Genomic DNA, 72,089 nt, shown 5'->3' on the forward strand with positions numbered 1-72,089 from the left:
TGCCTGGACTTCATTCCTTTTTAAACATTTGACAATCTCTAAGATTTGTCTTAAGTTCCATCTTTTCTTTGAAGCCATGAGTGTCTCAGAATTACTTTCATTACAAATGACAGATCCAATTATAACTACCTTCTTTTTCAAAAGAAATGTATTGTTTTTTGTAGCTTTTGTAGCTGAACAATCCTGGGGGATATGTGGCTTTAAGAATAGCTTGTTTCAAAACACACCAATGTCACCAAGAATAAGGTCTCTTTTTTCATATTTTGGTTCTTCTATACATAAACTCTAGACCCTATAAACAGACCCTATAAACTGTTGACTTCATACCTTTTGGGAAAATCAAGAGTACATTTCTATAAATCTCAGGGAAAGGTTTCATTCTCATTGGCCTGCATTGCATCTCACAACCATCCTTAAACTTATCACTATTTTCAGGGGAGTGCAGGGAGTTAATCGTACTATAGGCAGGACTAGTCACATGATACTCTTGTTGACCTACTGGTATTCCGTGAGTACCTCCTTCACTCCTACCATGAATGTATTCCTTTCTTTAGTGCCAAATATACTTATAAAACTGTATTTTAATATGCTTGGAAATTCACTGTAGCAGGTAAGATGGAAAAAGGGGTTAAGCATGGTGATGGCAATGGCAGAATCTGTAAGTGACTTACTTGTAAAAATATTGGTAAATAAGCATTCCTTTCTGGTGGTTTTCTCTGCTCAAAGTATCACAGGGACCATACAAAATTGCATTTGAAAAGGAGAAATATGGCCTACATCTATAAAATAAAATGTCAGGTTTTTCAAACATGATTTAATTAAAATCGTATCACTAATGTATATTATGTGCTAGATATTATGCTGAGGACTTTATTAACATTTTGCATTTAAACCATAAACAACATATTAATTTATAAATAGGAAGAGAGATCTGAAACTAGTAATTTTCTCAAGTCCGTCAGCCAGTATATGATTCTATCAAATTTGAATCCACTGTGTTAAGAGATGAGAATGCAAGAGTATATAAAACCCAGAAAGGCATTGCCTTCATAAAGTAATATAGCCACAGTACAAGAGATCAAAAATTTTCAAATAATTATGCATGTAAATGTCAAATTACACAGTGAATGGTTTACAGCAAAAAAGCACAGGATGCTATGAAAATATACAGCAGGACATCTCTGGAACCTCAAAAAAATACTTCTGGAGAATTTATGCTTGAATTGAGACTCTGGGGATGGGCATATGGTTAACAAGATGGAGAAAAGAGAGATATTCCAGATAAAGGATACTGTGTGGTCAAATTCTCTGAAGGTCAAGGAAAAATGGTATGTTTCAAGAAATGAAAGAAGGATAGAGTGGCCAGGGTATCAAGAAATAGCATGACCTTTGGATAGGCTGGTACAGAATACAAAACTGTGGATATAATGTCTAACCTTGCAGGGCTTTGGTAGGCTACAGTATATATTTTGATTTTAGAGTAGACAGAAATAACTGCAGGGTCTTGAGCATACAAGTGACTTGTTTAGATTGCATTGCAGAAAAAGAAAGCTACTGGGAGAGGGACACCACCTAAGAATGTATTATATAGTTCAGGAGACAGATTGCTATGGCATTAACAAAAGAGGTGAAGCAATTGACCAATTCAAGACATGATCAGAAGGTAAAATCAGAGGTACTTCGTCATGACAGGTGTGGGAGGATAGGGTGAGAAAGAGGGAAGTATCAGAATGAAGCTCAAGTGTACACAGTTATCTTAGTATGAACCAAAGATGAAATAGGATGGCAGCAAAGTAAGGTGAATATATCAACAGGGGAAGTGGAGAATATAAAAAGGATTGGAGAGGCAGTAGTACAATCAAAAGGAAAGGGGGTGGTTTTGATGGGCAGAAAATTGGTAGGAACCATTTGGTGAGGATAAATAGAAGAAAATAAGGTGGGAAAATAGGATGGGAACACATCAAACGGAGTGTCAGGAACCAAGCTAAGATGTTCATTCATGATGCAGTAGGCAAGGAAGAATCATCACAATTTTCAAAGAAAAGGAATGACATGACCATGAAAGCATATCAGGAAGATTTGTAGCCACTTGTTGAAGAAGACTGTGAGGGCATAGTTAACAGAACAGAGGAGACTAAAAGAGTTGGGGGAGGGCGCAGTAAGTTCAGAGAAGTATAGACAGGGTTTGAAAGAGGATAGTGGAGACAGGGCCAAAAATCAGATCCAAATTCTAAAGTAATGTGAGTGGGCCAACATGCTAGATACTAAGAGCTTTGTAAAGGATTAATAGCTTATCCTCTGCCTCAAGGATTTACAATGTAGGGAGGAGTAATATTTGGTTTCATTTCTCTAAGTGCAAATAAATAATATGAGAAAAATCTACAGAATTTCAGAGGACGGAATGGTTCTCTTTGAAGTCATCAAGGAAGACCTCATAGAGAAACTGGAAGAATTCAGAATGTGGTTTAAATACTGTAGACAGAAGGAAAAGGTGTTGTTGGTGGTCGAAATCTCAAATGCCCAGGTCCCCAGAAGAATCTGAAGTCTGCCTACAATTGCATTGTAACATGTCTGATTCCTCATTGTGATTTAGCATGTCTTTGTTTTCAACCCCTCCCAACTAAGCACACTGTGCAAATTACTCTAAGGAGACCTACAGCCCCTTTCTGGAGTAGTTAATGAAGATGGTAATAAGATTGAGCTGAACTATGATCTTAGAAAGCCCTCCTGTAGACACTTTGAACTCTGTGAGGCCTCTGATGCCACTCACTGCCACACTTTTTCAGTTTTGCCATTATATTCTCTGACAGTTTTCAATCCTGACGACAGTGTTCATATCTAAGCCAATTTACAATTAATCTTGCAGACAGGCTCTCATCAAACTCTATCACACAATTTCCTGAGATGCCAACATATAATGCACAATGCAGTTCTTTCATGTATTGTAATTATAATTTTATCAGAAAACCAGTCAAGGATTTCTAACATTTTTATCTTCATAACTCTAAATAGCATATCCATTTATATTCACAGCTATGGGGCTGATGGCTTTGTTAGGAAATGGAAGTTATAATTACCAATGGTTTTTCTAGAATCATAGAAACAAAATATTTCACAGTAGGAAGTGAACTAAGAGGTCATCTGATAATAACTCTAATATTTGTGCAGTAGTTTTACAGTTTTTAACCATTCTTCTCATTTGCTCAATGGGATGCACTGGGCAGAAATTACCATCACCATTCTGTAGTTGAAGCATCTGTGTTGTAGAGAAACAATGGGACACAGCCTGGCAATCCAAGCTTAGAACCCAGGTCTTCGGATTCTTAGATTACTACTCTTTGTACTTTAGTATGTTGACCTAGGAAGTGTAAATACTCCCAGAGGACTGTCAAAATCAAGTTACATCAGGGGACTGGAAAGCAAAAACATTTGAACTATTATCAAATTTAAGAATGATGAAGTTATAGCCAACAAGAAGAGTGCATGCCTAGTATAAAGGCAATTACATAAAATAATTCAAAACACTGTTCTGGGCACACATACCACATGTGTAGACTGAATTTGGCTTATGGACTGCAGATTATGGCCCTTACTTCAACATCTGAGAAAAAGAAATAGTCACGACATTCCCCATTTTCTCAACCCCTAGATTATTGATGAGTATTATCTTTGTGAGAATGATTGATGTTTTATTTCCCTTATTTCTTTGTCAAGTACTCAAATCCTCAGGTTTTTACAGGTACTTTTTAATATGTGCTTTTGAGGAATACGTTTATATCAGGAACCATATTAGACATGGAGTTATCACTATCATTTGGATGGTATATGTATAAAATTAAGAGGCACAGTCAGAATTACTATAGGCATTCATAGAAGAGAGCTTTCCCTGGGGACTGATGTGATCAGCAAGAGCTTATGGTACTTCAGCTGAGCTTTAAGAAACAGGTAGCCCTTAGTCAGTGATGATGTTCCATCAGTGGTTTCCAAACTGAAGGGCCCAAGACAAACCATTGAAAAAGAATGAACAAATCATATCACCTATTAATTGTATCTATTTTTATGTGTTTAAATTTTTGCTCATTCTTAGCATGTACAGGGCATACTTGTAGAAAAATATCTGTATATAGTTTATAAACAATAAATATTCATATTTTTTAGTAACTTCTCAGAAGTATTTTCGAAATGAAGGTGGGACCAAAGACTATAGCCTTGGATAGACAATGATGATATAATTACTATTTTTTAGTGGTTATTATGAAGTAGGTACTTTGTTTTCAATTTCATTCATTTTTGCTCTTCATCGTTTCCATCTTTCTCCTTGTTTTGGCTTTCTTTTGTGATTCTTTTTTAGGATCCTGAGGTGAGAGCTTAGATTACCGATATGTGAGTTTTCCTTTCTTCTCATTTGTATATTTAATGCTTTAATTCTGCCCTACATTAGCTATGTCTACCACATTTCGATATATTTTTTCATTTATCTCAATGTATTTTTAAATTTCTCGAGACTTCCTCTTTGACCCATGACTTATTTTGATATGAAATATTTAGATAAATTCTATTTAGTTTCCAGGTGTTTGAAGATGATGCTCTTATCTTTTGGTTAATAATTTCTGGTTTGATTTCACTGCCATTATTTCAATTCATTAAAACTTACTGAGGTTTTATGGCCCAGTATATGTTCTTAGTATATGATCTTAGACACTTGAAAATAGTTTGTATTCTGGTTTTTTTTTTTGGGGGGGGGGTGAAGTGTTCAATAAATATCGATTAGATCATGCTAACTGATGGTATTGGATCCTTCTAAATCCTTACTGATTTTCTGTCTAGTTGTTTTATCAATTGCTGAAAAAGGGATGTTAAAGTCTTCAGCTATAATTGTAGATTTTTCTATTTTTCTTTTAGTTCTGTTTTTGCTTTATGTATTTGCAGTTTTGTTGTTCAGTGCATATACATTTGGATTGCAGTATCTTCTTGATATATTAACAGTTTTATGGTATATAACATCCCTTTCGATCTCTGATAATTTTCTCTGTGATAAAATCTACTTTATTGGATATTAACATAATATAGTAACTCCTTCCTTGTTTTGATTATTTGAATAATATCTTTTTCACTCTTTCTATGAACCTACCTATATCACACTTAAAGTGATTTTCTTGTAGTTAACATACTGATGGGTCATGTTTTCTAATCCACTCTGTCAGTCTCTATCTTTTAATTGGTGTGTTTAGATCATTTTTATTTAATGTAATTACTGATGTAAGAGGACTTAATTTTCCATTTTATTTTTTGGTGTGTAATTGGTCTTTTTTTTCTACCTTTTTGTGGGTGAATTGAATATTTTTGGAATTACAGTTTCATTTATCCCTACTGTTTTTTAGTTTATTTCTTTGTATAGAGTTTTTAATGGTTACAATGGGTATTATACATAAATAACTTAATAGTCTACTTACATTATCATTCTACTAGCTTAAATGGGGTATATAAATCTTGCCTCTTTTTATGTCCTTTTTTCTCCTCCATTTGTGTCTTAGTCAGCTAGGGCTGCCATAACAAAATAACTTAGACAGGGTGGCTTAAACTATAGAAATGTATTTCTCAAAGTTATTGAGACTGGCTGTCTGAGATTAGGGTCCCAGCATGGTCTGGTTCTGGTAAGGGCTGCCTTCCTGATTTGTAGAAAGCCACCTTTACATTATGTCTTCACATGGCAGGGAGAGAAAAAAAAAGAGGGTGAGGAGAAGTGGGAGAGTGGGGAGATGAGAGAGGACTCCGAAGAGATAAGAGACTGAGAGCAGGGACAGAGAGAGCTCACACACTCTGGTGTCTCTTTTCATAAGGGCACTGATTTCATCATGAGGGCCCCATCCTTATGACTTCATCTAAACTAATAATCTCTCAAAGGCTTATCTCTAAATATATTCACGTTGGGAGAGGGCTTAAACATATTAATTGGGGGGAGGGGAGCAGCACAATTCAATCCATAGTAATTCTTTTTACATATAATTGTCTTAAATATTTTCTTTAATACATTTAGAACCACATCAAACAGTGTTATAATTTTTGCTTCAACTTTCAAACAACATAGAAAGTTCAAGAAGAAGAAAAAAATCATTGTATTTATCCACATTTCTGGCTTAACTTGTTCTTTCTTCCTTTATGATATTCCACAAGTCCTTCTTTTATCATTTCCTTTCTATTTAAAGAAATTTCCTTTCTTTTAGGGTAAGTTTTCTTGGAACAAGTTCTGTTAATTCTATTTCATCTGAAAATATCTTGATTTTCCCTTTTTTTTTCTTGGGGAAAAATGATATTTTTACTGGATGTAGAATTTTTGGTTGGCTTTTCTTTCAGGACTTGAAAATATGATGATAATTCCTTTGGCCTTCATAAATTATGATGAGAAATCTGCTTTCATTTAGCCTCTGCAATCACACAACACAAAGAAATAAAAGGCATCCAAATTGGCCAGGAGGAGGTCAAACTTTCACTCTTCACAGATGACATGATACTCTGTATGGAAAACCCAAAAGATCCCACCAAAAAACTGCTATAATTGATTCATGAATTCAGCAAAGTTGCAGGATATAAAGTCAATGCACAGAAATCGGTTGCATTCCTATACACCAACAATGAAGTGACAGAAAGAGAAATCAAGGAATTGATCCCATTTACAGTTGCACAAAAAAATAAATAAATAAAATGCCTAAGAATAAATCTAACCAAAGAGGTGAAAAATCTATACTCTGAAAACTATAGAAAGCTTATGAAAGAAATTGAAGAAGACACAAAAAAAATGGAAAAAGATTCCATGCTCCTCGATTGGAAGAACAAATATTGTTAAAATGTCTATACTACTCAAAGCAATCTACACATTCAATGCAATCCCTATCAAAATAACACCAGCATTCTTCAGAGCTAGAACAAATAATTCTAAAATTTGTATGGAACCAGAAAAGACCCCGAATAGCCAAAGCGATCTTGAAAAAGAAAACCAAAGCAGGAGGCATCACAATCCCAGACTTCAAGCTATACTACAAAGCTGTAATCATCAAGACAGTATGGTACTGGCACAAAAACAGACATTCAGATCAATGGAACAGAATAGAGAACCCAGAAATGGACCCACAAACATATGGCCAACTATACTTTGACAAAGCAGGAAAGAATATCCAATGGAATAAAGACAGTCTCTTTAGCAAGTGGTGCTGGGAAAACTGGACAGCGACATGCAGAAGAATGAACTGGACCACTTTCTTACACCGTAAACAAAAATAAACTCACAATGGATGAAAGACCTCAATGTAAGACAGGAAGCCATCAAAATCCTCGAAGAGAAAGCAGGCAAAAACCTCTTTGACATTGGCTGCAGCAACGTCTTACTCAACATGTTTCCAGAGGCAAGGGAAACAAAAGCAAAAATGAACTACTGGGACCTCATCAAAATAAAAAGCTTCTGCACAGAAAAGGAAACAATCAGCAAAACTAAAAGGCAACCAACAGAATGGGAGGAGATATTTGCAAATGACATACCAGATAAAGGGTTAGTATCTAAAATCTATAAAGAACTTATCAAACTCAACACCCAAAAAACAAATAATCCAGTGAAGAAATGGGCAAAAGACATGAATAGACACTTCTCCAAAGAAGACATCCAGATGGCCAACTGACCTATGAAAAAATGCTCAACATCACTCATCATCAGGGAAATACAAATCAAAACCACAATGAGATACCACCTTACACCTGTCAGAATGGCTAACATTAACAATTCAGGCAACAACAGATGTTGGCGAGGATGCAGAGAAAGAGGATCTCTTTTGCATTGTTGGTGGGAATGCAAGCTGGTGCAGCCACTCTGGAAAACAGTATGAAGGTTCCTCAAAAAAACTAAAAATAGAACTACCCTATGACCCAGCAATTGTACTACTAGGCATTTATCCAAGGGATACAGGTGTGCTGTTTCGAAGGTACATATGCACCACCATGTCTATAGCAGCACTATCAACAATAGCCAAAGTATGGAAAGAACCTAAACGTCCACCGATGGATGAATGGATAAAGAAGATGTGGTATATATATACAATGGAGTATTACTCGGCAATCAAAAAAGAATGAAATCTTGCCATTTGCAACTATGTGGATGGAATTGGAGGGTATGATGCTAAGTGAAATTAGTCAGAGAAAGACAAAAATCATATGACTTCACTCATATGAGGACTTTAAGAGACAAAACAGATGAACATAAGGGAAGGGAAACAAAAATAATATAAAAACAGGGAGCGGACAAGACAGAAGAGACTCATAAATATGGAGAACAAACTGGGGGTTACTGGAAGGATTGTGGGAGGGGGGATGGGCTAAATTGGTAAGAGGTATTAAGGAATCTACTCCTGAAATCATTATTGCACTATATGCTAATTTGGATGTAAATTTTTTTAAATAAAAAATTAAATTAAAAAAAAAGAAACTTGCTGTCATTTAGAGGGCTTTCCCTCTACAGTTAAGTAAGTTTTCTCTTTCTTTGGTTCCTTTCCCCATATTTTTAAATTTGTCTCTAGTTTGTAGAAATTTAACTATAGTGGGTCTTGGTGTGCATTTCTCTAGTTTTATGCTGTTTGCAGTTAAGTTCCTTGAATCTGTATACTTAACATCTTTTGCCAAATTTGGGAAGTTTCAAATTATTTTATCAGTTTTTCTGTTTTTCTCCCCTCTTCCAGGAATTCAGTAAGAGGAATATTAGATCTTTTCTTATATTCTCATGTGTTCTTTAGTCTTTCTTTTTTCTTTTCAAGCTTACCTTTTGCGGTTCTGATTCTGTCATTACTATTGCTTCAGCATCAAGTGCACAGATTCTTTGCTGTCTCTTCTATTTGCTAGTGACCATATCCATTGAAGTTTTTATTGTTGCTGTTGTTACTATATTTTTAAGTATTAAGATTTCTGTTTGGTTCTACTCACATTTTTTGTTTTCTTGCTAAGAAATTTTATATTTTTATTTGTTTCAAAGATGTTCATGATTATTGAAGCATTTCTCAGATGGCTGCTCTTAAATTTTGTCATATGACTCTAGCATTTTTGTCATCTTGGTGGTATCATCCAAAAAATCTATAATTCAGTTTTATATACTCCTGATTCTTGGTATGATGAGTGATTTTCATTCAAAATGAGTGTTTTGAGTATAATTTATGGAAACATCAGATCTGGGGTGACTGCTGTGCCAAATAAACCATGTACATACATAATATTAGGACAGGTGCTGAACTGTGATTTTTTTTACATATGTCAACAGTCCATTGTTTGATGTGAAACTCACTGACTCTAGGAATGTACCTCTTACTCTACTTCATGACACTGATTTTTTAAAATATTGAACCCCTTTTACTTTCATATTTTCTGCCTTTTTTAATATTATAGTTTCATTGCATTTTGGCATTAAAGGGAATCTGTAACAGAGAATAAAAGAAGTACTGTATGTTTGGGGCACATAAAAATACAGAATTGTTAGGAAACAAAATATTTTAGGAAAATGCATGGCAGAATCCAGGACTGGCAACTGGCAACCATGGATGACCCAAATGTTAGATTTTTCTGTTATGGTTGTTTTTTTGTTTTGTTTTGTTTTGTTTTGTTTTGGGGGTTTGGGGGGGTTGTTTGTTTGTTTTTGTTGTTTGGGGGTTTTGTTTTGTTTTGTTTTTGGTCTTTGCAAGCCTATCAGATATGGCTGCCATGAAACCCTCAATGACAGTAGGCAGTTGCCACCTCAAGAGAGTTGGCACGATAGCATACTTTTTTTTTTTTAATTTAAATTCAAGTTAGTTAACATTCAGTTTAGTCTTGGCTTCAGGATTAGAACCCAGTGATTCATCTCTTACATAGGACACCCAGTGCTCCTCCCAATGAGTACCCGCCTTAATGCCCATCACCCATTTAACCCATCCCTCTACCCATCCCCCTCAGAAACTCTCAGTTTGTTCTATGTATTTAAGAGTCTCTTATGGTCTGCCTCCCTCTCTATATTTATATTATTCTTCCTTACCTTCCCTGATGTTCACCTCTTGAGTTTCTCAAATTCCACATATGAGCGAAATCATAGGAACTTTTAAGAACTCCTAGCAGTCTCTGCTTGCTTGGCTGACAACTGTCCTGGCCTCACACAAACTCTAATCTCACTGTGAATCCAGGGGTCCTAACCCACACAGGGAAAATAGCAAAAATCAACCACATAGAACCAGAACTTATCTTCAGAGTTGTGTACTCCCTAGAGTCACTACTGTGAACCGCCCCCTACACCATCAGAATCTGTCCCACTGACCTTGAATTACACTATTTTCATTTTAATCCACTGTTGTTTAAAAGGCTGTGAAACCCTTAAAAAATAATTGATCACATGGCTGAGCCTCTGCCCCTAAGTAACTAACATGGAAATAGTTGAGTCAAAATTAACCTTTAAATATTGTAAATCTTATATGTCTCTCAAGAGACATTAAAGAAAACTCCATTCCTATAACTCATCTCATGTAGCTTTTTCTCCTTTACAAGCCTCTTCTATGTAATGTTGCATCAATGCTCTAAGAGTATGGGTGGTGTTTTTTCTTTTCTTTTTTTTTCTTGTATATTATATCAGTGAACCTAGAAATTTATTAAACCTTTCCTCTCCTCTTTTTCCTTTTTGGTTTTATCTTTATTAGCCTATTCGCTTACTTCTATATTACAAAACTTTAAAAATCAGTCTGGAAAGGCAGGATATTCTTCCAGAGAGGGTTGGAATGAATTAGAGAGAGACTGTGAACACACTTTTGGATTCCATCATAACTGCCAATGCTTTCAGAGAATTTCCTATTTATATAGAGTTAGCTCTTGAAAGTATGATATCTAATATAATAAAAATCAATATTATGTTACCTGCTAGCAGCTCAGAGTTAATTAGACCCTAATTAAAAGAATTTCTCAATGCCTCGTTTCACTATGTAGGCATGGGCAATGCAAGTGTTATTTTATATGCAAGATCCAGAAAGTAGAAACCACTCTTTAAAATTGTGTAATATGAATCCACTTCCAAATATTGCTGAATAGGTGTTTGAACTGAAAATCATCTCTGAGATTATCAAGCCCTGTGTTTCTCAACCTGGAGTGTATGTATCCCAATGGTGTATCCCAGAGGATATACAAAGCTACAGGAAAACAGTGCACATCATTCTGGAAAAGAGATTTTATTCAATAATGAGTAATTTAAACATAAATTTTGGAGTAAAATAAATATATAGTTTCAATATTTTCAGTATTTTTTCAATAAAATAAACAATTGGAGGCTACTTTTAAGATACATTTTGATATTTCAAAGAAATTGAGATTTTGCATTCTACTGCTTCAGATTATGACCCCTCATGTGAGTGGAATATATATTCATTTCCTTTTCATTTAAAACAGTTGCTGCTAAACCTGCATGTACACTACACTAACCTGAGATCCTACTTAAATGATAGTGCCCAACCTCAAACAAACTGGAATCGGAATCTCTGGACAAACAACTTGGACGTCTGGGCTTCATTTTTGTTTTTGTTTTAAGTTTATTTATTTATTTTGGAGATAGAGAGAGGGAGGGAGGGGCAGAGAGAGAGGTAGATAGAGAATTCCAAGCAGCCTTAACGATGTCAGCACAGAGCCCAAGGCAGGGCTTGAGCTCATGAACTGTATAGATCATGAGTTTAGCTGAAATCAAGGGTCGGATGCTTCACTGAGCCACCTGGGTGACTTACATATTTTGTTTTTTAAATTAAACCTCCATGGACACTCTGATATGAAACTGGCATTGAGAACAACTGATTTGAGAGATACTTCAGAACCATAAGGAAGGCGCTGCATAGCATCTTCTTTTCATTTTATATTTAAGACAGCTAAGGCTCAGAAATAAGAAGGAACTCACGCAGTGCCAGCGCTGAAACTAGAATGCCAATCTTCTGATGTCTATGCAGTGTGTTCATATTATGTTTATCACAACGTTCATAATAGGTTGATGTCAATTTTACAGACATTAGTTATATGATAGCTATTTAGAAAAAGAACCTCAATCTAAACCGCCAAAGTAAATATTTTTTTACATAGAAAATTAACCAACCAGGAGTATCTGGACTGATCCTCTGAAATTAATTACATGGAAATTGCCCGAGTTTAAATGAGCTAGGAAATTTCCCTATTTCTAGCATATACATTCATTGTTTTAAATTCAATAAATATGCATTCAGACATCCGCCAGTATTGGGCATTCCAAGGAAAGCAAAGTGACCTCAAAGAGCTTTCTAGTAGTCTAGTGGAAATGTGAGGCGTGCCCTCAATCACCAGTAGTTGAGGTAAGGTGGAATGAGAGACCTATAATTCAGACACCAACACAGATGCTGGGGGATCAACAGAACAGAAATGATGCTCTAGGCTGGGTGGGGGACAGTAATGTTTCAAGGAAAAGCCATAGAGAACGTGCAGGACATACAATGGAGCTACATTTCACAGGTTTGGATCTGAATTGGAGATAATGAAAAAAAAAAAAAAAACACAGAAAAAAAAAGTGCTCTTAAAATTCTTGAAGTCACTCCTAGAGTAGACATATTAGCTTATGTAACCAACCTCATACAATAATTTTGATGTACAAAGAGGGAACTCTGAGCAAATCTAAAGAAAAAGGGAAAAGCTGTATGATTTCCTGGACATTCAAATCAATCTACCTTTAAGGCAAGTATCAGATTCTTAGCAGTGAAGGGAAAGAAAAATTCTTCTCTACACTCAAGGTCTTCCAGCTGAACTAAGAATTAAATTTACATGAGACAGATTAATAGGAGAGACAAGTTTTATTACATGCACATGGAGGTCCCATTATGAAATCAAGACCTAAAGAAGTGACCAAGGCAGACAGTTCTTATACTCTTTAGACAGAGACAGTAAATCTCTAAGGAATTGACAGGACAAAAAACAAAACAAAACAAAACAAAAAACAACAACAAAACTTAGCTTTGGGAACCTCAAATTAGTTCAATTAGTAAGAAATTCTAAACAGAATTTGGGCTGGAGTGGTCAACTAGTAAAAAGTAACAGGGTTGTTTATATAGACTTCAGGACTCGAAATTTCTTATCATTGATAAGGACATCTCTTTACCTCCTAGTACAGGGAGGGTATCACATGGGAGATTTATTTCCTGCTTTTAGGGGACCAGAGGAGAGTCTGAGTGCCCTTCCTGCATAGGCTATCCCCTAAGTAACTTTTATTTAAAACTATCAGTATGCCAAAATGGCATATTTTAGGGCAGTCTGGCTCTACAGCAGGGTGGCAAATTCAAAAAGGTCATTGCTTGCCTGAAGGATTTATGAGTCCATATGGTGCACTTTATAGCCATGTTTGCTGAGGTGAAGTTCAAATGAAGTAGAAGAGTTGTACTTTGCTCAAGAAAGTCCAGCTTAAAGTTTTCCCATGAAGTAAATATAAAGATGCGATGAATTCACTATAGAAGGTGAATAATGAGGGTCCAGACCCTAGAGTGTATGTAGCACCACTGAACACTCAGCAATCACATGCTTCATAACCTATACCAAAGAATAAATACAGAATATACAGAAAAGCAGAAGTCATGGCCCCAGGATCAAGCCAGCTGTTTCAGGAGGTGAGATTCATGGTAACTAGCAAAAATGGGATGCGATGCAGAGTCGAATATAAGTTCCAACTACTAACTAAAGTGACCTGTTGTATTTTCCCCTGGAAGTCAGGAAGGTGGATTTAGCTGAGTAAGAATGAGGTTCATTGTTGGTGTTAGGAATGAGATCCCCAGCAGTAGAAAACAGAATCAGTCCAAATAACAAAAGTTTTATGTAGGAATGTTCACCAATATCCATGAAAACTACAGAGAGGAACTCCTGTCTCGTAGAATCCAGTGGACCAGAACACAGGCTGAAGTTACTTTAAGAGCTGTAGACTGCAGTGGGTGTTTTACATAAGCCTGTTTGACAATAAATTATATTTTAAAAAAGAGCTGTAGACTGATCTTTTAAAAAAAAGCTGTAGGTTGGTCTTTCTCCTCAATCACTTTCACCCTGACCTTTTTTTACTCTTCTCTAACCTTATATCCTGGGATTTTATTTATTTATTTATTTATTTATTTATTTATTTACTTATTTACTTATTTACTTATTTACTTATTTATTGTCTCTAGGAATACAGGTGTCTGCACTAGGGTGGTGATAGAGTTGTCATTACTGTTGTGGTTGCTGTTCTTTTGGGAGCTCATCACAGTTTCATACAAGCTTGTACCTTATGTGAGACTCATCATAAATTTGGTTTACTTTTAGCTTATATCCCCACATTGATATTAACAGTTCAAGAGTATCTGAAAACAGAATAAAGAAAACAATCCCATCAAAAATAATAAAATACTTAGGAATAAATTAAACCAAGGAGGTGAAAAATCTCTGCACTAAAGATATTTGATGAAAGAAATTGAAGACAGAAATAAATGCAAAGATCTCTTGTGCTCATGGATTAGAACAATTAATATTGTTAAAATGTCCATACTACCCTAAATCATCTATAGATTCAATGCAATTCCTAGAAAGAGTCTAGTGATTTTTATAGAAGTAGAAAAATATTCTAAAATTTATATGAAACACAATGACCCCAAATAGCCAAAGCAACCTTGAGAAAAAAGAACAAAGTTGGAGGCTTCATCCTTCCTTCCTGATCTCAAGCTATATTATAAAGCAGTAGTAATCACAACGGTATGGTGCTGGCATTAAAACACACATAAGACCAATAGAAATGATAGCCCAGAAATAAAGCACAAGCGACAAAATAAAAAATAAATAACAATGACTACATAAAACTAAAAAGCTTTCGCATGCATGGCATGGGGTGCCTGGGTGCCTCAGTCGGTTAAGCATCCAACTCTTGATTTCGGCTTAGGTCATGGTCTCATGGTTGTGAGATCGAGCTCCATGTCAAGCCCTGCATCAAGCCACACTTCATGAGGCTTTATGCTGGGTATGGAGCCTGCTTAAGATTCTCTCTCTGCCCCACCCCCATTCACATGTATGTGTGTGCTCTCTCTCTCAAAAAATAAAAAATAAAAATAAAAATAAAGCTTTTGCCTTTTTAAATGATAAACAAAATTAATGAACAACCAATGGAATGGGGAAAATGTTTGCAAATGACATGTTGGATAAGGGGTTAATATCCGAAATATATAAGGAATGCATATAATTCAAAAAAGAAAAAATAAAACAATCCAGTTTTAAAAATGGGCAGAGGATGGGGTGCCTGGGTGGCTCTGTCGTCTGAGCATCTGACTTCAGCTCAGGTCATGATCTCACAGCTCCTGTGTCCGAGCCCCACGTCGGGCTCTGTGCTGACAGCTCAGAGCCTGGAGCCTGCCTCAGATTCTGTGTCTCCCTCTCTCTCTGCCCCTCCCCCACTCGTGCCATGTCTCTATCTCTCAAAAATAAATAAACATTAACAAAAATAAAAATGGGTAGAGGGCTTGAATAGACAATTTCCAAAATAGACTTTGCTACAAATGGCTAGCAAGTACATGAAAAGGTGGTCAACATCACTAATCATCAGGGAAATGAAAATCAAAACCACAATGAGATATCACCTCACACTTGTTAGCGTGGCTATCATCAAAAAGACAAGAGCTAACAAATGCTGACGAGGGTGTGGAGAAAAGGGAACCCTTGCCCACTGTTGAAGGGATTATAAATTGGTAGAGCCACTACTGAAAACAGTATGGAGGTTCCTCTAAAATTAAAGAGCATATAATCCACCATTTCCACTTTGGGGGATGACTAAAGGAAACAAAAACACTATGTTGGAGAGATATCTGTACCACTATGTTTATGGAAGCAATACTTATAATAACCCAGACATAGAAGCAATCTGAGTGTCCATCAGCAGATGAATGGATCAAGAAATTGTGGTATGTATATATATATGATAAAATATTATTCTGTGATTAAAAAAAGGAAATGTTGCCATTTGTGACAACATGGATGGACCCTGAGGGCATTATTCTAAATGAAATATTCAAAGAAAGACAAAGAGTATATGATATCATTTATATTGGGGATCTTAAAAAAAAAACAAAACACAGCTCAGAGATCATAACTGTGAATACCAGAAGCAGGGGTGGGTGGTGGAGGAAGAGGAAATAAAAGAAGTTATTCGAAAGGTACAAACTTCCAGTTATAAGTGCTAGGGATGTAGTGTACAACATGATGACCACAGTTAACACTGCTGTATGTATATACAAAAGTTTTTAGAGTAGATCATAAGAGTTTTCATCGCAAAAAAAAAAAAACACATGTTTTTCTTTTCCTTTTTTTGGTCCTATATCTATAGGAGATGGCTGATATTAATAAAACTAATTGTGGTAATTATTTCACCACATATAAGTCAAATCATTATGTTGTACACCTGTGACTTCTACAGTGCTGTGCATCGACTGTATCTCAATAAAACTGGAGGAAAACAATTACATGAAGGTTCAGGGGAGTAAATTTTCTGAGCCAGTTGAGAAAAAATGGTAAGTGGTAGGAAATAACAGAGGAAAGATAACCAGTCTTGAAGCAATCAGGAAAGCCTGCATTTTCCTTGATAGGCTCTGTTTTCCTTGACAGTTTCCATTAAAAGATTAAAACAAAACAAAGCAAACACCTCCATGTCAGGAATGTACAAACTCCCTGGATACTTGGCCTTTAAAACTTCCAACTTCAGAAAGCTGTGGAACCATAGCCTAGTTTGAGAAACGCAGATATTTCTTTGAGAAGACTCAGAACCACTGCCCAGCTTCTTCAGAAACAGAGAGTACGGACGAAAAATGGTGAATTTGGGGTTTTGAAAGGAAGCTTTATGGAAAGTATGCATGAGAACTGAAGTGAGTACAAGTAGGAAAAAATCCATAGAGACATAAGAAATTCTGAAGGAACATGTCAAATGTGCATCCTAACTGCCACAGGCTTCCCCAATACAATTCTGTTCCAAGTATGTGATGGGAAGGGCTCCACCACCCCTATCCCCCTAGCAGGCTGTGAACCAGTGAGGGCAGGGACAGTGAGTGCCTTGGGATTCTCTATTAGTGACTGGGTCCCTAAGAAGTGAACTATAGATGTTGGGAAGGAAGGGAAGGAGGGAGGGAAGAAGGAATATTAGCTGACTAAACACCTGCTTCACAGTCTTGTTATAAAAGTAAAATGATTGTAAAAATGTTTTGTATAGTGCTTTATGTACAGTTTGCCCATAATAAATATTGGCTGAATTTGAATGTGACCAATTCTTTAGAAATGCTAATTTGAAAGAGGAGAATGCTCTGGGCATTGTTTCTGGGCATCTGTAAAAATCTCTGCAGGCTTGGAAACGACACATTCATTCTTCTTCAAGGGCATCTTGACATTGCTGAGGGGATCAAATGTGAAATCTTCATTTGTTCCCAGGCCTCTAAACAAAGGAAACAGATCCTGCTGCCTTCTGTCCGTCTTATACCTTCCTCAGGAACACAAGAACTGTGTTCACTTCTACAATAGTGTTTTCCCATCCCATCTTCCAAAGTACTCAGCTATCTACCTAAACTATATCCTTTGGATGTTTTTCAGTATGACTACTAATTTTTTCCTGTTTTGAAAGGTGAATTTTTATAAAACTTTTTAAAAGACAATATATGAAAATGCTATTTTTATTTTTTTAAATGAGGTACTAGCACTTATATTCTGTTAAACTGTGAAACGCCTTATCTCTCCTTCCCTACTTCCTGTGCACCATCTCCTGTCTGGAGTGTGCCAGTTACATTCATGTCTATTACACAGAATGCCATGGGCATCACTACAACATATATAAATAGAAAAACTACTGGTTTCACAGAGATTTTATAGCAAAACTCAAAGAAAAAAAAACTAAACTAAAAAGTATTGCTTTCTGGACAGTGGGGGAGTATGGATAATCAGAAGGAGAGCCAGGATGAAAGAGAGGATATTTTGGGTAGTAAAGGAAGGTGGGGATCTGTGGACAAGTAACGGCTGACAATACACATCAGACACAGTGCACTGTAGATTCATGGCTGGGCATAGCCTGGTGGGGATTCTAAAGGAAAAAGAAAAAGTATCACATTCAAAATTGTTCTGAAATATGGGAGCACGGGAGGCTCTCCTTTGGGATCCTAACAGATGTCAGCACCAGACTGCATAAGTACGTTTGACAAATTGGGGGATAGGGAAGAGATAGTAATCCCCCCACCACATGTTAGCAGTATACTAGCAGCCTAATCATATATTAACTATAAATGTAACCAGGATTAGTTTGTGAAGTTCATTAAGATGGATAATGTATGAGTTACAAGTTGTCACGTAAGGCACAGATATCAATGTTCAAACTCTTTAGTGTTTCTTTCAAGGTTCTCCTGATCCTGATCCTGTGTGCCTCCTGTAGCCTTAGCCTCATTCCTCTGCAGTTTAAACTGTAGGCTCTAAATACTGAAATTCTTACATGTCCTTATTGCCAAATGTTCACGGATCTCCTTACTACACTTGAATTCCTTCCTCTCACTCTCTCTCTCCCCCCACCCCTCAGAAAGCATTCCCTGAATTTTCCTGTCTTCTTGTTCAGATCAATTGCTTCTCCTGAGCACCCCCTTTCATGGCACCTCCCACTGTGACACAAGTGCCTGTTTATCCTTCAGTCTCCTCCTACCAGATATTGAGCTCTTGGAGAACAGGTCTGATGCATTCACCACAAGATGATTGGTTTCTTGGTGTCTGGTATATAAATGCTAAATACAAAATCTCTTTCGTTAGCATTGAGTGCTCATCAAAAGTTTGTTAAGTGAATACATATAGACGATATAAAAAGGTGACTCTTTAGGATTCACAATGGTACCTAGTTTAATTTATTGGAAGGTTTTTGATGGTTCACTTACTTAGTGAGCAATTTTTTTTTTTCAGCAGCATTTGCCAAGCACTGTTCATTGGTACTTGGTTTAATTCAATGAAAAGACAAAACTCCCTGTCTTCATTACACTTGCTTCCCAGTGTATGTACATATATGGGGGAGGAGTGGAGAGTAATAAATGTAATAAATCAGTACACAGTATATGAGAAACTGGTAAGTTCTATCAATAAAAAAAGACAGAGAGATAATAAGGGATATATATGGATAGGACACTGTATATTAGTAAATAAACAGGGAGGTATCATTTTTGTAGAAATTGTGATATGTATTAAAGAAAATAAGAAATGTAATCATGCTGATATTTAGGGGGTGTTATAGGGATGGAGAACAGCCAGTGAAGTGCCTTAGGCAAAAGGATAACTGTAATGTTCAAAGATGGCCAGAAGGCCAGGGAGGCCGAAGCAGAGGGAACAGGTGTGGAAAGGAATGACAGTAGAGGAAAAGGTAGAGGAAATCTTATAGTGACTTATAATCTGTTATAGGAACTTTGTCTTTTATTCTAAATGAGATGGGAACTAGCAGCACTGGAGGGTTTTGAGCAGAGGAGAAACATAGCCTGCATTATAATTTAAAAGAACCACTCTGGCTACTGCATCAAGTGGATTGTAAGTAGCTCAGACACCAAAACAGACTAGTCAGAAGGCTATTGCACACAGCCAAGTGGCTCACACCAGGGTACTATCATTGGAGACAGTAAGAATTGGTGTGATTTTTGGTAAATTGGTCTGACTTTAAAGATAGGAGAAGATTTTCTAATGTATGAATTATAGACCACAGGAAAAAGAGAAAGAAAACAAACAACAAAAAAGATGACTCCAAGATTTTTTGCTCTGAAAACCTGGCAGAATGGACTGCTATCAGCTAAAATAGCAAAGATAGGAAGAGTTTTGGGGAAGATCAGGAATTTAGTTTTGGACATGGTGATTTTGAGATGTCTGTATATCTATATCAGAATGTCAAGGGGCAGATGGATATAAGAATCTGTAGTTTAATAGAGAAGTTTGTATTGGAAGTAGAAATTGGGGGAACATCAGCATATAGAAGGTATTAGAACTATGGAACTAATTATGATCTCTGAAACACATGGGTGTGAATAGAGAAAGAGGCCAAAACTAAACCCTAGAGCATCATGATATTGAATAGAAAAGGAGATCAACAACTGAAGTCTAGAGCATATGATATTGAAATAAGGCACTAAGAACTGAACCTAGGATTCAGTGATCAGAGAGGAGAAATAAGCAAGCAAAGGTAACTGCCAAGTAGACAAATGAAACTGGTGAGATTGAAGGAAATTCAAGCCTCGGGCCCTGTAAACTACATATTAAAAAGGTAAACAAAGTGGAGAATATGATCAACTCTCTTGAACACTACTGATAGCTCACATAAGATGAGGATTAACAATGGATTTAGTAATGTGAAGAAGAAATTATTTGTGGCATTAAAAAGATGATTGTGGTGGAGTAGTGAGAATGTCTTACTCAAGAGAGATTGGGAACAGTATTTGCTGGTGAGTAACTACTCCATGAATTTGGGGAACTATCAGTTCAAACTTTGCCTGTAGCAACAAGGCTTAGTAATCTGATTTTGGAGTACATATTCTGAGCAGGACAGGAGGAAACAGTTTAACATAAGAGGCCGCTGAGAAAATGCAGGATTTAGGATAAGAGTTATCATAGATTGGACACTCACATGTGCCAAGCACTGCATAAGCATTTGCGTACATCATCTCCTGGAATGTTTATAGCAACCCTAGGAGGTAAGTACTGTGATTTCTCTCATTGTACTGAAGAGAATATAAGAATTTTCAAAGGTTTCATTACTTTCCAAGGTCACATGGTGAATAGAAGAACTGGAACTCTAAAGCCATTATCTTAACCACTGTAACTTACAGCTTCCCTTGAGATTTGACAAAGACTTCTGGAAATAGTTGAGAAGACTTCAATGTGAAGAATGGTGGAAGATTTGGGAAAGAGACACTTTGCCCTTGCTTACATGAAGTCCCTATAATGCAATATTAAGCTGAAAAATGTAAGTGGTTTTATTTGCATATTAATAAAAACATTGCTTTTATTATTTTTTTAAAAATTTATTGTCAAGTTAACTAACATACAGTGTAGTCTTGGCTTCAGGAGTAGATTCTTATGATTCATCACTTACATACAACACCCAGTGCTCATCCCAACAAGGAAGAGGATAAAAGCATTGCTTTTAAAATATATCAAAACTATAAAAAAATAAGCTTCTACTTTGATTTTTACTGCTGGTTGTGGTTCAACTTAAAAAACTATTTTTTTTAATATATGAAATTTATTGTCAAATTGGTTTCCATACAACACCCAGTGCTCATCCCAAAAGGTGCCCTCCTCAATACCCATCACCCACTCTCCCCTCCCTCCCACCCCCCATCAACCCTCAGTTTGTTCTCAGTTTTTAAGAGTCTCTTATGCTTTGGCTCTCTCCCACTCTAACCTCTTTTTTTTTTTTCCTTCCCCTCCCCCATGGGTTTCTGTTAAGTTTCTCAGGATCCACATAAGAGTGAAAACATATGGTATCTGTCTTTCTCTGTATGGCTTAGCATCACACTCTCCAGTTCCATCCACGTTGCTACAAAAGGCCATATTTCATTCTTTCTCATTGCCACGCAGTATTCCATTGTGTATATAAACCACAATTTCTTTATCCATTCATCAGTTGATGGACATTTAGGCTCTTTCCATAATTTAGCTATTGTTGAGAGTGCTGCTATAAACATTGGGCTACAAGTGCCCCTATGCATCAGTACTCCTGTATCCCTTGGATAAATTCCTAGCAGTGCTATTGCTGGGTCATAGGGTAGATCTATTTTTAATTTTCTGAGGAACCTCCACACTGCTTAAAAAACTATTTTTTACAGAAGTTGTAGAATCATAGAAAAATTTTAAAGTTGAGCAGAAAGTACAGATAGTTCTCATATATGACCTCTACTCACACATGCATGACCTACTATCAACATCCACCATAGTGGTACAATTGTACATTCAATGAACCTACACTGACACATCATTATGACCCAAAGTATGTAGTTTATATTAGGATTCACTCTTGATGCTGTACAATCATTTTTCATGTCAATTCTTTCAGATATTCTACCTAAATAATAATGTCATCTGCAAAGACAGTTTTACATCTTCCTTCCTGATCTGTATACATTTCCTTTTCTTGTCTTATTGGTTTAGCTAGTACTTCCAGTACAATGTTGAAAGCAGTGGTAAGAGATTTCTCACCATTAAGTATGGTGTTAACTGTGGGCTTTTAAATTTTTTTTTAAGTTCTATTTATTTATTTTGTGAGAGAGGGGACGGGGGGGCAGGGGGAGAGAGAGAGAGAAAGAGAGAAAGAGAGAGAGAGAATATCCCAAGCCATCTCCATGCTCAGCACAGAGCCTGATGTGGGGCTTGAACTCACAAACTGCAAGATCATGACTTCAGTGAAGATCAAGAGTCAGATGCTAAACGAAATGAGCTACCCAGGTACCCCAACTGTAGGATTTTTATAGATATTCTTTATCAAGTTGAAGAAGTTCCCCTCATTCCTAATTCACAGTTTTTTTTTAAATTGTGAATGGCTCTTAGATTTATTCAAATGATTTTTATGCATGTATTGATATTACAAATTTGATTTTTCTTCTTTAGCCTATCAGTGTGGGAGATATATTAATTGATTTTCAAATGCTGAACCAGACTTGTATATGTGGGATAAATCCCAGTTGATCATGCTATACAATTCTTTTTCTACATTATTAGATGCAATTACTAACATTTTCTGGAGGATTTTTGCTGTGTTCATGAGAGATATTGGTTTGTATTTTGGGTTTTTTTGTAAATGTCTTTATTGATATTAGGGTAATTCTGGCTTTATAAAATGAATCAGAAAATATTTACTATGTATCTATCTTCTCTAAGTGATTGTAGAGAACTGATATAATTTCTTCCTCAAATGCTTGGTAGAATTTATCAGTGTACCCTTTTGGGCCTACTGCTTTCTGCTTTGGAAGGTTATCAGTTACTGATTCAAGTTCTATAATATATATACGCCTATTCAGCTTGGATACCTTCCTGCTTGAGTTTTGGCAGGTTGTGTCTTTTGAAAAAGTGGTCAATTTAATCTTACTCTAAATTAGCAAATTTGTGGATATAGAGTTTTTCAAAATATTACTTTATTAATCCTTTATCATCCATGGTGTCTACAGTGGTCAGTACTGACATCTCCTCTCACTTATGATATCATAATTATGTCTTCTCGTTTTCTTAGTTAGCTTGGTTAGAGGCTGATACATTTATTTATCCTTTCAGAGAACCAGCTTTTAGTTTTGCTGATTTTTTCTATTAATGTTCTGTTTTCAATTTCATGGATTTCTGCTTCATTTATTATTATTTATTTTTTCCTGTTACTTTGGATTTAATTTTCTCTTTCTAGTTTCCTAAGGTGAAAACTTACATGATTGGTCTCAGATCTGTCTCTTTTTTCACAGGTACACATCCAATGCTATCAATTTCCCTCTAAGCACTACTTCTGCAGTATCCCACAAATTTTGATAAGTTATATTTTCATTTTCATTTAGTTCAAAATATTTTATAATTTCTCTTAATATTTCTTATTTGATCTATATACTATTTAATAATTGTTTCATCTATTATTGGGGGAATTTTCCAGCTTTCTTTCTGCACTGATTTGTAGTTTAATTCCATTATGGCCTGAGAGCAGATACAGGATTTTTAATGTTTGTTAAAGATGGTGTTTTATGGCTCAGAATGTGGCCTATCTAGGTGAATGTTCCATGTGAGTTTGAGAAGAATGTATATTCTGCTGTCGTTGGATGATGTCAATTTTATGCAATTGATGGATGGCGCTGTTGAGTTCAGTTATGACCTTACTGATTTTCTGTCTGCTGGATTGTTCCATTTATGATAAAAGTATTTTAAAGTCTCCAACGATAATAGTGGATACATCTATTTCCCTTTGCAGTTCTATCAATTTCTGCCTCACATATTTTGATGATCTGTTCAGGTGCATACAACATTAAGAATTGTCAGGTCCTCTTGGAGTATTGACCCCTTTGTCATTTTGCAATGCCTCCCTCTATCCCTGATAACTCTCCTTGCCCTGAAGTTTGCTCTGTTGAAATTTATATACTCCAACTTTATTTTGATTAATGTTATCATGATATATGTTTTTTGCATCCATTTAGTTTTATTTTAGATATGTCTTTATATTTAAAATGGGTGTCTTATAGTCAACATATTATTGGGTCTTGTCCCATGATACACTTCACCATCTGGTTTTTAGTTGATGTGTTAGATCATTGGTGTTTAAAGTAATTACTGATATACTTAGATTAATGTCTACCATGTTTATTACTATTTTATTAACTTGTTCTTTTTAAATTTTTTTGTCTCCCAAACTCTTTCTGCTTTTTGTGGTTTTATTTGAGAATTTTATGATTCCATTTTCTCTCCTTTCTTAGGATAGTGATATATTTCTTTCCCCATTTTTTTAAACATTTTTAGCGATTGTCCTGGAGTTTAAAATATATATATTTACAACTAATCCAAATCCATTTTCAGTTAGCACTATACAACAACATAAGCAGTGCAAGTACCTTATAACAACAAAATATTCCTAGTTATTTCCTCCTGTCCCTTGTATCATTACTGTCATTCATTTCTCTGATACATAAGCATAAGCATACACTTTCAGTGTTATTATTTTGAATAAACTTTTTGTAGATCAGTTACAAATAAGAGAATTACAAATAAAAAATTAAAATTTTATTTTTACCTATTTTTCAATGTTCTTTCTTTATGTAGATCCTAATAACTTCTTTTAACATTTCTTACAAGTTAGATCTGCTGGCAACAATTCCCTAAATTTTTATGTGTATGAGAATGCCTTTATCCTTCATTTTTAAAGGATAATTTTACAGAATAGAGAATTACAGTTGTGTTGATTTTTTTCCCCTGCTACTGTAAATATTTGACTCCATTCTTTTCTTGTTTGCTTGGTTTCTGAGGAAAAAGTTGGGTGTAATTCTTACCTTTGCTCCTCTGAAGGTAAAATATTTTGCTTTTCTTAATTTTTGTTTTTAGCTTCTTTCAAGATTTTGTCCTTATTTCTTATTTCATGAAGTATAACTATAATATGCCTAGGTGTAGGTTTCTGTTGTTGTTGCTTGTTTATTTTGGATTCTTGTATTTATTCTGCTTGGTGTTCTTTGAACTTTCTGGATCTGTGATATAGTGACAACAACATTAATTAGGGGAAATTCTCAGTCATAATGATTCAAATATTGCCTCTGTTTCTTTCTTTATTCTCTTTTTGGTATACCCATTACAAGTATGATACACTTTTTATAACTGTCCCACAGTGATGAGATATTCTGTTTTTTTTTTTTTTTTCAGTCTTTTTTTCTTTCCATCTAAGTTTTGGAAATTTCTATCAACATAGCCTCAAGCTCAGAGATTTCCTCAGCTATGTGCTCTATGCTGATAAGCCAAAGGCACTCAGTATAGTGATTTTGATCTCTAGCATATTTTTTTATCTTAGAATTTCTACCTCTCTGCTTACATTATCCATTTGTTTTTGTGTGCTGTATTTTTATGCATCAATATTTAAACATAATAAACATATTTGCCCTATATTTATGGTCTGATAAATCCAACACTCTGTCATGTCTGTCTCTGATTCTGATCTTTGCTCACTTTCCTCAAACTGTTTTTCTTAATATGCCTTTTTTTTTTTTTTGTCAATAGCTAGACATGATGCACTGGGTCAAAGGAACTCTACTAAATAGGATCCTAATAGTGTGGTGATAAGGTGTAGGTGAAGGGGAAGCACCCTACAGTCCTATGGTTAAGTCAGTCCTTTGGTAACCTATAGCCCTGAGCTGTGAATTTCACCTGTGCTTCCTAGGTGCCCTGTTCACTGGGGGAAGGATGACTAGAACAGGCTGGAGTAGTTTATTTCCTTTATCCCATTTGGAAGGCTAGAGAGTAGCTGAAGGTACATATTTCTCTTCCCCTGGGTAGGTTAGGCTCTGGTAAAATAGTTTCTCCTTAGGGAAGTCCTTGTTAAGAAGAACATAATGTTCTGGTGTATTTTAAAGTGGTTACTTAAACTCTTCCCCTAAGCAAATCATGGGGAAATGTTTCTCAGATATTCACTGTTAAGAAGGGGTAGTGCTCCTAGAGTTAAAATTCTCAAAAGTGTCAGCACCACCTTCCCCATGACTGGGTCCCTCTGGCGTTTTAACTCTCATACTTGTCCATACTGAGCCTCCAGCAATTTGTCAAATATGGTTTATATTTTCCTACCTCAGCACTGGATCTCATGGAAATTTCTGCTTGTGAGTATCTGCTTTGCTAAGCGGTGATTCTCTGTATCCAGCTGTCTGTTTTGCCAATTTTGGGTGCAGCAGTTTGGGGGTGGCAGTTTCTTTGATGTATCTAAGAGCTGATTTTTCAATTTGTTCAGCTTTTTACTTGTTGTTAGGACAGAGTATACAAACTCCAGATTCCAGATTAATCATGTTGTCCTCTACTGCCTGCTAAAAGATAAGGATGTTTTCTAATTCCCAGGCATCTTCAGATATCAACCCTCTAACTGCCGTGAAAATAAATTTGATGGCCTGGATTTTAATTTCTAAAATTAACAGACACTTCAAGTTCATATATTTGGAATAATATATGGAATTTTAATCTGAAAGCAAGTAGAGATGAATAATCATGTGCATGCTTGTGTGTGTGTGTGTGTGTGTGTGTGTGTGTGTGTGTGTGTTTGGGAAAATGAATTTGGGGATATTTAAGCAAATATCTTCCATACAAAATTTCAGCAGTGGAAATATGACTTCAGCTCAAGTGGAGCCTGGTGGCGAATGAAAGAACGTCCCATTATGAAGTAATGATGAGAATCTCTATGATGTCTACACTTTCTCCTTAACCCACTGATTCACTTTCATTTCTTTAACCTTGTGGTCCTGCCAGAAAACTTTATGATAAATTCAACCCTCTTCAGGCTTTCCTGGCTCAGGAAATCTCATGCTTGCCTCCTTTCTCATTTCAAAGAGAAATGGAAACTTAATCAATGAATTATTAATTTTACTAATAACATAAAATTAATACAACTCACTCCTCCCAGGCAAAGGAGAAGTTGCCATATAATTAAAAGAGCAATTGCTGCTACCATCTTAAGAGAAATGGATGTGGTCATTTACTAAGAGGAACATTACCATTTTAGTCAAGGCTGAAATGAGATCAGTGGAAGTATAATGTCCTTCCAGAATTGTTTTTATTTTAAAGAGACATCACCACCTCCATATACCGAGTTTCACTTTCCCTAGAAAAGTCTAGTATGGATGTAGTATTGAGGTAGAAATCAGTGATGAAAGAACAAGAAGAGAACAATATTATAACATGTTTTTTCTGGGCTCTCTTCTCCATGTAATACAAAAGAAGTGCTAAAGAAGGGTTCCTAGATTTGATTTTCTGAAAAAAATTATCCCTGACAACTGAGAAACCAAGGTTATGGCAGCAACATTTAGACCTTTCAAGTTGGCATTTTTTGCTTTCAATTTATAGAAACTGACTTCAAATACCTCAACCAAGTGAGGAAATATAAGTGTACTAGAGAGATATTGGGCAATTTCTTAGAAGCCAAGGATAAGTAAAAGTCTAGAACCAGAGACTTGAATAACATTCAAGACCTGTGGCAATAATCCACTTCCATCTTTCATTCATTCTCTCCTATAATGCCTGGACGAACACAGCTTCCTCAAATCTCAACATTTGCATTGTCTCTATTCAAGCGAACAATCCATACTGAGACATATCTCAATCCAAATGCCAAATACTGGCATAAGAAAATCCAATTGATCTACTGAAAGTCAGGCATCTACCCTGGTCCATTCAGTTATGGCCAGCAATGAGGATAGGATCACATCATATAAACAAGGCTTCTAGGGCTCACCCCTATGAGTGAGGGTGGCCAAGTCAAGAAACAGGTCATAATAGGATGATCACATGTCCACATATCTACGTTAGGGTTTTTGCCTGAGATGATATTTCTTAGAAGTCTTCCCCACCCCCACCCCCACCCCCCGACAGTTGACATCATGACACTACAGGGACACACTGGTAGGTGGGATGCAAATTAATCTAATAGTTTTCCAAAGTAACCAGTGTATCACCCACACACATATTTATTGTGATACTTTTACTTCTAAGTTTCTCTTTTCTTATTTTTTTTTTCCTCAAGAAGCAGATGTGCCTTCTGAAAATGAGGTTTGATATAGCATTGTCTTTGGTTTATCTACAGATGTGGCCAATTTAACGGCTCAGTCATAGTATGGCAAACAAATGTTTTCCAGGGAGAAATCAAATGATGACATTTAAGTCTTAATTGCTGCTTAGAATAATACCCTTTTTAATGTTTGATTCAAATAAATTGACTCTCATAGTTTTCTAAGTTTAACTTAACAAAGCTGTTGAGTTAAAAAAAATACAGTTCACTTCTATAGCATTCCTTAAAACTAAAAGAAATGTAATTTTGTACAACCATTTTTTTATATTCATGAGGCATGACTACTATGTATTTAGTTCTATCATAGTTTATATCTCATCTCCCACATACCTACTGATGTGTGAAATCTATTTCTTATTGTAACATGGAAATCCTGCAAACATCTGTCATCCTGTATCCCCCACAACCACATAACAATAGGATCTTGTATTTATGAAGCAAGAAATTAGCATATTTTCTCTCTGCCAACCCTAGTGCTTGAAATTCTGCCCTTAAAATATAAATTGTTTTAAAGAAAAAGCTTTCATGAGTCTTCTGTTAAAACTAATACTGCTGGAAGGGGCAAGACATTAATTCATTAGCTCACTGATACAGTATAGTTCAACGTATGGTGAAGCTTTGCCAGGCTATGCTAATAGACTTGTCCAAAGAGAAAATGGGATGCCTGAAGAGGTGATGAATCCCCTATTACAGGAGGTTCTCAAGCAATGTTCAACAGCCACTTGGAAGAAGTATTAAAGATAAATATTTAGGCACTGAATGGAATATTAAATATGATGACTACTAACATACATATTTCCACATATGAAATTCTATCAGTTTGCTTTTTTATCCACACATCCATGCACCCATCCATCATGTATTCAGTATCTGCTACTATTATAAGCTCTAGCCAATCAGTTGTAAACAAAAGAGGCAGAGTCCATACTCTGAAGAGATTACAATCAAAGGCTCTATGATTAGCTGTTGGTATTACAGCATGAAGTAGTTATGAAAATTTAAGCATGTAAATGTTCAAGCATTTGTAGATAATGACATGGTGGGAAGACTGCTGAATCTGATCCAGCAGATGCCTAAGTAGATCATAGAGATAGGGGCCTAGGCATAGAAGAGGCCAGGAAAGAAACGGTACTAGTGGAAAAATACCAGAGGCACCTAGAGGGCAATGCCAGAAAGGCACTTCTAGAATTATAGACTCATTAACACCTCAACCCCATTTCAAATCCCTTCCAAAACCACCTTTGTTTCCACAGCACCCACCCCCCGCCCTGTTTTAAATAATATCCAGTGACAACTGCCTGGTTCTTTCCCCTTGAAGCAGCCCTACATTCATTATATTCTAGACCTAACAGTATTAACAAAAACAGCAACCACAGCTAGCAATTACTGAGTATGTACTACATGTCAAACATTTTGTTGTTCATCTGCATGTATTATCTTATTTTATTCTATATAAGTGTCCTATAATGTAGAGTCTAACATTATCTCATTTCACAAGTGAGATCACTGAGGCTCAGGACAGTAAAGTAATATGAACATAACACAGTTAACGGTCAAGCTGGGGGTGGGGGGAGGGCTCAAACCCAGGCCAATCTAATATCAAAATCCTTTCTCTGTTGTTTCTTTGATTGGGCCAAAGTCAGTTTCTCTGGAAGTTCAAACTACTGGTTCAGATTCTACTGGCTGGACCTTCATAAATAATTTTATGCTCATATGCTTGACACTAAAGATATGTTCCCAAGACCAAAGTGTTTTTTTCTGATTAAATATCCCCATGTCCTTTATTCTGTTTTTGTAAGATGTGGCTTCCAAATGTCTCCCCTGACTGCTCTCATGTATCCCTATCCATTAAAATTCAACAATATTCTTCTCAAACTCCCTAGAAGTAGTTTATGAGATGTGATCTGATAAGCATTGAGTAGAGTAGGATCATCATAGCCATCATCACTGTTAATCGATGGTGGGCTACTACCATTATCACAATAGCAAATAATATTTAAATTCAAATTAGGGTTTACAAGCGGATTTAAATACACAACTCTTGGTCTTCACAATTTTCAACTTAGTTCTAGACATCATGAATATAATGGAAGACATTTAATATTTTTTTGCTAGAAAATTCCTTCTTGCCATAAGATGATGCCAATCTTTGTTGCTTTCAAGCTTTGGTCTGAATTCTGTCAGTAGATGATCATGTAGACAGTGAATAGAGGAGCTGGGATTCCAGACCAGCTCTGTATTATTCCAATGCATGTACTATTATCAGTTTTTGCAATGTGTTTAGTGTCATGTGAAAATGTGGTCAGTTTGTCCTGCCCAAATCACTAACAGAGTTGATCAATAAAATCAGGCTGAGAAAATAATCTTCATGTACTTTCTCATTTCACCAAGCATTGGCCTCTCTTATATTACTCCACTTGTTCATCCTAGAACTCATGAGAACGTTTGAAAAGTCATTTAGAACCTCACCATACCACTTGGCAAATTACATATCCCTGTTGCTAAGAGAGCTGTAATGATAGAGTCCTGCCATCTATTTGGTACAGTGAAACAACTGATCATCCTGAGGAACAGAGCATGTTAATTACCACTCAGGTGAAATAGCATCAAACCCAGAATCTTTGGGTAAGACTGAAATACTGGATTTTAAAAAATGTTTTTATCTCAGTGCCAGATATTTATTTACTACTTATTACTCTCTTAGAATTATGTTTCACTCACTTGATGCTAATAACTGAAAGCTCTATCTGAAAATTACGGTATTCCTTTAAATTTTATATCTATTACTCCCTTTTTTCTAACAAAATATACAGGAAAGCGACTATTTTCTCCCAAATGGTTATGACACCATTGAGACACAAAAATAATACTTATAACCTATAAAGAGTCTCATATTGACAACAATAACAAGATTAGGGTGGCTTAAAACAAGATTGATATTACTTGATATTGAGGGCAATGTCTGAAGAAAAAAAATCTATATATAATTACAATACGGAAAAGGGTATTATTGTACAAGAAAACTAGGACTAACAAGGGCTATCATTTTTTATGAGAATTAATTCTAGACTTATTGACAGCCAAGAGGAAAAAATGAAAGCCTATGGGCTCCATAGACTGCATCACTTGAAGAGAAAAAATGCCAATACATTGGGCACGAGAAATATGGACCATAAAAGTCACCCAGCTGATTATATGAACTGTATCAAGGAAAGGGTTTAAATAAATACAGAACAACATACTTCTAAAACTTGAGGAAATCCAAATCTCTTTGAGTGACCTAATTTTACACACAGACAGAATTTGGCACAGAGAAGGGAAAGTAAATTTCCTAAGATCACGCAGGGCATGAAGCGGATAATGTTAAGATCAGGGCTTCAGAGTCTACCACATTCTCCATGTTATTACATCACTTGCTTTGAAATCTACATGGCTGTTTCCTGGGAAAGAAAGGAGGAACCACATCATCCTTATTCTTGACCCTGTGCTGAGAACTCAAAACACAGTACCAAGCTAGCTCAGATTAAAGAAAGGCTCAAACATCTTCCTCCTTTTTCCCTTTTAAGAAGCCTAAGTTTAGAGAGCTATCTTTAGCTAAGTCTTGGTTGACAAGTACAACTGAACGAAAAATTACAGGGTATAAAGTCTCTGCAATTCTCAAGGAAGAAAATGACAAAGGAATGAGAACAAAAAACTGTAGTTTGTACCAATTGTATCGTGGAAACAGAAACAACAGCGTCTATAGTAAAAACCAATGTTAATTGGATTCTGAGTATGTGCCAGGCGCTACACTAGGTACTTTACATTTACATGCATGATCTCACTTAATCTTTACAAGACTCCTATAAAGGAGGATCTCCAATTTACACATAGTATATATGTGGGGAGTGAGATTGCATGATGTGGGGGATGGCAGGAAGAGAACAAGAGGAAGAGAATTCATGAGAAACCATACCAGGACCTTTGGTTTTATGTCCTCAATTCACATGTGAGATTACAAGAGAAATAAATTCAAAAATTTAATGAATATTTTTGTTTCATTCTAGTTTTGATTTAAGGTTCTTTTTTAGATTTTTGTTCTTGTTTTCATTTCTTACTTCTTCATAACATGGAAACTAAGTTTCTGTTTCCAGTATTCAAAAGAATCCTGACCAATACAGGAAGTACCTTGCCCCATACGGGAAGCAATCCTGATGTCTCAAGTCATAAATCCAGAATAGCAGGACTGCTGCTCTGGAGGCATCAAGGCAGCTTCTCTGGGAGCACCAAGGTGACTCTGGATCAAAGACCTCCCTCCCTGTATAGCCACTGCCCCACTCCATTCATGCTGTTAGACATATTTTAATCACCAAGAAAGGATACTACTTATTTCTACCCTACCTTTCATGTGTCCTGTGTATTGTTACATAATTATAAGACAAGGTTTTTTACTTTTTTTTCTAATTTCCAAAATTAAGAGCAAAAGGAGATGAATGAATTCAAGTGTTTATCAAGAGTGCATAATCACACAGAGAAGAATTTTTTCAAGTGATTTTGAAGCATAGCAATTTGGCAGTACAGTTTTTTTGGAATGTATCTTAAGGACAAAGGAAACTCCAGAGAAGTCTCAGCCACTTTCAATTATCATATTGTTAGGGAAAATACTACTGACAATGTACTTCTGATATAATTATAAATAAATGATTGGATAAAGAACATCATTAAAAATCAGGAATTTCAGCATGAGAGATAAGAAAATATAAATATGTAATCAAAGAATTTAAGTAAAAGTCCTTCAATCCTAAATTTGAGTTGGAAATCATAAGAATTATGTTTTCGTCTTTTTTTTTTCTTTTTAATGCTCATTCCCTAGCTTTAACCACTAAAAAGACCTATAAATAATACTTTAACCTGGTTGGAATGAGTACCTCTAGTGTCCATATTCTGGTCTCCCCTCCAAAATTTCTTAATTAAAAGACACCAGGTTTTGTTTTTTTGTTTTTTGTTTTTTTTTTTTTTTTGAGAAATGGTTGATTCTAGCTATAAGAAGTGTGTAAGAGAATTCTAGAATTTCTTGTTATATCAGAAATCAAAGAAGTTATCAGTTACTACGAATGTCATGTTAGTAAGACTCAGGAGCTAATTTGAATAGGCTCAAATAGGGGTCATTATTCAGTAAGAATAATTTCAATGGCTTGAAACATATCCAATAATTTAACAAACATATCTAATAAATTTATAAGCACATATTAAAACCAAACAATACAATTTAAGAAAAATATAATAATCAGGTTCAGAGTATGACAGAAAACAGAGTTTACCAGTTTGAAAACTATTAAATAAAGACGGAAAATCACAAACTTATCTTGCTTTTTTGTATGAACAGTAACTTGGGATAGTTATTAAGTGGAAGTTTCTAACCAATGATTTTCAATCTATTGTAGACAATGAACAATCAAAGTGGCTACTATGCGCCACTTGATGACTTATACAATACTGCTTATGAAGACTCCTGAAAAAAAAAATCTGATCTAATTCCCAAATCACAGAAAATTTACCTGAGAGGAGGATGTAAAATTAGTAGAATCACAACTGTAGGAAACTATTTTTTTTTTTAAAAAAGCAAAATTGTCTTTTCAACAAATAAGAAAAAAAGTGAGAAATGGAAAATCTATGGGATAAGAACCTTAAGAGACATAGCAAAAATTATAATGTATACATCTTAATTTTATTTAATTTGAACAATTTGTGAAAAAATAGAAAATAGACATTGGATAAATAGCTTCTCAGACAGTTACTTGAGAAAAGTTGACTCCTTTAGTAATTATTGTTTATATCTATTTAGGTGTGATATTGTTATTATAAGAGGTCTATTTTTTAAAAGAATACTTTTTAGACATATATGATTATATATTTATGGATGAAAGGCATGATAAGTTTTGATTAAAAATTACCCAGTAAGGGATATACATATAAAACAAGATTGACTAGGAGTTGTTCTATAAGAAACAATTTGAAAATAGTCTTCTTCCACTATCCATTATCCATTAAATAGTGTTTATTTTAATAAACACTAAGACTCTGTGACCTTTGTATCTTTGGTAAAATCCTCCTGCGAATCATCTGGGTCTGGTGCTTTTTTGTGAGGAGTAGGAGCGGTGTTGGTTTTAAGCGTACATCTTTTGAGTCTAGACGTCCATTTGATTGGGCCTTACTATTTTTTTTAAGTTTATCTTTTTGAGAGAGAGTGAGCAAGCAGGGGAGGGGTAGGGAGGGAAGGGTGGGTAGGGAGGGAGAGAGAGAGAGAGAGAGAGAGAGAGAGAGAGAATCTCAAGCAGACCCTGTGCTGCTGCGCTTTGTTGGCACAAAGCCCAATGTGACGCTCCATCCTGCGAACCATGAGATCATGGCCTGAGCTGAAACCACGAGTTTCAAGATACTTAACTGACTGAGCCACCCAGGCTCCCAGAGCCCTGCTACTTTCTAACAGAGTGACTTTAGGCACGATACTTAAACTCTCCTAGTCTCAATTCAATCATAAAATAAATATAATAATTGCTATATCTCATGATTGCTTTCAGGACTGAGATGATATGCCTTTTAGCTATGTTCTTTCCCATCATCTAAGACAGTTACACAGAATGTTTCTTCTGTCTAGATTTCTCTTTTCTCTCATCTTTGCCTAGGTAATGATTATATCCTGTGTCAATGCCATCACCATTTCTTTAGCCAATCCATTCCTTTTCCTTCCTAACCAGGTCAAATCTCTTTATTACATATTTAACACCTCTCCTTTGTAGCTCTGATCACAACTGCAAGTTCACAATTGTCAGTGAACTACCCTGTATCTACCTGCATTCTTGACTCTAAGTTCCACGAGGTCAAGGGAAATGTCTGTGTTCAGCACAGACCTGACTGACAACCAGCACTCAATAAGAGCTGGTTGTTACTGTTACCTCCATTGCTATTGTTTTTCTGGCATGGGACTCCTGTAGTGTCTGAGAGAAATGGATATGTCAATAAGAGAAACAGAGGGTGTTAAATGTAAGGTATCTAGTCAAGGGTGAAAAGATTTAGAGAAATTCCCCAAGTTTAGTAGGAAACAAGAAGTTTATATGGTGGCCGTGGGAGAAACCTTATTATTCAATCTGTTCATCTCAGAGTGGCTTTGGCTTAGAGAGTCACTAGCCCCAGACACACATACTGAGCCTATGGTATGTGACCCTGGCCAGCAGTTTAGGTAGAAAGGGGTGAGAAAGGCAGTAGGTGCAGTCCTCATCTTAGTTCCCCTCTTCTGGGAAGCATCCTCTCTTCTAAGTTCTCCATTCGTGTGCTGAGTTGCTTCTAAATGTGTCAAGCTCAGTTAATATAAAAGCAATGACATTTCATCAGAAAATGCTGATCACGAAAGAATAGGTTAGGCTTTTGGTTTCAGAAGTCTTGAAAGTATGTAAGATGAAGGGACTGATCCACAGTTTTATCATGGCTATTTTACCAAACGTCACCCCCTGCCTTGAGACATAGAGGAAATAAAAAATGAGGCATGCTAATTTCTGTAGGTCGTGGAGAAAGAGACTAGAATGTATCCCTAATCCCTTCTGCTGGAACTTTGTCTTAATTTTACAAGTTGGGAATGATTTCTAAATATTTTATAAAAAATCTAAGGCAGTATTCTTAAATTTGAGGGGGTATAGTTCTCCTTGAGACACCAAAGATAAATGCAGATCTTTCTCAGAAAAATTCCAATACAAACACCAAGTTTCCACCATTGTTTCAGGATGTTCATGGAGTCCTTGCAGTTTACACAGAGATCCTAGGGCATGTACAACTGTTGTGGAGGAATGGCTCTGTGTGTGTGTTCTATACATTAAATCTAGTTTTTCACAATGTGAAGACTTCTTTTAAGATTTGCTAAGTCTACTGATTAATGGCTAACGTTCATTGAAAACAAACAAACAAAACACAGGCAAAAATACCTAACATCCCCCTGAGTTACTGGTTATATCACTTGGATTAAACTGATCATTTCAATTCCTTGCAAGAGTGAAAACAAGTTACATCTACATGTATCGTTACAAGTTTTAAGAACATTTAAGTTAAAGGCAGGTAATTTATTAATACATATGATTTAATGCCATTTATATAAAATGCAAAACAAAAATATTTTATGGATAAATATGTAGCAGAAAAAAATTTATGTAAATTATAAAAACCCAAATTCATGATAGTATTTACTTCTGGGCAGGGAAGGAGGGTACTGAATGGATGTAAAATAGAGGGTATTTTAACTGTAATGTTTTCTTCATAAAAAAGGGAGAATCATAACATACATAACATTAAAACTTGACAAACATGGGATGGTGGGTACAAAGCAGTTAATTAGTCTTCCTCATTGTCTACATTAATATATTAAAGTTGAGATCTAAAAAATGAAAATAGCACACTGCCTAACTCACAGGGATGCCATGAAAAATGAACAAAAATGTAAGTAAAATTGCTTTGGAAAATGCAAATGCCACACAAAGGTTAGACAGGTGTTTCCCTCACTAAATTCAATTCATCTCATTTAAATTCAACCCAGCAAATATTGATTAAGCAGGGCTAACATCCCATTGGAGCCAAGGGGCACACAAATGTAATAGTCACAGACTCCAGACACCACAGGACTTTACTCTTCATCTTGCTCAGTAGATTCCAAAGTGTTATTTCCCAGACTCTTCGGGGGATATAAACAGGGGTGAAGGAAATGTTTACCTTGTGAGGCCTCTGGCCATTCATCATGCTTCAACCAGAATAGCATCTTTTTTATTATATGTATGTTGTCAAAGATTTTGTTGGCAATATTGATCCACTGCCAGAAATTTACTGAAAACCATTAATCTAATCTTATCATTTCCTAGGGCTCAAGTACTCTGATGGAAACTTGTTGCATTTGATGCCTACCTTTTATTTCATCTTATGCAAGCAGAACCCTGATTTTATTTTGGGTAATACCCTTCACACGTTGGATGCCATGTGCTCAGATAGCAGTGAAGACACTTCTGGGCAGGTAGAGGGAATGAATGTTATCCAGACCTGGGAAATAAGCCATACTGAAAGTCATGAGATCAAAACTTCTTCAAATCTGAGCCAGTCCTGAGGCTGACACGAGCACACGACAGAGAAGAGTTCTTATTTATACTCAACTCAGAATTGATCCTATAGCATGTATATCCCAAACATCCCTGGCCAGTATGAGGAACTAGTATTTGCCTGGGACAGTAGAGATGACAAAGAAGACAGATGGGGCTACTGTAGAAGACAGCAGAGTCAAGAAATAGAAAGACATTGTGTCCTAATGATATCACGTGAGACCCTGGATCCAGCTGGGACTTGATTATTCAGCTGCCCGAAACAATAAATTCTCTCTTTGCTTTAAATAGACTGAACAGTCTTGATTTGTTGTTGTTGTTTTTCACTTGAAAGTGAAAGATGTCCAAATCAAGTGGCTCTCAGTGCTGCCATGCCCACATTTACCCCAAATGATGGGAGAACTTCCTGTCATATGTGAATTCCATATGGGCTGACTTTCTAGTTCTTTACGCTGAACTAGAATATATCTCCCTCTACTTTACACCATTGCTCCTGTTCTCTCATTTGGAGTCACATGGAAAATGTCTACCCCTTCATAAGGCCTACAGATATTTATATATTATTCTATCACCTCCTCCTTACCCATTCTCTCCGCCCACCCCCCTTCTACCCACTCCTTGTACAGAGTTCCTTAATACTGAGTTTTCAAGTCTAAACCTTAAGCTAACCATATCCACAAAATAGATTTTATAAGGACATCTCAAGATGATCATTTTTGTTATTTTACATAATTTTTAGAATTAAAGTTCAATTATCTTTAAATGTCTGCATATAAGTTGAACTTTTTTCTTCTCCAAGCCCCCTTTGTAACAATTCTGAAGCCGCTTACAAAATGTAAACACTTGAATGGGGTATGATTAATACTTTCCATTTATATAGAATAGTGCAAGCCCTTGTATGCCAAAGCAGCATGGAAACAGCTGCCAGACCTATTCACTTCAGTTTTCATGGAATGGGAACAGCTGCTGAGTGTCTCATAAACATCTAGGGCAAGACATAAAGAAATTTCAAGGGAAACCCTTTCAAAGCAGCAAGTATAATGTTCCCAGATCCTTGAAAAATTATCTTAGAAAGTGGAAAAATCAGGCAAGATCATAAAAGTTATTATGAGTTCCAGAGAAGACAAGACTTTCCAAAGTCAGAAAGATGTAGCAATTCTTTCTGTTTTTAATGCCAGTTTGACACCGCAGCATATGATCAACTATCAAATCATTCCAACGTCAAGTGCATTAGTAGAACAGAGATTACCATAACCATGTATTCTTAAAAAAAATGATAGGTGATTTGTGAGTTTGTCTAATTGCTGAGATTTAGCCAGGAACTCTTTCTCTATTCTTCCCAAATTCCTAATCTACACAAGTAGTCTATACAAAATCAAATTCTCTGAACCAAGGAAAACTCTTTGAGAGTCAAAGTGCTCAAGTATTCACCCTGACATATATTTACTAAACACTTTGAGTCCCACAGACAAGGCACAGGGTTGAATATGTTGTATATGTTGTGGAGGCAGAAGGTGTGGAGGTAGGGTGGGAAATAGATGTTGACTGCTTTCAAGAAATTTACAAATTCTGAGGAAGTTCTCAAGACATGTATTTTTCAGTGTCAATTAACAATAAATGTAGTATTAAATTCTACCCCACTCTCTCTACTAAAGTTATGGGAAGCACTGTCTGTCCTTAGAACATAGTGGACCACACTGGCTTTAAGTATTTGGTAAAATTGTGTCTGGATGAAAAGTTGAGACTCTCAAGCCATGACCTTAAATGCCTTATCTCATTCTCCCTTCATATTTTTAAATACTATTTATCTTCAAAATCTATCCCAATTCTCTGCTGATCTACAAAACTTTCTTTGAAGACTCCTCCACTGACATTAACCTTTCAACGAGACTTTCTAACAGGCATTAATGGGATTTTTTTTTTTTTTTTTTTTGATGCTTAGGTGAATGTTGCTTAATAAACTTACTTAACTGCTTTTTATGTTAGGACTTACTTCCCCAGTTATACTGAACACCTGGGCAACATATGCCTTACATTTTTCTCAGTTCCTAGAACAACAACACAATTTAAGTGTTCCATGTATTTCAAAGGAAGAAAGGAGCAAATGCCGCTTCCCTTTGTTTCTCCATAGCCAACCAAGTTTACTCCAGAAATCCTTTCCCACTGGCTATGTAAACCCAGTCATGATTGAGTTAAAGGATACCTTAAGGTCAGAGGCTATTTTTTTATTTTAGTTTTACCGCAATTCCCCTATGTGGGTACAACACCTTGGTTCACTTACTTCATCCACTTCCAGCCTGTGGGATGTGTGTTGAAGAATGGAATTTGGTGATAATATATTAGAGAGAATCAAATTAGTCAAAATAATGAGATTATCTATAATTGAAGCATAGCATATCCAGAAAAGCATAGTCTAAACTAAAAGATGAGCAAAAATTGAAAACTACAGCCAATTCACCAATTATCTTACCTGAAAATACAAAAAAAAAAAAAAAAAAATCCAACAATCTGATGTGTGCAGAGAACAGGAGAGATTTTTAAGGTTGTGAACAAATATGTGGAGTCCTATGCTTTACAGAATACTTATTTGGAGAACTCTGTGAACTCTAAAAGTGTTGGGAGGACAAGGAGAAAGGTGAGGAGAAAAAGAGGACTAAATGTTAATGATCCTTAACAGAACCTAAGTATGCAACTAGGTGTATCTTACTAGTTGATATCTACCTGCCTGCCTACCTACCTACCTATCTCTCTTACTGTACACACATATTACATATATATCAACCATAAAAATAAAGGAAAGGGCTTATATATTTGATCATTTAAGTCCCATTGGGAATACCCTCATGGCAGGTGAGTAATCTACCTGGAGAGTTTCCTCTTAGGCAGAGGCAATTTTTAAAGAAGACATCAGCCAAGACTAATGCTCATGAACTTCCCTCAGAGGAACCACCTTAAGGAAGAATTTTTATTTTTTTTTGTTCTACTTAGTCTCTGACAAATTAACATATGTTAACTGAACTAGTGTATGGGAGAGAACAAAACAATGGAGTCCACTTAAACCCAGTTCAAAGCTGCAGCATATCCAGAGGAATACTAATTCAATTATTAAATGTCAACATGGAAAAAATATATAAATGGCAACATGTATTTATTCTAGATGTATGACTGGATTTTAGGTAAGTGGCAGGTCTTTGCAGACTGTTAATGGGCTAAAAATACCATCCCTAATTACAAAGCAGTGCACATTTCAATTTTTAGGGAAAAAGAAAGCCAAGACTATATAGTTTATCTGAAACCTTATAGCAAACAAAATCCTCACGAGCCTTTTTTCCAATTTACAAATATCCTCTGTTCCTTTCTGCCTGTTGTTAGCCTTTGTACATGCTGCTCATTCAACCAAACTTGCTTCCCCTTCAAGTTGGATGACTATAGAGATTATGATGCAAACCAGAACATTTTGATAATGAAAGGTGATGCTAAAAATTATAATTTATATAATATTGAAATGATTATTGACTGTTAAATTGATTTTACTATACTTGTGCCCTATTCCAAAACAATTTTCAAAAATAAAAGTATTTAAGATATAAAACCAACCTACCTTTGTATGCTTAAGCAAAAACATTTAAAAATTTTTTATAGCAATTATTTATTTGTTTGTTTGTTTATTTAAGAATTTTTGCAAGCAGGGGAGAGGGACATAGGGAAAGAGAGAGAGGATCTCAAGCAGTCTTCACTTAGCCTGGAGCCTGAGGCTGGGCTAGATCCCACTACCCTGGGATCATGACCTGAGCTGAAATCAAGAGTCAGACTCTCAATCAACTGAGCCACCCAGGCACTCCCTATTGGTTATTTAAGAGCATTTAAAATATAATGAGTGGAATAAAGTTCAGTTAAGTACTTTAATCAGTTTCTTGGTCATTTCAGTCTTTAAAAATGTGTCTCTGGTCTTCACTCATACGAGGACTTTAAGACACAGAACAGATGAACACAAGGGAAGGGAAGGGAAGCAAAAATAACATAAAAACAGGGAGGGGGACAAAACATAAGAGATTCTTAAATATGGAGAACAAACAGAGGGTTACTGGAGGGGGAGTGGGAGGAGGGATGGGCTAAATGGGTAAGGGGCATTAAGGAACCTACTCCTGAAACCATTGTTGCACTATATGCTAACTAATTTGGATGTAAATCCAAAAAAAATGTGTCATTGGTATTTTTTGAGTATGTATTCTTTCCCAATAATATGTTTTTGTTATTGTTAATGTTTTTTAATAAAATTACATGTAAGCATCTTCAAAGTGGCATTTTATGTTAAAATTTTGAAATTTTTGAAAACTTTGAATTGACTCTATAAAACATATTTTTAAAAAAAAATTATCAAAACTCTTTCTAAATGTGGCATATGCTTGTCAGCTCTCCATTATGCTAAATAAAAAATAGTCTCCACTACCCAAATATTTCTGCCCCTTTTTAAATTTCACTTTATAGTTTGTTTCTTCATCACATACTTTTATAGGGCAAACTTTCAAATAACTTCTATGATTATTTTCTTGATAAAGCAAATAATGTATCATTTCAGTTTCATTCTATTACAGTAGAGAATAAAAATCTCACCAATTCAAAATAGGAGCTTCATCAAAATATTTTCCCCACAAATCAAGATCAAAGCACAACCACAGTTTAAATCTGGCATACTGTCAGATATGACTGGATCCCCCACCACCACCGTTTTATAAAGTTTTCATTATCTTTCAGTTTGCAAGCTTTGTTTAAATAACTGAAATTCACTAAGAACTTTATAAACAGTGATGTGTTGGTGCAGCCATTGCATTGCCCTAAGTGAAAGAATCTAGATTAATAAGGTCACTATTATACAATTCAATTCCCATTACATTCTGGAGAAGGCAAAAACATAGGGACAGGGAGTGGGACTGGAGAACAGATTGACTGTAAAGGGCATAAGATTTTGGTAAAACCATTACATATACCTTGATTTCAGTAGTGGTTTCGTGGTTGAAGAAGCTTCTCAAAATGAATAGAAGCTTATAAAAATGAACAGTACACCAAAGAGAGTGGATTTCAATGTATGCAAATACCACATTAAAATAATTTCCAAAAAGGGTCTTAACAACAAAGTTCTTTGGTGGTAGGAGTTACATGGTAGCTGTACAGCACCATGTTGGAAAATCCTGTAAAAAAATTAATAATATTCCCCCAAAGTATTTTATTTTAGGCAATGCATGTAATACTTAGGCCAGAAAACAAACAAATCAACGTTAAGAGTTGTAAAATAAATAAATAAATAAATAAATAAATAAATAAATAAATAAATAGTTGATTTGTGTGCCACCATTTGAATATCTGAATAAAGATTTCTTATATTTCTTATACTTCCTGAATATGAAGAAAACGCAATAAAAACTGAAAGGATTATTTTAAAAGATCAACAATACTTTCAGATAACTCAGGTGCCTTTAATTAAAAAAACTCAACATTTTCTGAAATGCAACTCAATCTGGGCAACCAAAAGACAAAGTGAGTACTGCCACACTGAACTATTTTGTTGTTGTTGTTGTTCATATATTCAATATCAGGGCACCTGGGTGATTCAGTCAGTTAAGTGTCTGACTCTTGGTTTCAGCACAGGTCATGATCTCACAGTTTCATGAGTTCAAGCCCTACCTCAGGCTCTGTGCTGGCAGTTCTGAGCCTGCTTGGGATTCTCTCCCTCTCTCTCTGCCTCTCCCTTGCTTACATTGTCTCTCTCTCCCCAAATACAGTAAAACCATGGTTTGTGAGCATAATTTGTTCTGGAAACATGCTTGTGATCCAAAGCACTTGTATATCAAAGTGAACTTCAAAAATCATTGGCTCAGTTGTGATCATGTGACATTCAGCATCATTTACTACTTGTATTGCAAGACATTGCCCATTTATCAACTTAAAATTTATTAGAAATGTTTTCTTGTCTTACAAAACACTCAGAGAACAAGTTACTCATCTTCCAAGGTTTTACCGTAAATAAATTTACTTTAAAAAATAAATAAATATATTCAATATCACTTCTGTCAAACAAATGCTTTAATTACTCTTAACTCTGCATGCATAAAAATGCTTATATATTTTGGCAACTGCTGTGTCTATTTTGATTGGTGAAAAACTGCATGTTGTTTGGGGGCAGTTATAAATGTGATGTCTCACAAATAATGCTAAGAATACTTCAATTGCATATATATAATTTCATAAGAATACTTGATTTAGTAAGAATGTCATGGCCCACTAAAATGTACTTATTACTACCACAAAAAATATTTTAAAAGGTGAGTTTTTAAAATTGAATTTACATTAATAATCAAAATAATGTCACATTTCACCACTGACAGATGAAGTTTACAATGTTTACTTTGATTCTATGAATTAGATAGCAAATTGGATCATGATTGGAATGAATTGGTTTTATATTAGAAGCATCTGATGATAATGATGTAAAACAGCCATCATTAGCTGCTTGCAAAGTCTTTTTTCTGCTAATGGAGATGATATATTATCAGCTATTGTTTTATTTGCTGTATAGTCACTGAAAAACTTAGAAATGAGAATGAGCAACATTAAATTTAGAACATTCATTTAATTTTTGATTAGAAATTTGTTAAAAATTCTAGTCTTTGATTCCAACCCAGACCTGCTAAAGCAGAAACTTTAGAGTTGGACCTCAGCCATCTGAGATTTAGCAAGCCCCACAGTCGATTCTGATGCATGTGCATGTGAACTAGTTATACAAATGAAAAGTTATGTTTCTCAGAGTGCTCTGTAAATATACCTTTTGCAGCTACAGGTGCTGAATCGTCATGTTGGGCAAGTTCATAAAACAACTACCAACTTTTTAGTCTAGAAATAGACCCACACACATTATTTTTTAACTGACTTTTCAACCTAGGTGTCTAGGCAACTCAACGGGGAAAGGATATTTTCAATAAATGGTGTTGTAACAATTGGATGGCCACTTGCAAAACAAAACAAAAAAGAAACCTCAATCCCATACCTTACACCATATGCAAAAAAACTAACATAAAGTGATCATAGACCTCAAGTAAGTGCTAATAGCATAAAATATCCAGAAGGGAAAAAAAGGATAAAATCTTTGCCCTTGACCTTGGGTATGGAGAGGATTTTTTAAATAAGACATAAGCAGCACAAACTATAAAAAAATAAATCAGTAAGCTAAACTTGATCAAAACTTAAGCCTTTTGCTTTTCAAAAGACACTATTAAAATGAAAAGACAGGGGCTCCTGGGTGGCTCAGTCAGTTAAGCGACCAACTTCAATTCACATCATAGTCTCATGGTTTGTGAGTTCCATCCAAGCCCCACATCGGGCTCTGTGCTGACAGCTCAGAGCCTAGAGCCTGCTTCAGATTCTGTGTCTCCCTCTCTCTGTGCCCCTCCTCTGCTAGTTCTCTGTCTTTCTCTCAAAAATAAACATTAAAGAAAGGAAAAAAAAAGAAAAAAAGAAAATGAAAAGGCAATCCACATCCTGGGGAAAAAATACCCAGCAAAAAAACTTGTATCTTGTGTATGTACACACACACACACACACACACACACACACACACACACTTAGAAATATAATATTGGTCAAAATTTAAGCAAACATTTCACCAAAAAGAGTTACAGAGATGCCAAATAAGCACATGAAAAGATGCTTACCTTCGTTTGTCATTAAGAAAATGCAAATTAAAACAATAAGATACTACTACACACCCACTAGAATGGCTGTAATTAAAAAAAAAAAAAAACTGGCCTACATATGTTGGCAAAGAAAAGGAAGAATGGGAACTCTTAAAAATTATAGGTTAGATGGTAAAATGGTACAACTACTTTGGAAAAGTTTGGCATTTTCTTAACATATACTACCATACAACACAATCATTCCACTCCTACATATTTGCCCAAGAGGAATGAAAATATACATTTATACAAAGACTTGTACACAAATGTTCATAACAGCTTTTTGTTGTTGTTGTTACAGCCCAAAACTGTAAACAAGTCAAAAGTTTATCTATGGATAAATAATGAATAAAAAATGGATAAATACATTACAATGTCTCCATACAATAGAATTCTACTGATCAAAAAAAAAAAAATGATATATGCGACATGAATGAATCTCAAATTATCATGCTGAGTAAAAGAAGCTAGACTACCCTATACAACGAAGAGAGTATACACACTGTGATTCTTTCATATAAATTTCCTAAAAATGCAAATAAACTTATAGTGATGGAAAGCAGATCAATAGTTGCCTGGGGACAGGATGAGAATGGGTGGTAGGTGAGAAAGAGTAAGGTTGTGAAAGTGTCCAGGAAAACTCCTGGGGAGATAGATATATTCATAATCTTGGTTGTGGTAATAGTTTCACAAATGTACATGTTTCAAAACTCATCATATTAAATACTTTGTATATGTTTATTTAACTTTGATGATATCTCACTGAAGTTGGAAAAAGAAAAATCTAATTAAATGCTATACCAGATGCTATAAACCATGAATTCTCCAAGCAAACCAAGATGTGTGGTTAATTCTACTTTATGGATATATACACTTACTTACATAGTTCATTTTTAATATTCTTTCAGCTCTTAGATTAATGTGTACCTCTCCTTCAAACAATCTTTTCCTTGTCATTCCTGATTGAATTTCTCTTTTCTACATTTGCTTTTAGCATCATTTACCTCTAGCACCATTTACCTCTTTTCTTTCAGAAAGTATCACATTGTACATTTGCATTTATATCTATTGAATTAATGTTTATCTCCCTTTATGAGATTGCAAGAAACATGAGTTCTAGAATCTTTTTTTTTTCCTCCTCACTTTTATACTCTGTGTCTGGTACCAATGCCTAATTAATATTGGTTGAAATAATAAATTACTCTGGCAACAAAATTAAAGATCTGGTGAAGACTGAAAAAGGTATTCTACCTTTCTAATTTATGCAATCAGTGAATTAAGTGTAATAATTATACTTTACACTGAAACATTTGCATATGAAGAAACACTTCCTAATTTACTATTGTGTTTGATCACTCTAAGAATTCATTGAAAGATGCAAAACAAAAGTATCTCCTTTTATAATGAGCCTGGAACTCAAGAGATCACAGGGACAAACAGGCAGTGGAAATAAGTCCTGAACCCAAAAACGTGACAGTCAGTCCAGTGTCTTTTGCACTAAACCTATTGCTTTAGAGGCCTTCCTCATCTTATTCATGGATATTTCAAGTGAGTCTTATCACAATGATAATTAACCATGGATGAGTCATGAAATTATCTGAGCCATTGGTTTTATCTATTTATCCATCCATCCATCCATCCATCCAGACTGGCCTCAGTCTCGAGAATTATATCACCTCTAATTAATTCTCACTCTGGAGCAAGTATCATTGATGTCAAACACAAATAGGCTTCACCTACCCACTTGAAAGCCTACCTATGTTGTTATAAAAACTACAAGGTATCCCATTGTTTAGACTCCAGACAAAAAAAATATCTGCTCGGTTACAAGAATCAGAAATAACTGATTCAATGGCCGTGGCAGGGGAAAGATAAGATGATTCCAGAATATCTTCTGCCAAAAGAAAAGGTTAAAAGAAAATGATGAAGGCATGCCAGAAGTCACAGAGGATGACTTGAAGGGCCCCTCACTGGCTAATTTGAGCCTCAAAATAAAGGACAGTAATAGTTGATAACCTCTTGCCTAAATTAAGAATCCATGATTATATAATGAGAATAAACAAATAATGGAGGAAAAGGGAAATTCTTTTCTTTATAATAGAATGCCAATTAATATATTTAGAAGATGGAATTAGAGAAGATCAGCATTTTCAATGACCACTCTGATAATTGATTAAGGGAAAAAATCAAAAAGGGATGCTAAAATCAGTGGGTCAAAGTTTTATAAGGAAATTGGATATGGATAGTCTCATAGTATCTCCTCATAAAATACTTATTATAAATTTTACCATATTATATTTTTACAATAGGTAAAAAATACTAACTGTACCATGGACAGGACTGGCTGACACCACCTTAACCAAGTGATCCCAGTTAAGATCACCAATAAAATGACATTTTGTGCCACTGGAGTGATGTTCTGCAAAGGACACAGTACTGCTTATGTGGTATTCTTGCCAAAAAATGCAAAATGTGAATCTAATCATAAGACATCAGACAAACCCAAAATGTGAGCCATTCTATTAATTTGTACTCTCCAAAAATGTCAAGAAAAGCTGAGAGTTGTTCTAAATTAAATGAGACCAAAGATACCTGACAAGTAAATGTAGTGGGTGTCCCTGGATTGGTTATTAAATGAGAGGAGGGTGGGAGACCCACACTTATCAAGGACAGTATTAGCCTAATGGCAAAATATCAGGATAAAGTGTGGCTTAAATATTAACATTAAGCAAACATTAAATGTCCTGATTTCACTAATTACGCTGTGGATACATGTAAAAGAATATTCTTGTTCTTAGGAAATATGCACTTATGTATGAAGTGCTGTTAAAAAGGCAACATGACAGGGATTCTAGGGAAGATGGCGGCGTAGGAGGACGCTGGGCTCAAGGCGCGTCCTGCTGATCACTTAGATTCCACCTACACTGGCCTAAATAACCCAGAAAACAGCCAGAAGTCTAGCAGAACGGAGTCTCCAGAACCTAGCGCAGACGAGAGGCCCGAGAGGCCCACGGAAGAGGGTAAGGAAGGGCAGAGAGGCGGTGTGCGCTCCAGGGACTGGCGGGAGGGAGCTGGGGTGGAGGGGCAGCTCACCGGGTGAGCAGAGCCCCTGAGTCTGGCTTGCAAAAGTGGAGGGGCCAGACGGAGTGTGTTCCGACAGCAAGCAGGACTTAGCATCTGGGAGGTCATAAGTTAACAGCTCTGCTCGGAGAGCGGGAAGGCTGGAGTACAATGGGAGGGAGAGTTGCTGAGCCCCGGGATAGACAGAGCTCAGTTTGGTGGGGAACAAAGGTGCTCACCAGCGCCATCTCCCTCACCCATCCCCCAGCCAAAATTCCAAAGGGAACCAGTTCTTGCCAGGGAACTTGCTCCACACAAACACCCAACGCTGTGCTTCTGTGGAGCCACCCCTCTGGCAGCGGGTCTGACTCCCTCCCGCTGCCACAGGGCCCCTCCTGAAGTGGATCACTGAAGGAGAAGTGAGCTAAGCCTGCCCCTCCTGCCCCCATGCACCTTGCCTACCCACCCCAGCTAATACGCCAGATCCCCAGCACCACAAGCCTGGCAATGTGCAAGTAGCCCAGATGGGTCACGCCACCCCACAGTGAATCCCGCCCCTAGGAGAGGGGAAGAGAAGGTACACACCAGTCTGACGGTGGCCCCAGCGGTAGGCTGGGGGAAGACATCAGGTCGGACTGCAGCCCCGCCCACCAACTCCAGTTATACACCACAGCACAGGGGAAAGCCCTGCAGGTCTGCACCACTCCAGGGACTATCCAAAATGACCAAACAGAAGAATCCCCTCAAAAGAATCTCTAGGAAATAACAACAGCTAATGAACTGATCAAAAAGGATTTAAATAATATAACAGAAAGTGAATTTAAAATAATAGTCATAAAATTAATTGCTGGGCTTGAAAACAGTATAAAGGACAGCAGAGAATCTCTTGCCACAAAGATCGAGGGACTAAGGAACAGTCACGAGGAGTTGAAAAACGCTTTAAACGAATTGCAAAACAAAATGGAATCCACGATGGCTCGGCTTGAAGAGGCAGAGGAGAGAATAGGTGAACTAGAAGATAAAGTTATGGAGAAAGAGGAAGCTGAAAGAAAGAGAGATAAAAAAATCCAGGAGTATGAGGGGAAAATTAGAGAACTAAGTGATACACTAAAAAAAAATAATATACGCATAATTGGTATCCCAGAGGAGGAAGAGAGAGGGAAAGGTGCTGAAGGTGTACTTGAAGAAATAATAGCTGGGAACTTCCCTGAACTGGGGAAGGAAAAAGGCATTGAAATCCAAGAGGCACAGAGAACTCCCTTCAGATGGAACTTGAATCGATCTGCACGACATATCATAGTGAAACTGGCAAAATACAAGGATAAAGAGAAAATTCTGAAAGCAGCTAGAGATAAATGTACTCTAACATATAAAGGGAGACCTATAAGACTCGGGACTGATCTCTCTTCTGAAACTTGGCAGGCCAGAAAGGATTGGCAGGAGATCTTCAATGTGATGAACAGAAAAAAATATGCAGCCGAGAATCCTTTATCCAGCAAGTCTGTCATTTAGAATAGAAGGAGAGATAAAGGTCTTCCCAAACAAACAAAAACTGAAGGAATTCGTCACCACGAAACCAGCACTACAAGAGATCCTAAGGGGGATCCTGTGAGACAAAGTACCAGAGACATCGCTACAAGCATGAAACCTACAGACATCACAATGACTCTAAACCCGTATCTTTCTATAATAATACTGAATGTAAATGGACTAAATGCGCCAACCAAAAGACATAGGGTATCAGAATGGATAAAAAAACAAGACCCATCTATTTTCTGTTCTACAAGAGACTCATTTTGACCTGAGGACACCTTCAGATTGAGAGTGAGGGGATGGAGAACTATTTATCATGCTACTGGAAGCCAAAAGAAAGCTGGAGTAGCCATACTTATATCAGACAAACTAGACTTTAAAATAAAGGCTGTAACAAGAGATGAAGAAGGGCATTATATAATAATCACAGGGTCTATCCACCAGGAAGAGCTAACTATTATAAATGTCTATGCGCCAAATACCCGAGCCCCCAGATATATAAAACAATTACTCATAAACATAAGCAACCTTATTGATAAGAATGTGGTCATTGCAGGGGACTTTAACACCCCACTTACAGAAATGGATAGATCATCTAGACACACAGTCAATAAAGAAACAAGGGCCCTGAATGATACATTGGATCAGATGGACTTGACAGATATATTTAGAACTCTGCATCCCAAAGCAACAGAATATACTTTCTTCTCGAGTGCACATGGAACATTCTCCAAGATAGATCATATACTGGGTCACAAAACAGCCCTTCATAAGTTTACAAGAATTGAAATTATACCATGCATACTTTCAGACCACAATGCCATGAAGCTTGAAATCAACCACAGGAAAAAGTCTGGAAAACCTCCAAAAGCATGGAGGTTAAAGAACACCCTACTAACGAATGAGTGGGTCAACCAGGCAATTAGAGAAGAAATTAAAATATACATGGAAACAAACGAAAATGAAAATACAACAATCCAAACGCTTTGGGATGCAGCGAAGGCAGTCCTGAGAGGAAAATACATTGCAATCCAGGCCTATCTCAAGAAACAAGAAAAATCCCAAATACAAAATCTAACAGCACACCTAAAGGAAATAGAAGCAGAACAGCAAAGGCAGCCGAAACCCAGCAGAAGAAGAGAAATCATAAAGATCAGAGCAGAAATAAACAATATAGAATCTAAAAAAACTGTAGAGCAGATCAACGAAACCAAGAGTTGGTTTTTTGAAAAAATAAACAAAATTGACAAACCTCTAGCCAGGCTTCTCAAAAAGAAAAGGGAGATGACCCAAATAGATAAAATCATGAATGAAAATGGAATGATTACAACCAATCCCTCAGAGATACAAACAATTATCAGGGAATACTATGAAAAATTATATGCCAGCAAATTGGACAACCTGGAAGAAATGGACAAATTTCTAAACACCCACACTCTTCCAAAACTCAATCAGGAGGAAATAGAAAGCTTGAACAGACCCATAACCAGCGAAGAAATTGAATCGGTTATCAAAAATCTCCCAACAAATAAGAGTCCAGGACCAGATGGCTTCCCAGGGGAGTTCTACCAGACATTTAAAGCAGAGATAATACCTATCCTTCTCAAGCTATTCCAAGAAATAGAAAGGGAAGGAAAACTTCCAGACTCATTCTATGAAGCCAGTATTACTTTGATTCCAAAACCAGGCAGAGTCCCAGTAAAAATAGAGAACTACAGGCCAATATCCCTGATGAATATGGATGCAAAAATTCTCAGTAAGATACTAGCAAATCGAATTCAACAGCATATAAAGAGAATTGTTCACCATGATCAAGTGGGATTCATTCCTGGGATGCAGAGCTGGTTCAACATTCGCAAATCAATCAACGTGGTACATCACATTAATAAAAGAAAACATAAGAACCACATGATCCTGTCAATCGATGCAGAAAAGGCATTTGACAAAATTCAGCAGCCTTTCTTAATAAAAACCCTTGAGAAAGTCGGGATAGAAGGAACATACTTAAAGATCATAAAAGCCATTTATGAAAAGCCCATAGCTAACATAATCCTCAGTGGGGAAAAACTGAGAGCTTTCTCCCTAAGATCAGGAACACGACAGGGATGCCCACTCCCACTGCTGTTGTTTAACATAGTGTTGGAAGTTCTAGCATCAGCAATCAGACAACAAAAGGAAATCAAAGGCATCAAAATTAGCAAAGATGAAGTTAAGCTTTCACTTTTTGCAGATGACATGATATTATACATGGAAAATCCGATAGACTCCACCAAAAGTCTGCTAGAACTGATACATGAACTTAGCAAAGTTGCAGGATACAAAATCAATGTACAGAAATCAGTTGCATTTTCATACACGAATAATGAAGCAACAGAAAGACAAATAAAGAAACTGATCCCTTTCACAATTGCACCAAGAAGCATAAAATACCTAGGAATAAATCTAAACAAAGATGTAAAAGATCTGTGTGCTGAAAACTATAGGACGCTTAAGAAGGAAACTGAAGAAGATATAAAGAAATGGAAAAACATTCCATGCTCATGGATTGGAAGAATAAATATTGTCAAAATGTCAATACTACCCCAAGCTATCTACACATTCAATGCAATCCCAATCAAAATTGCACCAGCATTCTTCTCGAAACTAGAACAAGCAATCCTAAAATCCATATGGAACCACAAAAGGCCCTGAATAGCCAAAGTAATTTTGAAGAAGAAGACCAAAGCAGGAGGCATCACAATCCCAGACTTTAGCCTCTACTACAAAGCTGTCATCATCAAGACAGCATGGTATCGGCACAAAAACAGACACATAGACCAATGGAATAGAATAGAAACCTCAAAACTAGACCCACAAACGTATGGCCAACTCATCTTTGACAAAGCAGGAAAGAATATCCAATGGAAAAAAGTCTCTTTAACAAATGGTGCTGGGAGAACTGGACAGCAACATGCAGAAGATTAAAACTAGACCATTTTCTCACACAATTCACAAAAATAAACTCAAAATGGATAAAGGACCTGAATGTGAGACAGGAAACCATCAAAACCCTAGAGGAGAAAGCAGGAAAAGACCTTTCTGACCTCAGCCGTAGCAATTTCTTACTTGACACATCCCCAGAGGCAAGGGAATTAAAAGCAAAAATGGACTACTGGGACCTAAAGAAGATAAAAAGCTTCTGCACAGCAAAGGAAACAACCAACAAAACTAAAAGGCAACCAACGGAATGGGAAAAGATATTTGCAAATGACATATCAGACAAAGGGCTAGTATCCAAAATCTATAAAGAGCTCACCAAACTCCACACCCAAAAAACAAATAAGCCAGTGAAGAAATGGGCAGAAAACATGAATAGACACTTCTCTAAAGAAGACATCTGGATGGCCAACAGGCACATGAAAAGATGCTCAATGTCGCTCCTCATCAGGGAAATACAAATCAAAACCACACTCAGATATCACCTCATGCCAGTCAGAGTGGCTAAAATGAAGAAATCAGGAGACTATAGATGCTGGAGAGGATGTGGAGAAACGGGAACTCTCTTGCACTGTTGGTGGGAATGCAAATTGGTGCAGCCACTCTGGAAAACAGTGTGGAGGTTCTTCAAAAAATTAAAAATAGACCTACCCTATGACCCAGCAATAGCACTGCTAGGAATTTACCCAAGGGATACAGAAGTGCTGATGCATAGGGGCACTTGTACCCCAATGTTTATAGCAGCACTCTCAACAATAGCCAAATTACGGAAAGAGCCTAAATGTCCATCAACTGATGAATGGATAAAGAAATTGTGGTTTATATACACAATGGAGTACTACATGGCAATGAGAAAGAATGAAATATGGCCCTTTGTAGCAACGTGGATGGAACTGGAGAGTGTTATGCTAAGTGAAATAAGTCATACAGAGAAAGACAGATACCATATGTTTTCATTCTTATGTGGATCCTGAGAAACTTAACAGGAACCCATGGGGGAGAGGAAGGAAAAAAAAAAGAGGTTAGAGTGGGAGTGAGCCAAAGCATAAGAGACTGTTAAAAACTGAGAACAAACTGAGGGTTGATGGGGGGTGGGAGGGAGGGGAGGGTGGGAGATGGGTATTGAGGAGGGCACCTTTTGGGATGAGCACTGGGTGTTGTATGGAAACCAAGTTGACAATAAATTTCATATATTGAAAAAAAAAAAAGGAAACATGACGGCAACTTATTTTCAAATGGTTTGAAGCCAGGAGAGAAAGGGAGACACAATGAGGGACAGAAGCTGGAAGGAAGTTACTGGAAAGAAGAGATGTTCTGGTACAATAAACATTTGCTGAATGGATTCATGAAAGTGTCATGTAGATTTGGAAAGTGAAGTTTTGTAGCCTACAAAATCTTTATTCATCTTTGCCATGAAACCTTCAGTAAGATCATTTTTTTCACTAATGTCTGGTAGAGCAGGTTGGACAAGGGGAGGTAAATGGACAACTTGTTCAGCAAGGGAGCAAGGGGGGAGGCTGGCACATGGGAGCCTACTCCCTGCTCCTTTGGAGGTACATGGGCACACATAGGGCCATAGTGAGTTTTATAGCGAGTGCCCACTCTGACTGACCAGGGGCTGTATTGTACACCAGTGGTTACACATTTTTAATGCCTCTGATAATAATTTCAAAGAATACATGTGATAGCACAGTATGATAATACATGAAGAAATCTAAAATTAATTTGGAATACAAAATAATTTCATAGAAAAAACTATCTGGGAAGAAGAGGCAACTACAGAAAATGAACCAATTGGGGCTTCAATCAGTAAGGGTTTCTGGCACTTACTGCCAATATCTTGAAATATTGGGACCAAGAATGATGGGGTGGGATCATTTTATAAGAGCTTCTAAAATTTATATTCCAGGATATGTTAAGCACATGCTCATTGAGGAGATATGTTGAAGCTTTACCCTCAAGGAGCCTATAATCTAGAAAAATGAATTAACATATAAGGAATAAAAACAGTGGGTTAAAACTTAGAAACATAAATGTTTTTGAGTCTTAAATGATTTGAACATTACATTCCAAAATAAATAAGCTCAAAGAAACAAAATCTAGAGAAAAAAAGACAAACCTCACTAATCTAAGTAAAGATAAACTAAGAATACTAGCTGAGCCAGGGGCCACCTCAGCCAACCAACACACCTGTAGTAGTAGTGAACCCACCACAACATGCAGACATATGCCCATATAGGGGATATCACTGGAGCGCCTGGCCCTGGTGGCTAGGGAGTTATTACACTCCTTGTAGTCAAGGACATCTCTTAAGTAAGGCCACTCCTTCAAGAGCAGGAAAGATAGCCAAACGTACATTCTGATCAAGTGGATTTATTCCAGGAATACAAGGATGGTTAAACATCTGCATATCAATGTGATGCACCACATTAATAAAATAAAGGATAAAAATCATACAATCACCTCGATAGATACAGAAAAAGCATTTGACAAAATTCAACATCCATTACATCCATTTATGATAAAAACAAAGTGGGTATAGAGGAAATGTACCTCAACGTAATAATAGATATGGATGACAAACTGACAGCTAACATCATAGTCATTATTCAAGAGTGGGTGATAGTAGCTAAAAGCTTTTCTTCTAAGACCAGAAGCAAGATAAGGATGCTCATGAATGCCACTTTTATTCAAAATAGTATTGGGAGTCCTAGCCACAGAAATTAGCCAACAAAAATAAAATTCTCCAAATTGTAAAAGAAGTAAAACTGTCGTTATATGCAGATGACAGTATACTATATATAGAAAACCCTAAAGCTTCCATCAAATAAACCACTAGAATGAATGATTTCGGGGAGTTGCAGAATATAAAACAAATATACAGAAATCTGTTTCGTTCCTATACACTAATAACAGGCTATCAGAAAGAGAAATCAAAACAATCCTATTCACAATTGAATCAAAATAACAAAATACCTAGAAATAAATGTTATCAGGGAGGTGAAAGACCTGTACTTTGAAAAATATAAGACATTGATGAAAGAAATTGAAGGTACAAATAAATGGAAATATATACTGTGTTCATTGAATGGTAATATTGGTAAATATTGGTTTTAAGATTTAATATTTGGTAAGATTTAATATTGATAAGATTTAATATTGGTAAAATTAAGGTAATTTAATATTGACCAAGATTTAATATTGGTAAAATATCCATACCATCCAAAGCAATATACTGATTCAATGGGCAATCCTTATCAAATACCAATGGCATTTTTCACAGAACTAGACAAAAATAATCCTAAAATTTGTATGGAACCCTGAAACAACCCAAAGAGCGAAAACAATCTTGAAAAAGAAGAACAAAGCTGGAGGTATCATGATCCCAGATTTCAAACCATGCTACAAAGCTACAGTAATCAAAAAGTATGGTACTGGCACAGAAACAGACACATCCATCAATAGAACAGAACAGAGAGCTCAGAAATAAATTCACGTTCTACGGCCAATTCATCTACGACAAAGGAAGACTATCCATTGGGGAAAAGACAGTCTCTTCAATAAATGGTGCTGGCAAAACTGGACAGCTACACATAGAAGAAAGAAATTGGACCACTTTCTTATACCACACACAAATATTAACTTGAAATGGATTAAGGAACTAAATATAAGACCTGAAGCCATAAAAGATACAGGCAGTAAGCTCTTTGATGTCAGTTTCAACAAAATATTGTTTGGATCTACCTCTTCAGGCAAGTGTAAGTAACAAAAGCAAACAGCAACAAGTGGGACTACAACAACCAAAAATCCCAAGATTTTGGCCAAGAAGGCAACCTACCGAAGGGGAAAACATATTTGCAAATTTTATATCTGAAAGGGGTTAGCAACCAAAATATGTTAAACTCATACAATTTAATATCAAAAACATAATGTGTTCAAAAAATGGATGGAGGATCTAAATAGACATTTTTCCAAGTAAGACACACAAGTGGCCAATAAGCACATGAAAAAATGCTCAGCATCACTATCAAGGAAATGCAAATTGAAACCACAATGAGATACCATCTTCTGCCTGTCAGAATGGTTATTATCAAAAAGACAGTAAGTGTACACAGGAAATGAAGAAAAGGGTTCCCTTGAGCACTGCTGGTGGGAATGTGGCCACTATGGAAAAAAATATGAAATTCTTCAAAAAGTTACAAATAGAACTACTGTACTATGCAACAATTCCACTTCTAGGTATGTATCCAAAGTTATTGAAAATGCTAATTCAAAAAGATACATGCACCCCATGTTCATGGCAGCATCATTTACAACAGCGAAGCTATGGAATCAACCCAAGTGTCCATCAATAGATGAATGGATAAAGATGAGGTTGATATATATCCATGTATATATACATACATACAACAGAATATAACTCAGCCATAAAATAGAATGAAATGTTGCCACTTGTGAGAACATAGATGAAAGCAGAAGATATTATGTTAAATGAATTAAGTCAAGTAGGTAAAGACAAATACCATGTGATATTCATTTGTGTGGAGTTTAAAAATCAAAACAAGTGAACAAAGAAAACAAAACAGAAATAGACTTATAGGTACAGAGAACAAACTGATGGTTGTCAGAGGGGAAAGGGGCAAGAAATGGAAGAAACAGATGAAAAGGACTAAGAAGTACAAACTTCCAAATATAAAATTATTAAGTCAGGGGGTGTAATGCATAGCACTGGGAATATAATCAATAATACTGTAATAACTTCATATAGTGACAGATGGTAACTAGATTTATTGTGGTGGCCATTTAGTAATGTATATAAATATCAAAACACCATATAGCACACCTAAAACTAATGCAAGATTGTATATCAATTATTCTTTGATTAAAAATAAGAATACTAAAATACAACCATATGGTCAAGAGTTCTACCTTAGAGCCAGATGCCCAGGTATAGGCTTTGACTTAGTCACTACCTCAATGTGTGACCTTGAGTAAGACCCTAAGCCCATCTAAAGAACAATTTGTCTTTTACATAATTACAGGCAGGATAAGACCAGAGTTTTCAGATATTCTGCAAAAGGGCCCTGTGTGATGAGAGAGTATCGATTTGGCAGAACCCTGGTCCTCCACTCACTGTGCCCACCAAAGCAGTCCTGGTTTTCTATATTGCATATCTCGGGAATTCGGTTGGTTTTGTTTGAAAGTTTCTATCACTAAAAATGGAACTAAATTTCCTCTAAATCATGTTCTAGCTCAGAACAGACTCTGACATTTCTTAGGGGAAAGCAGTCAGAGGTGAAAACTGGTAAATGTGTCCAAGAAAGATCCACTTTGTCTTTAGGATATAATGTCTTTAGGATATAGACTACTGAGGAAATCCTTTTAGGTTGAGATTTGTGTTACGTAATGTATTTCTAAAACTTTCCCTAGCTGCTCCTTTCACTGTTTTTTTTTTTTCCTTCCTGCGGAGATTAAAACCCTAGATTGCTCTTTTCCAAATTTCTAACCAATTAAGAAGCCAGGATTTCAAGCAAGCAGAAGCCAATTAACATACTTAATACATTCATCAACTATTAATTTAATTAGAACACTGAGTGAATTACCATAGCTATACTCAAAGTTGGAGGAGTGTCTTTGGGAAGTCAGAATTATAACATAGACATGTTTTGTACCTTTAAGGGCCTAAAATTAGAAGAAAATAAAATAGCCCGTTCCTTCCTTTTCACTCTCAAATAGTTTCAAACAGTTGACCTTCTCCTAAAAAACTCAGACCACCAAATGGTTTTTCCAGTGGCCAGAACAACTCTTTCCATTTTCAAGCATATATTTCATTTCTCTAGATAGGACTATTCCCTTAGTTCAGTTATTCTCTGTTACCCACTAATCATGGGCTTGTCTTCATAAGTGAGTCTTGGTTATGTTATGCTATGCTATAGTAGATTAGGTAAGGAAATGACATTAGTTGTTACTTAAAGGTCCAGTCTGGTAAATAACTAATACAAATACAAGTCCCATTTTTTGATACCTCCCATGAAGCAGATATCACTAATCAATTACTACACAACTTCTCCCTGCATCTAAGACTTGTTCAGTCCCAGAACCTACTCTGATCTTTCTTTTCTAGTATCCTAGAAACTCCAAGACTGACCACTTTTACCAAACAGCATAGACACTCAAACTCCTCCCTGGATGCCATGTCTAGATCCTTGTATTCCTTTCATCACTCACAACTAAACCTAGAAATGATAATATTTTTGTGGATAATGAACACAAACTTCATAAACCCAGTTAGAAGGAAAAAAAAAAAAAAACCAGCATAGGTCACAGCTCCAAATTATCAGCATGTACTATAATAAAGTTCTTTTCTTCTTACCAAGCTTCTCCTACTACCACCCTCCCACATTACCAGGCCCTCAAACTCTCTTTCTCCAGGGATGCTTTCCTCCTGAAAGCTTAAATGTGGGCAATTACTTGGCAGAGCAAGTCAATAGCACAAAAATCACCTCTGTTGTTACTCCCCTGGCTCCTCAGGGTAGATGTTAATTACAGCTTTCTGAGGCAACTAGTAAAGTAACAAGGGATAGGGAGCCTGGGGTCAGGGGAATTGGCTTCTTTGAGCTCTGTTGGTTCTTCCTGGTACCTGTGTTAAAAGGGGTAAGGAATTTGATTGATTCCAAAGCAAGGAAAACCATTCAAGGAGATGATTTAGCAAAACAGGAGTATAGGCTCCTCAGGCATGTAAACTAGGTTCAAAACTGACCTTTGCCACCCACTAGTCCAAGAACATTAGCCAATCAATTCTTCCCCCTCTACAAAACAGGATTAATAATTATATCTCACATGATTGATGAGAGACATTTATTAAATTAGGTTCATTCATTCATTTCATTCATTAAATGAGATTATGAATGTAGGGTTCCCAGCATATTCCTTGGCACAGAGTAATCATATAATAAATTTGTATCAAATTCTATCAACATGCAACTTCAAATAAAGAGATGACAAGTTTTTCTTGTTAATTAGTTGTGTCAGAGGAACAGTAATGCCTAGACACTAGCATGATCACCGTGGATCTCACATTTTCTCAGGGGATATCATAAAATACCTCATACTCAATAAATCACTTATTTTGTTAATTTTAATATATTAGTTTATGTTAATTTTTACTATCTCTGAAATGAGTCTTATAATTGATGCTTACATTTAATGTGGTACTCCAACTATTTTCTCTTGAAAATTTGTATTGAAATCCATAGGGTGTCTATAATCAATGGTGGTTTAATTACATAATTAAATGAAACAGTATTATTAAAAACGTGTCACCTCCTTTAAGGAATGAGCAGAGCTATGCTCTCAGAAGTCTAAAAGACCTAGCTGACCGTCCATAGTGTCATGAAACTTTTCCTTTGAATTTTTACTATGTCCTTGAGTCTCTCTGACCTTGACTCTTTATTACCATTCCTACCTTCTAACTACTATTTTCTGATCACTTGCTGTGGTCCCAGTACAGTGCCAAAGGCCTTATAAACATCATTTTATTTTACTGCTTACAACTTTAGAAGTGGAGGAAATTGAAGGGGAGAATATGGAGGCTCTGATGAAAACACTGAGGTGCAGACATGTGAAGTGACATGGCTCTAGTTCAGAGCCCCTGAGACAGGGGTCAGTCTAGGTCTGAACCCAAGGCTGTGATGCCTGAGCATGACTACAGTTCCTTGATTATAAGAAAATGGCTTCAACAAAGAAAGCAATACCACAGTTCCCTTGGGAATAACCTCCAAGGTAGGATGTAGTGGAAAGCAGAGGAGAGTGCTGTCAGAGTGGCTCCAGAGAAAGAAAATTATCAAAATCAAAGTACATATTTTGTGCCTTAACATATATTTTTAAATCAGTTGATATTATACATTTTAAGATAGACTTTAGGCTCAAAGCAAAGGGAAACAAGACAGATACTGTAAAGAATGTATTCAATATATTTATTCTCTATATTTCTGTATTTTAAAAAATGGTAATTCAAAAACAATCTATAGTGTAAAATATTTTATCGGAACACAATTGAAAAGGTGAAAAAGTTTCATCTGTTAAACTATGTATATGTGAAAATTTTATGGGGTAAAAATAGTAAATGATAAAAATGTTAAGAAATGGCAAGAAAAAAAAGAAAGCAAAAGCAAAAGAAAAAATACAGAAGTAGGATAAAGAAGAAAAAAATGGCTACTATTCATGTTATATTAACTAAGTTTAAATCACTTATCTGTTATATCCATACAATATCTTCAATCACATACTTTATTCTGACAAGCCTAGAGCAACCCTGAGTCTTTATTTGCTCAAGATGGTCCTGGCTCATGCCAGATGTCCCAAAGCAATTATGAGTACCCTCAAAATTTTTTCAATTTTGACAGTAAATTATATAGTCACCCTAATAATACTCAAGGAGAGTTGGCTTTTTATTCTAGCCCTGCCAATCACAAACCATGAAATCTTTTATTCATCAGATTTCTTTAAATGGCAATTTCCCCATATGTAATAGTAGAAATGTTTATCATAGTTCACTCTAAAAAGCACCAGGGAGGGGCACCTGGGTGGCTCAGTTGGTTAAGCAGTTGACTGTTGATATCAGCTCAGGTCATGATCTCGCAGGTCGTGAGATGAGGCCTGAATTGGGCTGTGTGCTGACATCATGGAGCCTGCTTGGGATTCTCTCTCTCCCTCTCTTTCTCTGCCCCTACTCATAATCTTTCTCTCTCTGTCTCTGTCTCTCTCTCTCTTTCTCTCAAAAGAAATAAACTTAAAAATATAAAAATTAATAAACTTAAAAAACTAAATAAACTTAAATAAAATAAATAGAAAGCACCAGGGAACTAGTTTCAGAATCTTAGAAGGTAGGCATAGATGATGACTACCTCCTTGTACCAGAGTTCCTCCTCCTGAGAGAACGTGCTAACTTGACCCACCAAAAAGGTATTAATTCAGACTCCAATAAGGATGGAAAGAGATGGTGATGGATATTCTCAAAGGACTGAGAGGGAGTGATCATGACATCGTACTGGTAGAGTTTTCTCCTTGAGGCAAAATTTTAACTCCCAAATTTTACCTGACAGCATGATGTCTTCTTCGTAGTACTGAGTAATCCAGTGTTGTGCTTTGCACCCCTCCAGATTTATCTTCCACTACTTGAAACTGAGACTCTGCAAGGAGAGGTTCTGTGAAGACCAAGCGTTTTCTATTATATTGCTTTCCACTGCACTAGGCTTCTTGGGAGAAGGAAGTAGGCTATGACTTGTAAGGAGAGGTGTTGGCTCTAAATTGTTTAACTATCAGAAAAATGTCTCCTATCAAAAACATATCTGGAAAGGCACAATATCTGAAATTTTTATGACTGAAGTACTCCTTTGGACATTCTTTTTTTTTTCTAGGCCCAGATGTGGCCTAGAGCTTTTAACAGTTTTTATTAGGCACCCAGCATCCATTTCTCTTTTATTTGTTATTTATTGAACTCTACATCTGTTCAGGATGCGATACTTTTTATATGCCTCAAGGAATAATTCAGGTACAGATTTAATTGGTCCAAGCGAGCAGCCCATGGTCTTTTCTGGATGACTTATGGGGATCAGAGATGACCTCATTTAGTATAAATGGAAGGTCTCAGTCCATGCTTGGTTGATTGAGTTCTCTCTCAGTCTGTGTGTCTGTGTCTCTCTCTTCTCTGCAGGATGTAAACAACATACTACATAATCCCAAATATTAATAACAGCCATACTGTCACCACAAAGTAATCAGCACTGCCATGAAATAGATACTGAGGAAGGTTGAATGGAGACAGGGAAAAACCTTGGTTCTGTGGTAACATTACTAAACCTAACTTACCTCGGAACTTCCAGTTACACACATAATAAACATAACATTGTTTATGTAGATTTGAGTCAAAGATTTTATCTCTTGCATCCAAAAGCATGCACATGGATTAAGTTCTTGGGGAGGCATAAATGAATGATCAAAGATGGAAGTGAAACTGTCTTAGTGAATGGTAGCAGCATTGATCCAACTGGTCAAGCTAAAAAATCTGGAAATTATTTTTGGATTCTTTTTTTATTATTTCTCACTTCAAAACTATTAGAAACTTATGTCTATTTATCACCAAGATATTCTGCACTCCATCAACTTTCCTTGAACTCCATTCTATAACATGTATCCTACATTTTGTGTCTGAGACATGACCATTTTCCCCAAATGATCTCCCACTACGACTAGTATCCCATTCCAGCTGTGTTCATCCATGCCACAGAGATCATTTTAAAACCTTTTAGTGACTCCCCATCATGCTTGGGATAGAAGCTATATATCTTAGCAGGACATATAGAGTCCCAGATGCCCTGCCATCCACCTATGCAACCTCTTCACTGTTTCCAGTGCTTGTTCTTTCTCAGCCACACTGGCTTCTTGTAATTTGCCTGCTTAAGTTTATTTCTGCCCCAGGGCCTTTGCATTTTCTTCTCTACCTAGATCACACTATTCCCTTGATGTTTCATGGCTGACTCCTTACCCTTCAAGTTTCAGCTTAATATTACCTCCTTGGAGCAATATTTCTTGACTTCATATTCATCCCATCATTTTACTTTGTCCTATTAAACATTGATCATGTCATCTCAGTTTCCTTGACTGATACTGTCAAAATCTAATTATATTCTTTTGTTCGTATATATTTGTTTATATATGTCTCTTCCCAACAAGATCAACTCCATTGAGGGAGAAATCCTAATGGTTATATCCACTTGAGATGCTGTCTTAGGATGTAACTGGGTATGCTGTGAATTTTTTGATAGTATTTCCATTGAGAGGTAAAATCTATATTTATTGCCCTTAAATCCGGGAAAACTTTGACAAATACATTTCAGTGGAAGTGATGCTTTGTGGCTTTTGAGAGTAACATAAAAGACCATGCAGCTTCTGCCTTGTTTGCTGGGAACACTCACTCATGGAGTCCTGAGCTGCTACATGAGAAGTCCTTTTCTCTGAGACTACCAAGCTACAGAGACCACACATAGGTGCTTTGGCTTACAATCCAAGCTGATACCCTTCCTTAGCCACCCCAATCCAGCATCCAGGTATGTGAATAAAGGATCCATCTTGCAAGTAGATCCTCCAGCTTCAGATGACCCAGACCTCAGGTATTTAAGCCATCTCAGGTGAGACCCTCAAAATTATAAAATCATACAGGAGAGAAAAGCTGTCCTTCCTGTTGGTACCCTTTCTGATTCCTAATATGTTGAGTCATTAAGCATAATTAAATGGTTGTTTTATCCTACTAAATTTTAGGAGTTCTCCTAATGTAATAATAGGTATCTAGAACAATGATCCCCACCAAAGGTTTGAAAATATTTGGTTTATTAGATTGAATACACTTCTTGTAGGGACAGTAATCCAGAGACCTGGGTTCTAATCCAAGCTCTGCCACTCATGTATTATCTGACCCTGAGGAAATCTTTCCCATCTACAGGTTTCAAGTTTCTCCCATGTACAGCAAGGTGATATGACTAGCTAAATTCTTAGGTTGCTTCCACTAAACCCCTACTCTATAGATGAGAACTAAGGGTTCCAGCAACAAGGAGAAAGTTAAGTAGCTAGAAATAGGGACTCTTCCTTCTCTGGGAATTTAAATCAACTTAAAGGGTATAACCCTTAGGAGTTCCCAGTAGGTTGGGGAGGAGGAGGGCATTTGACAAATTACACATTTTCCTGATTCTGAGTGCTCCCAAGGGAACAATCTGTCTTGATCCTTAAAGCCAGATCATATGGGGGTAGAGGGACTCAGTGGACAGATGGGTTAATGGGGGAAGAGGGAGAAAGAGACTACAAACAAATGACTCCTGTAGGCTTCTGTTTTCCAATGAAACCATTTTCCTTGTTTCTTTCCCAGATCCTGAAGTGTCTCTCTTTCTACCATACTGACTCTAGAGCTCAGAAGACAGAACTATGACTGCAGTATAAATGTGGTAAAAAGACCGCTGGGTCTATGGTCTGCTCCCAAAGCTGAGAAGTTCTGTGCTGGTCACCTTTCTGACCTTCTGTTGTGTAAAGTGAGGGTAATAATTCCCCTTAGCCTGTGTTCATTAGGAAATGAAGGTGCCTTCCCCCAGGGCTCACATAAATGAAGCTGAAGTAGGACAATAGCGTGAATCTCCTGATTTGCAGTCTAGTGCCATTCTTTACACCAGTCCCCAACCCCACCGCTCATGTACCACTCAGAACAGCTATCATGTTCTAAAGAAGGAGAAGCATGGACAGCCAGGAATGCGGGATGTAAACACACTTTTTGACACTTTTTACCAAAGATAGATCTTGGAGTCTGATTGGGTGAGGAACGAGTGAATGAGAAAATAATTCCTGAGAGGTTATTCCCAACATTAGCAGGGGTAGGTAGGGTGGTAGCTTGTAGACTTTTAGTGGCCATGATTCGGATCCACCAGAACAGGGCAGAAGCACATTCTGGGAAGAAGAATTAAAAAGACTTCCGGGAAGATATCTTTTCTAAAAGAATCATTAAAACAAAGAGCTCAGACCTTGTCCATGTCAGACGCTACATTATGGATTACTGCCATTCTTTGTGATAAGTTCAGAGGTAGCTTCAGAATCTTTATCATGACGGTAGTACAGTAGCCATAGCCACAAGATGAGTGCTATCTCATGAGACCAAAAACATTTTTTGTCTCTGCACTCAGACTTCCTCATCAGAGGGCAAAAGTGAGTCAGAATATGGCCTAGTATTCAGTAATCAGATTTTCCAAGTGCACCTCCCCCCAAAAGACACAAAGATAAATGTGTCTATAATGAGATACCCAAGGTGGGGATATTTGAACAAAATCACACAATTTTATGCAAAACTTAGGTTTCCATATCTATGGTTCAATTCCCCTTGTGTTACCTTGCAATGCCCTACAGTTAGAACAGGCTAGATCAGCCCTAAGAAGCAAAACAAGAGGCACAACCTTGTATGATAGGATTCTCTTTCATGTCATCTATTTGAATTTAAATGAATGCACAGAGGGAGTTAGTATAGAGCACACAAAATATTTTTCTTTTTTTTAAATTTTTCAATGTTTATTTTTGACAGAGAAAGAGAGAGAGAGACCGAGCATGAGTGGGGGAGGGGCAGAGAGAGAGAGAGAGAGAGAGAGAGAGAGAGAGAATCCAAAGGAGGCTCCAGGATCTGAGCTGTCAGCACAGAGCCCAATGTGGGGCTCGAACTCACAAACCATGAGATCATGACCTGAGCTGAAGTCGGACTCCCAACCAACTGTGCCATCAGGGACCCACAAAATATTTTTCTTATTGGCTAGATGATCTATATGGTTCTTTTAAGCATAAGAATAAAGAAAAGAATGACTTATAAATGAAAGTATTATATAACACGAGTGATTGTTACCACTAGTAGTCTGAGCATACCTTTAAAATTCTGATTTACTTTCAAGAGTCCAGGCAAATAAACTAGGAGATGGTGGATGTTTATTGGGAACCTGAGCCATTAGTCCACCTGATCAGTTTAGCTAAAATAAATTTAACTCTAATCAGTCCTTTCTTGTTCAGAGAGGATGGAATTAGAAATCAGAATGCAAGCAAGCAAAGGAAAGCCTTCCATCATGTGAAGACACTACATGTGGAACTTAGTCCACTGCTTATCTGAGGAGTAGCTCAGAGTAGCTTACAATGAAGCAGGGAGGAGAAGAGGAAAAGGCAAACGAGGATGGTGAGCACATGGGCTACATGCTACCATACTCATCTTCCATGCACAATTCAAACATCACAAATTAATCATAGCAGTCTTTTCTGGTAAGAATTGATGGGGTCTCAGAAACCTTTTCAAAAATAATCCAGGCCCCTACAATAGCCCGCAGAACTTGACACATGAGATAAGACTTATGGGCAGAAAGGTAGGTACTAAGCATGGACTGAAAAGTAAGATACCTGTGTTCTACCCCCAGTTTGGCCACTGACCTATTCTGTACTCTGGACAAATTCCTTTCCCTCTCCTGGTGTCAGCTGTCCCATCAGGGAATAGAACACAAATCTCAATATTGCCTATGTGAGAATCACTGTCCTGGAATCACTTCTGGACTCAACCTTGCAGATGAGCCATGCTTGCCAAGACATCCAATGAAATGGTGTGTGTGTTGGGGTAGAGACAGTGAGTGTCCCCCTGGCGCCTTTGCAAAGTTTTTTTAAATTTGTGTAGTCAAAGAGAAGCAGGATAATATCACATCCAATTGTTATCACTTGCTTTCTTTCCCATTCTAGCCGATTTAAGTCTAGCGACAGCAGCACTGTTAAAGAAAATTCTTGTGGAGCATTGCAGAAGGATGCAAGGGATCCTGAGCAAATCAAAAGCTGGATTTTGCTCCTCACTAGCTGTGTGATTTTGTTACAATAGTTTCTCCTCTAGGATGCCACTTAGTCCAAAATTACCCACATCTTTGTTCCATACTCTAGCCCCTAAAAAGGGATTTTATAGTATACCATAAAACCGATGAGCAACCAGACTGTTTCCCTCTTGTGAACCTCAACTATTGCTCGTGGAATCTGGAGCCAATCCACGGAAGGCTCTTGGGTGGAGATGTTTCACAGAGACAAGATTTGGGTGCAATATTGCTTCTGTTCAAGGTGAGAGACAGAGATAAGTGTTCAATACAGCACAAAGCAGAGGGCCCTTCAGAGATGGAGCTACTTGCCTTGGTTCCAAGTGTATAGTTTTTATTTCTAGTTTAATTAAGATTCTGGGGGAAGGGGGCTTCATCACCTGCCCTGGATTCTCTGAGCTCTCCCTATTCTTACCAGAAATTGTCTTTGTTTCAGTCAGTTTGAGCAGGTTTCTGGTCCAGGAGCCAAACCTTATTCTATTAAATGAGAGGAATTATGAAGGAGTGGTTTGGTCTAAGAGATCTCTCAAGTCATGTTCATGAATCTATACTCGTTTCTTTCCACATGGACGCACCCAGTTTCCACACTGAAGTTAACTTCATGTCAGCCGACTGGTTTCTTGTGGGAACTATCTTTGCCCACAGCCTTATCCTTCTCATCCATTCAATTTTTCAGAGCATATAGTTGAGTGTTGTGTGAACACATCACTTAGTTCTTTATGAGGTTTCCCATCATCGCAGTTTCCCCAGGATTATCAGCCTCCTTTGTGCCTTTTACCTCTTTGCTGCCCTATACTAGAATTCTGTTTCCGATAAACTTATGAATGCAAATGTAACCCTTCAGACACTCAGGATGACTCCTGAGGATTGACACATTTTTAAGAATCCCTTCAAGTGTAGGGATTCAATCAGCTTCCCAAAATTATTAAGGACATAGGTTCTGGGTTTGAGCCCAGCTCCACCAATTACTGGATATGCAACCATACAATAATTACTTAAGCTTTCTGAACCTCAGTCCCTTCATATTTAAAACGAAGTTAAATCAAATCATGCATGTACTCATTTAGCACAATTCCTTGCATATTAATAGTCAGTCAATAAATGTCATCCTGGTCATCATTATCCCAAGCTCAGCATATCCTTGCTCTGCTTCTCATGCCCACTCACGGGTTACAATGCAGATCAATCATTGCCTCCTACAGGGAACCTTCCCTGATCTTTCCTACTTCCTTATTTATTGAAGTGATTATAACATTTACCATATTACAGGGGCACCTGCATGGCTCAGTTGATTAAATATTCAAAACCATGATCTCATGGTTTGTGAGTTCAAGCTCCGCATAGGGCTTTGCAGTGACAGTGCAGAGCCTGCTTGGGATTCTATCCCTCACTCTCTGCCTCTCCCCCCATCTCTCATGTGCCCCTGTGCTGTCTCTCTCTCATTCTCAAAATAAATAAACTTTAAAAATGTAGCTCACTTAAAAAATAAAAAATAACATTTAACATATTACAAAGTGACACTTCATGCTTTTTTTATATGTAAAAATGTTTTATACTTTATACAATTTTCTGCACCTATGTGAAATCCTTAAGAACAAGTAAATTGTTGGGATGCCCGGGTGACTCAGTTGGTTGAGCATCTGACTCTTGATTTCATCTCAGCTCATGAGATTAAGGTTTGTGGGATCAAGCCCCACATTGGACTCTTTGCTGGAAGCATGGAACCTGCTTGGAATTCTCTCTCTCCCTCTCTCTGCCCCTCTCCCCACTCATGCATACATCTTTCTCTCTCTTTATCTCAAAATAAATAAACATTAAATAAAAAAGAACAGGTAATTGTTGCTTGACACTTCTTTCTCCCTCATACCCAAAACAGTTCACCACAAAGTGTTTTTCTATCTCCCAAATATATCCAAAATCCTGCCTCTTAGCTCTCACCTCCACTGAGAGGACTAATTATGATGCTAAGTAATAGTCATACAAGGTCTCCTAGACAGGCGGTCACACTCATTTACACAAAGGAAATTAGAAGGGCTGAAAGAAGTGAAGCAGCCCACCCAGGGTCACCCAGATGTAAGCCTAGAATTGAGTGATTTTCAGCTCAGGCTTTAACAGCTTTGAGGACTCCCATAAGGGGAGCTTGTTCTGTTCTGAGGTAACCACTTCTTAGATGGATAACTCTATTTAATGTATAACCCCCCACCTTTCATTGAGTTCAAGTCCACTTTTCAACAACTTATGCAGTTGCTAGTTCAAATTCTTAAACCATTCAGGATAAGTCTTATCCTTCATCCTCCTGACATCCCTCCAGACACTCAAAGTCAGTGATCTAATCTCCATTTATTCTTCCTTTGAACCTGAGCAATGCTGCCAGGTCTATCTGATTGCAGCAGAAATAATTAGAATGGCTGGAGAAGTATAACAGGGAGGATTCCAGGCAAAGGACAAAGAGTCTGTCTCTTCAGCAGGGGAAATGGAGAGAGCAAAGTGTTGCCTGATATATGATAGAGGAATATAAATGAAATGCTGTAAGGCATCTATTTCAGTGTTCCTTGCTACCTGGTCCTGTTGCCTACCCAGAAGGGGACAGTAAATGAAATTAACAGAGTCTAAATTTAGAGAAGATCAAAGGAAAATCCTTCTCTACACAATGTGCAATTATCCATTACTGCAGGATATTATTGAGGCAAATTCAAGCAAGAAGAATTTGGAAAAGGATTAGGTGCTTCTATGAATAAGAACAGCTTGTGCAGTTACTAGCAAGGATAACAATTACATGGCCAATTAGTCCCCCGGTGTCAGGGTATGCACTGAGCTCAAGCTGGGGTCAAAGAAATGTACTGCCTACAGAATAGTACAGTAGCATCCAATTTTCCAGGAACATTATCGGATTTTCCTTTGACTAATTCCTGTGAAGAATCTAAGGGAAAACACTTCAGTTAGTAAAGTGTGAATTGCTTCAGTTTGGTTTTTGGATCTGGGTCAGAAATAGAAATGGCCTCTGAGAAATCCCCTATTAAAATGTGACACCCAAATCCTGAAGCAACTGTTTAAAAATGGTGGAATGGGAGGCACCTGGGTGTCTCAGTTGGTTAAGTACCTGAAGTTTGGCTCAGGTCATGATCTCACAGTTTTGAGATTGAGCACCTCCTTGGGTTCCACTGTGGACGTGGGACCTACTTAAACTTCTTTCTCTCTCTCCCTCTCTCTCTCCCCCTCCCTCCCTCCCCTGCTAGCTCTCTCTCTCTCTCAAAAAAAATTGTGGGATGGGGGCACCTGGGTGTCTCAGTTGGTTAAGTACTTGAAGTTTGGCTCAGGTCATGATCTCACAGTCTTGAGATTGAGCCCCTCCTTGGACTGTACTGTGGCCGTGGAACCTACTTAAGCCTCTCTGCCTGCCTGCCTCTCTCTCTCTTTTTCTCTCTCTCTCTCTCTCCCTCCCTCCCTCCCTCCCCTGCTAGCTTACTAGCTCGCTCGCTCTCTCAAAAAAAAAAAATGGTGGGATGGGAAAGATAGCACACAGGTCATCTGAAGCCCTGGGTTTTGCATCTTATTTCATATTAGCTGAATAGCTTAGAGAGATCACCTACCTTTGGGAGTTTCATTCTCCTCTTATATAAAACGGCTGGCATTATCTTAGCCTTGTGTATATAAAATGTAACCCTAATTTGTCAGGTCTCATAGCCTACATGGGTAAAATCAAAAGTAAGTTGATTTTTAAATTTATATAGAAAAAGGGCAAGTCAATATAAAGTACACAATGGCAACAAAAAGGTTTTTGCTCCAGTCACCCATGAGGAGAATTTCTGACTCACACACTTAACTTCAGGGCCCCGTTTCCTCATCATTAACAGTCAACCCCATCTTCACAGGCCATAGAGTCATCAGTACTGACAACTCTCACACAACAGTCTTAGCTATTTACTCCAAAAGCTCTTATAATAAACCTTTTCTAAATCTCTGAAACAGGCAAGGCCCACACTTAGAATCATATAATATTTGCATGTGAAAACTTTTCTCTATGACTCACTTGGACAAGTTTCCTCAGGGTAAGGCCAAAGGACAATGTATATCTATGAAGAAAGGTCAGGGATTGGGGGCATGCTTTTAACTTCATAAACTTCCTTCCCTTTATTCTGCCTTCCCATTCAAACGACCAAAAGAATACAACAATCCATACCAGTAATGGCAATGAGGGTAAAATTTGGCTTATTTTAAAAATTGGGAATATTTTCAAAGAAAAAAAAATGCAGAGAACACCAGAATGAGACGTAAACAAACTGACCCATAACTTACCACAGGAAAAGAATGTGTTGGCTTAGGAAATAAGCGAATCCCCAGCAGATACCTACATATCCATATTCTCGAATTCATAAAGGCACTAGAGAAAAGAGTAATTAATACATGACAAGTTTTTATTCTAGCAGTGAATCTGAGAAGTACCCAATATGGCCTATTTGAGCTTCTTCTATGTTCTATAAAATAATATGGGCACAATACTAGCATTCTTCACCAAAAGACCACTTCTCTGTTATTGACATATTCCCCCAGTTAATTTTGGGCTACCCCAACAAACACAAAGAAGGAATTTCTGACCATGTCAGAACTCTCTGGCCCAATCATCACCCAACAACCTCTCCCTGTGCAGGCTGATGGATCTCCTAATTGTCAAGTAATACTGTGGTTAAATACCTGTTGGCTTGGTTTGGTTTATTTTTTAATCTGAATTTAGAAGATTTAAATGCAGAACCATACAGTCTAAGGGAGCTAATGTCAAGTAGCTGAGCATAAGACTCATTTTAGAAAGATGAGAAAGGAGAGAAAAATTTCTGGACACCTAGAAAGCTACCATAGTTCAAATAAAAAAAGAATAAACTAGAGACACAAACTGTCTCCCCTATTTTGGAAGTGTTGTTTCAGAGGTATAATCTCAAAATGGATGGCTCTAGAAGTAAGGAGTACA

Source organism: Panthera onca, chromosome A1 (assembly GCF_046562875.1).
Source record: "Panthera onca isolate mPanOnc1 chromosome A1, mPanOnc1 haplotype 2, whole genome shotgun sequence".
Lineage (NCBI taxonomy): Eukaryota > Metazoa > Chordata > Mammalia > Carnivora > Felidae > Panthera > Panthera onca.